A 72089-nucleotide genomic window follows, 5' to 3' on the forward strand; every position below is an offset into this window, starting at 1 on the left:
TTTATACATCTTAATACAAACGTGGATATTACACTAAAGGTGGTCGGTAGACTTTCATTTCTCGGATTTGTTATTTCAAAGCCACAAAATCCATGAAGATCGTAGAATTTATGAACAAGCCAAGAATATGGTGGAATTAACTTTTATGTCTTTGGACAACTCTAAGTAGAACCGAGCCGAGCTAGACTCGCTGTCTAACCAAACCGAGCCAGCTCAACTCAGTTTTAAACCGAACCATACCGAACGAGCTTTTTCCGAACTAATATCCGAGAAGTAGAATTGGAAACTTAATTATTATTATTATTCCATAAGTTACCCTTCAAATAAAAGTTATCAAGTGCTTGTTGGCGGAACAAATTGAGCAAAGTTTTACCATTTAGACACTGCCTCTTGAACACTACCCTCCAACGGGCTAGGGGGTGGTAACAAGGGGCGCATAACCTTGACCCTCGTCATTTTTTCCGCTGTATGATTTGAACTTCCAACCTTTTGGTTGTAGAATACATCACTTAAGACTCTACAACATGACGCGTAAAACTAAATTACATAAAAAGATAAAATCCAAACATAAGCTGTATAAAATGTTATTTACAAAGACATCTATGCATCTACAGAGAAAACCATGTTATCAAAGTTAAGTAAAACCAGATCTTTCGGTCAAAATAAGTAAAATACCTCGAAGATCATCGGATGCCGTTTTGTCAAGATAACCGAACTCTCTAAACACCCGAAACCAGTCATACAATATTATCATGAAACAAATAATCATCACAACCCGTATCACAAGTAGACCCCACAAAAGCTTTATTGTTAATCTCTCTACCAAATCTCGAAACATAATGAAGACCCAAAACAAGATCCGTAATCGCATCTTCACTTTTTTCTTGATCTGCATAATGCAAAGTATTCACCAAAAGCACATTTCCTCCGAAACCCATACCCTGCTTCTCAAAATTCCTCTCGGAATGCCATTTGATCATGTTTTGAGCGAGCGGTATCAACAATTCGAGTGTTATTTGCATCGACGAACTCCAATCGGATGCAACATCGCGATTATAATCGTTCTTAGACTCAAAACTAAGTTTTTCTCTAAGTGAGTTCTTGATACGTGTGGTTTAACATGTGATATAAATCTTCACGTGACTCGGGGCTGATGAAGTGAGGCGATATAGCTAATCGCTCGTTAAATATGATTACGTTTGCGTAATGAAGAGCTAAAGCCGCATCACCAAGTGTCGGTTTTCGACCGTTTTGCCCCTTTGATAATCCTTTATGGGGAATTAATACGATGTTAACAGCGTTTTCAATTGTAACGTTGACTTTTGGTGAGTCAAGATCAGGCGTCATGCATTTTTTCGAAAGTCCAATTTGAGTCAAACTTTTTGTCGTCACTGGCGTTTGGGTGTTGGCCCGAACTTGGATCTTGATCTCTAATGAGCGTGAATAACTTGAATAACAATAACTTGTAATAATCAAACGAATGTTTTACAAGTCGAATGAGAGTAGCAATTACAAATGAAATCAATCTATCCTATTTATAGTTTCCTACGGGTACGAGTGAATAGACGCGTCTCTTCGTGAAAAGTCGTGTCTCTTGGATGTGTGGTTGAGATTGAATCTTGAAGAGGTGTGTTGATTCTCATCCGCAAGATCAACAGTCGCGTCCCTTGTTCCTTTCCTTGGTGTCGAATCCGAATGGGTGTGTGTGGAGGAGACACACCTTTTCGGTTATTAGGTAGTTTTTATCTTTCACTTTGTCAAGTTTGGTCCTTCAACTTCATAACCGCCACTTAATAATAAATCTAAACTATCTATCTATCTAACCATGGTGTTAAGAGATTAATCGGTTTCATTCACCCCCTTAATCTCGAACATCCATGAGTTGCTTCAAGTCTTGAATTCCGAGCAGTTCCCTCATTGTAGCAAACTTGATCCTTGCTAGTGCCTTTGTTAGTATATCTGCCCGTTGTAGTTCTCCACTTATGTGTTCCACAGTGATATCTTCGTTTTCCACGCATTCTCTTATGAAGTGATAGCGTGTGTCAATGTGCTTGCTTCTTCCATGAAAGACTGGATTCCTCATGAGTGCTATTGCTGAAACATTATCTACTCTGAGTGTTATCTTTTCTTCCTTCCAGCCTGTGATTTCACTTAACAGTCTTTTAAGCCATAGCGCTTGACATGCTGCTGCAGTGGCTGCCATGAATTCTGATTCGCATGATGATAGTGCCACTGTTTGTTGCTTCTGTGTACACCAGGTTATAGGTGATTCTCCAAAGTAGAATACCAGACCAGTTGTTCCTTTTCCTTTGTCTGTATTAACTCCAAAACTATTGTCGCTATAACCTGTGATCTTGCATCCTCCTTGTCTTTTGTAAATGATTCCATGCTCTTTAGTTCCTTTGATGTATCGTAGTATTTGCTTTACTGCCTTCAGGTGTTGTTCTTTTGGTTCTTGCATGAATCTACTAAGTAGACTGACTGGGTAACATAGATTTGGTCTTGTATGCAATAAGTACCTGAGAGAACCTATCAGGCTTCTGTAGTGTGTTGCATCTACTAGATCTCCTTCTTCAGTCTTTGTTAATTGAGTTCCTGGAGTCATGGGTGTCTTTGTGTCGTTGCAGGATAACATATCAGCGTCTTTGAGTATCTTGTTGATATATCCTGTCTGTTTGATGCCTATCTCACCCCCTGTTTGAATTACTTCTATTCCCAGATAGTATGCTAGCAATCCTAGATCGCTCATATCGAATTTGTTCTTCATCTGAGATTTGAATATGTCTATCTCCTTCTTTGATGTTCCAGTGACTATCAAGTCATCAACATAGACTCCAACTATTAGTGTAGAGGCTTCACTCGTCCTTGTATAGATTGCGTTTTCTAAAGTGCACTTCTTGAAGTTAAGTGACTTTAGGGTTTGATCTAACTTCGTATTCCAAGCTCTTGGTGCTTGTCTCAATCCATACAGTGCTTTTGATAGTCTGTAAACCTTTCCTTCATTTCCTGGCTTTATAAATCCTTCTGGTTGTGATACATAGACTTCCTCCTTGAGGTCTCCGTGTAAGAATGCAGATTTCACATCTAGATGATGTACCTCCCAACCTTGATATGCTGCTAAAGCCAACATTAGTCGTACTGTTTCCATACGTGCTACTGGTGCAAAGACTTCGTCAAAGTCTATTCCGTGTTGCTGAACATATCCTTTTGCAACTAGCCTTGCCTTGTGTCTGACAATATTTCCGTTTGCATCTTTCTTAGTCTTGAATACCCACTTTAAACCTATTGCCTTGTGATCTCTTGGCAATTCCGTCAAGCTCCAAGTGTTATTCTTGTTTATTGAGTCTAACTCAGCCTTCATTGCTTCAATCCATTTTCTGTCACTAGATGCTTCCTTGTAATTTCTTGGTTCTTCTTCAACGAGTAACAATTCATGTGGATCTAGTTGAATTTCTTCTGTTTCTTCATATAGGTCTTCGAGACTTTTCAGTCTTACTGGAGTGTTGCTAATATTTCCTGTTGTACTTTCAGAAGTGGATGGACCTCCACTTGGTAAATTGCTTGAATTTCCTGTTGAGTTCTGATTGTATGAATATGCTGGCGGGGTTACATAGGAGTCTTGTTCTTCTGTCTGATCTACTCCTGAATCGTCATGTTGTGGCCCGCTACCGCCTGGACTACTTGGCTCATTTTCTTCTAATTCTGGTGGTATGTCATCATCGTGAATGACAAAGTTTGTCCATTCGGGATTCCCTGAATCTACCGTCTCCATATAACTATCCCAGTTCCATGGTTGACCTTCCATGAACTTTACATCTCTACTGACACATATCTTGTTCTTTGCTGGATCATATAATCTGTATGCTTTTGATCCTTCTTCTATTCCAAGGTAAACCATAGGTGCGCTTCTATCATCTAACTTCTTTTGTTGAAGTGGTAGTACCTTAGCGTAAGCAGTGCAGCCAAAAACCTTCAAGTGTTCTAAATTTGGCTTCCTTCTTTTTAGTGCTTCATATGGTGTCTTGTTCACCAGGGCTTTAGTCGGAACCCTGTTTAGTACGTATATCGCGTGTCGTACTGCTTCACCCCAAAAGTTCTGTGGCATGTTCATTGCCTTTAGCATACTGCGAGTAGTTGATAACATCGTCCTGTTTCGCCTTTCTACTACTCCATTTTGCTGTGGGGAATATGGTGCTGTAAGCTGTCTTGCTATGCCGTTGGTTTTGCAATACTTGTTGAATTCAGCCGATGTGAATTCACCTCCTCTATCCGTCCTTAGCATTTTTAACTTGGTCTGCGTTTCCTTTTCCACCTTTTCTTTGAACTCCTTAAATGTTTCGAATGCTTGATCCTTGGAAGTTAGTAAATATGCCCACATGTAGCGAGTACAGTCGTCTACAAGTAAGAATATATACTTCTTCCCAGCATGTGTTGGTGGAGTTATAGGACCACACAAATCTCCATAGACTAAGTCCAGAGGTTTTAAAGATCTGAACTTCGCCTGATTTGGAAATGGTGCCCTACTATGTTTTCCTAATAAGCATGCGTCACAGATTTGACTAGCATGACTTATCTGTGGAACTCCATGTACCAAGTTCTTACGAGTCATTTCCTTAATTGCGTCGAAGTGTAAATGGCCTAACCTTGCGTGCCATAACCATGTTGTGTCTTCGGTCTTTGATAGTAAGCAGATTGGTTTTCCCGTCTTCAGTTTGACCTTGTACAGCCTGTTCTTCATTCTCTTGACTCGCATTAGTAGCTTTCTATTTCGATCTCGGATAGTAAGTAGATCTCCGTCCATAACCACTTTGCAACCGATTTCTGTAAGTTGTCCGAGGCTCAATATATTGGTCTTCAGGCTTGGAATGTAGTATACTTGTGAAACAATCTTCTGTTCTTGATTCAGACATTCCAGTAGTATTGAACCCTTGCCTTTAATTTCTACGTGTGACCCATCACCGAATCGTACTTGCCTGTCACCGTTTCATCTAACTCCTTGAAGTGACTTCGCACTCCTGTCATGTGGTTGCTTGCCCCGTTGTCTAGGTACCATAGATTTTCATTTTCTGAGGCATAACTTGTCGGTTTTATATGTTTCTCGTTTAGCAGAGCCCTTTCTTGAACATTTTCTTCTTGTATTGTCATCAGCAATACGGGTGCTTCGTCTTCCTCGACGAGGTTTGAATGTTCTTGCACTTCGTCTTTCTCAGAACAGTCCTTCTTGTAGTGTCCAAACTTTTGACACTTAAAACATTGGATTTTACTTAGGTCGGTTCTTGCAAACTTCCTCCAGTTTCTAGAATTTCCATTTCTAGACCTTGATGTAGATCCTTCGTTTCTGGGACTTTGCCTATTTCCGTTGTTTCGCCAACTTCCACGCGTCTGGTTAAACCTACCACGACCGCGATTTCCAAATTGCCTTCCTCTATTGTTATCCTGATGTGTAAACATAAGCCTATCTTGGCTTTCTCCTTGATTTCCTTTCTTTAACTTGAGACGTTCTTCATACGTCTTTAGTCTTCCGACTGCTTCTTGTAGCGTCATGGTTTCTATGTCGGAGTATTGTTCCATAGAGGCAACGATTTGAGTAAACCTATCCGGTACGCCATTTAAGAGTTTGCGTACTAGAGTCGATTGACTCATTGTCGTTCCTACTTCTGTTGCTCGGGTAACGATACTATTAATCTTTGCGGTAAACGAATCAATAGTGTCGTCATCCCTCATTTGCAACATTTCAAATTCCGACATTAGCGTGTGCATACGCGCCTTTTGTACCCGATCTACGCCAACGTGTCTAATCCTTAGATTTTCCCAAATCTCTTTTGCAGTTTTACAACTTGCAACTTGCAATACAACGTCTTCTGGTATTGCTTGAAACAGATATGCAATGGTAGACTTATCTTTCTTAGCGTCTACCGTTGCATTTTCTGCCGGTTCAATCGTTTCCCACAAACCATTCGCTTCAAGAATCGTCTTGATACGAATAGCCCAAACCGTATAGTTTGTTGGTTTCAGAATCGGACACTGAAACTGGGAAAGAGAATTTCCATTTATCGGACTTTGCCCGGATGATCCTGCCATATCTTCCTGCCGATAATCTTCACTTCTAATAAACTTTCTTTTGGTTTCAATATATCTTAACAACCCCGATTACCCGAATCGTGTAATAACCAAAACAACCAAATCAATCTAATTCGCACTATAACCCCGGAATCAAAACAAACGAACCCTAGATTCCTAACCGTTCGGTTCAACCGACTTTCCTAGAACCGAAAATAAAAATTCTGAAATGAACTTTGCGAATTTAAAACGAAATTGAAACCTGATCGCGAATTCCCTGCGATGCCTTGCGATTCCCACGCCTAGAGCCTGATGCTCTGATACCAATTTGTTGGCCCGAACTTGGATCTTGATCTCTAATGAGCGTGAATAACTTGAATAACAATAACTTGTAATAATCAAACGAATGTTTTACAAATCGAATGAGAGTAGCAATTACAAATGAAATCAATCTATCCTATTTATAGTTTCCTACGGGTACGAGTGAATAGACGCGTCTCTTCGTGAAAAGTCGTGTCTCTTGGATGTGTGGTTGAGATTGAATCTTGAAGAGGTGTGTTGATTCTCATCCGCAAGATCAACAGTCGCGTCCCTTGTTCCTTTCCTTGGTGTCGAATCCGAATGGGTGTGTGTGGAGGAGACACACCTTTTCGGTTATTAGGTAGTTTTTATCTTTCACTTTGTCAAGTTTGGTCCTTCAACTTCACAACCGCCACTTAATAATAAATCTAAACTATCTATCTATCTAACCATGGTGTTAAGAGATTAATCGGTTTCATTGGATCCCACAAAAGACACTTGAACGATGGTGCATATGAAGACTCTTTCTTTGTTTGTATCTGAGATTCGATAATGATCTATGAATCGAGTTTTTTGCCGGATAACTCGAAAGGGCAGAAATGGAAGTACTGCGAATCAAACGTCGTCCATCGTGGAAATCGTTTACTCCCGGGATAACGAACTTGGTTGAAATTCCGAAAACAACCTTCACCCGTTCGACTATTGTGAAAAGCGATCTTAACAGTAACCTGACAGTGTAGTCATACGTACGAACCCATGCAGACATTTCTCGCAAACCGTTGACTTCTTCGCGTTGCCTCACGACTTTCTTCTCAAATTCGTTTAACTTCATTTGATTTGAGTTGTTATCTTGCAATCGTTTTAAACCATTCTCGAGCTCGGATAACACTTCGAGTTCTTCGCATAACTGTAACATAACCGCATCGAATCTCTTCATTTTCTTAACCCGTTTCTCCATTTTCTTTAACTTATACTCCCACCCGCAACAATTACCGTCAATCTCGGTCGGATTATCGAAAACATGATCAAGATTACGATAAACCGGATCCGTGCACTTTTTCCCGAGCGGAGAAACACCTTTCGCGACACATTTAATGTTGTCAACGATCTCGATTAATGCAAGCACCATGAGATAATCGTGAAACGAGATTTAGAGTGCCGAGTGAAGTAGTGAGTTCTTCGTGTAATCTTGACATCTGTTTATCGCTTAAAACCTGCCATAAGAATTGAACTGGCACTCCCCTTATTATTTGCAATACTTTCTTTCGGTATATGACAAATTGACAATCTTGTACTCCTGAACCAAAAACCAAAACTGATCAATACACTAGACCCACTATGATATTATTCAGCCTAAAGCTAAATTAAAGAAGCCTAAAACTTGTTATCTACTAGGCACTGTTGGATTATTCGGGTTTGTTTACGGGTTACGTGTCGGTGCGTTAGCGGTTCGCAGTTTAACGGGTCATTATGTGGATTACTTCGTGGCTTTCTCTACAAGTTGAAAGAACAAAGAAAGTGTCAAACATGACCGAGTTATGTGGAAAAGTAGTGGAGGTTAAAGTTATAATTCGTTATGCATCGTGGACTAAGTTTAATCTGCATGTGCTTAAGTACTGTTTAGTATAAATACTAGAGTTAAAGTTTTTTGTCATGTACCCTTTTTGTTTATCGAAACAGTAGCCTTCTTCATTTTTTAACCTTCTGCAACTGTTCTTGTCTACAATTCTACATACATACAAGAGTGTGAGTTTTGTGAGTGAAGTTTGAGTGTGGGACCTGAACCAACAGGCCCAAGTCCACGTAAGCAATTTATCACTAGCCCACATATCAAAGTTGATAAATACAAAACTTCGTTAAATGAAGACTTTTCTATGTTTTTTTCTATCAACCTAACAACCGAAGATGTCATTAGATACAACTGGGCCCCATAATTCAGCTAAAATTGTAACAAATCATCCAAACACGTGGCCTGAATCAACTTGATAATCCAAACAAGTAGTATCTAATAATCTACTCCCATGTTGTCCATATAAATAAGTCTACAAAATTATTCACTGATGTGTAGATGGGCCAAAAAAAACAATAATCCAATATTTCTTTGTAAATTTAATTAAATCTGGTTTTTAAATGGGCCCACCGCCCATGTGATCACAAGATAACAAACACACGGATTTTCAATCACTCCTTAAATTATGCATCGATCATAAGCAGGGCCCACACAAACAAAACACAGCCCGGTAAACAATGCTCCACAATCATTAACATAATCATTACATTTAGAGGTGCATAAATCGGGTTTTTTCTATAACTCGGGTTCGGGTACATACCCGGTAAACAAGCAAGCCGTCCCTTGCTCGGAAAACCTACTAAAGTCGCTAAAACACACAACTATCACAACTAAAACGTCACCCTATACAAATAATACGTCATTAATCTAAAGTGGGTCAGCAATTTAACGCGGGTCAACTGGGTCAGCAGCTTAACGGGTCAAGTGGGCCAACAGTTAGGGTGTTTTTAACATGTTTATTTTATGTTTTGTTTAGCAAAGTAGTCGGCTTTTAGTTATGGATCAGGATTACAGATAGGGCTAGTGGTGTCGATCTCTAATCACATATGTAGCTGAGTTTAAGGTTAAGGTTGCTATTTAATTCACAGGTTACATTCAGTTGTAATTGTAGTTTTACTTCCAACCAATGAAAAGAGTCGATCAGGTTGTTTGATCAATCGCTGCTGAATTTCTGTTTGATCATGACCCGTTGACTCGTACTCGTGACCCATTAACCCGTGTGACCCGTAAACAAACCGAATAACCCAACAAGGCGGTGATAAATAATATTAACTAGAGAAAACATGAAACTTCATTCATACTTCTTTGTCAATATAATAGATTACAACTGTCCTGTTTATCATCAATGATTCAATCATACTTCTTGGAAAGCACCTATTTTACCATTAACCTTGAAGTGAACCAACAATTATTTACCGAAACAATTTACTAAACCAACATTCAGGGTGTCTGGAGCCTGGACAATCCTTCAGCCATACCATTCTTGACGGGTGTTCGCTCACACTGGCACTGCCACATCAGCACCAAGCATATGATTATGTTCTTTAGACGGATCTGCCTACAGAACTACTTCTGGCTTAGGCTAAGATACGGCTGAAATTCTCTGGTATAAACTTAGATCGGACGAAACTCGATTCCACGTACAATAAGGCCCGACATTGTTCCTTCATAAGTTATGAGTTTCAAATTAACAAAAAGATGATCATTTTTAGGCTCATAATTTGAGTTGAATTTCCACACAATAACCTCCATCCATCCATCTTTCCTCTGTCTTGGAACCCAGTCAGTATCGCGTACATTCCAGGGGTTTGGATGTCTAAAATAAAGAACTCCCGTCTCTTTGCTTCTCCAGTTGAATAAATCTCGTACTATGACCGGACCATGCAACCCATGACACTTCTCTGAAAGCTTAAACACAAGGTAGCACGTATATTGGGTGTTTTCTAACAACATTTGACGTTTAATCTTGCACTTGATGTGCAATATTTGTTGTCGTGAGCACTCAATTGCGCCAGTAAACCTGCATGTATGACATATAAAACATCTTGAAGATTTATTCAAACATATAATCTGACATAAACTTACAGCAGATGGAGCAGGCTTACATACCATTTCAAGAAGCTAGTGATCATCACTCAAGTGACCACTATATTAAAAAAAAATAATGGTGGGCCCTAGCTGTGTTTGGTATAATATTATAACAAAAATCTTTTTTTTTTCCATTAAGTTTTTAGACATTTAAATATTGAGAATGTTACTCAAAACCTATATAACGTATAAAAATAAGTTTCGTTTTGTTTATAATTAGAGTTGTGAAACTTTAACCAAATTTATGCTTTTATAAACTTTTACAGGACTTTGACCAATTAGTTCTTATAAAATTTAATAAAGCTTTAACCAGTTCAGTTTTTAAAACTTCTATAACACTTTGACCGTTTTAGTTATATAAAACATTAAACATTTTAGTCTTTGATAAATTCTATAAAACTTTGAACCTGTTAGCTTTTTAATAAACTTATACAATAAAACTAAATGATTATCAGAAACAAATATATTAGTTGGTGTACACTTATATGAAGAAATTAGAGAACAAACCCGGATTCGGTTGATAGCATATCTTCATTTGCAAAAAGCATCTCATCTTTCTTTTTCTTTATTTGACATAACGAGAACCAAATCGTCTGATCTTTCTTTTCCTTCATCGGATTTGGCAAGTTCCACAACTGTTTGATGAAAGATTAATAAAGAATCAATTTATTCATTAAAAAAAGAGTTAAATGCCATTTTAGTCATTGTGGTTTGGGCCATTTTGCCAGTTTCCAAAGGTTTCATTTTTCGTCTGCGGGTCCAAAAAGGTTTCACCGTTGCCATTTTAGTCCACTAGGTTAACTTCATCCATTTTTTCTGTTAACGAGAATGACAATTCAGTCATTTTATATGTAATTCTATTAACAAGAAGGGCAATTCGGTCATACAAAATGACCAAATTGCCTTTCTCGTTAACAGAAAAAATGGATGAAGTTAACACAGTGGACTAAAATGGCAACGGTAAAACTTTTTTGGACCTACAGGCAAAAAATGAAACCTTTGGACTAACCTAGCAACATGGCCTAAACCACAAGGACTAAAATGGCATTTTACTAAAAAAAAAGATTAACACTTTATAAAAAAAAAAAAACACGAATAATGTTATTCTACAATACATGCTTTTAAAAAAAAGTTTCTTCATAATTAGATGGACAGTACCCCACCTTATCCGTCTTTGATTTTGATTTGAAGGCTTGATAGACATCCTTTAACTTTTCAATTTCTTTGTGTTTTACCTGCACAAAATTTTTAAGACCATTTTGAAAACTTCTAATTGATTGGGACATATGGAATGGGAGCCATTTTAAACTTCTAATTTCTTCGTGATTTTCGATTGCTTCGTGTCTCGCCTGCATAAAATTTTAAGGCCATTTTATAAACTTCAAAATAAATAGAACAATATAGAATGGGAGGCAAAAAGTAATTGCAAACTTGCATTGTCAATTGCTTGAAACTGAATGCCTTCAATGTAGATGGAATCACTTCCACAATAGCATCGTGAAAAGCCTTCTAGTAGAACCTCAAAATCAGTATCTTTTTTGTGATTCAAGAATTGAAATAATTCAATCATCATCCACCCATCTTCTCTCCATGTTGCGAAATATGCATTCAAGCTTTCGTTCCCCATTTTGTACTTTAGGTTCACATACATCCGCTTAGCTTGAGATTTTCTTGGACCACGAAATCTAAAGATGAGATGAACTTTGTAATTCACACACGGAGATAAAAACTGAGTTCTTATCTTGATTTGTATATTCAAATTCGAAATATTTAACATCTCGGCTACTTTCGGAAACCTGCTTCAAGCATTAAATGGATTAGGTGTATTAATCAGATCTCTTAAATAAAAGACTGGTTTCAACACTCTTATAATTTATATATATTAAAAAATAGTTATCATACCAAATAACACAAAAAGAACCTACCTTGAAACAGGAATAGATCGCCATTCACGTAACAAATGGTCTTTATATGAAAACCTTTTTGATGATATCATTTCATTTCGATCTCCGTTACTTCCAATTGAAAACCACTGTTAAGGGAAACAAAAACAATATCAGGTGTCCTTCAATTCTAGAGCTGATTGTTCATTAAAGAATCATTCACACAAATAATTTAAGTGAAATTGATAATTTTCAGTGACATATGAGGAGTAAGTTACCACTTTATCGCCTTGAAGGAGGATTCCTTTGGAGAACATATCGTAGAGACCCTTTTTCGTTATTTGCTTGTAGATTTGTGGATTTTTTGACACCTGGATGATTTCTTTGTAGTCTATAGGCAGCTTGGGCTCCCATATTTCATAATCCTCCTATACATTTAATAATTAAACAATCACAAAATTTTTATTTAATATGTTACTGATTTTCATTTTAATTAATACGTGAGACATTTCTTTTTTCCTTGAAAAGCAAAATAAAAATACACAACAAAAATTGATTTCAGGTACAGAATAGCACATGACAACTTATCTCAAAACCTGATTTTATCTTCACCTTTTCAAGAAATATTATTTCAGGTTTATACATTTCTTTAAAATAGTTTTCTTAACAACAGGGCCGGTTTTGGGCCCGGCAAACCCGTGCCGACACCCGAGGCCCAAAATTTCAAAGGGCCCGAAAAATATTTATAAGCTTGTATATATTTATTAAATTATATATTTAGTATATTCATCCGTTTAATATGCAAAAAAACATTGGTGGTGTAGTGGCAAAAAGCATCTTAAAATATTGCAAAGGTCTTAAGTTTGAATCTTTACTCCATCATTAAGGGGGTTTTTTTTCTTTCTTTCTTTTTTTGTAATTCATTTACCCTTAACCATAATTTTGGGCCCAATTCTTTTTGTCGCCCGAGGCCTAAATTATTTCAAGAGTTTTCGGGGACAGCTCTGCTTACAAATGTACTTGAAGCAAGAATCTAGCTCAAATAGATGTATGAAAACTTACTTGGAATTCCAATGCCTTTTGAAGCTGTATTATTATTTGGTCTATAGTTGGCCGCTTAAACCCGTCAACCTGTAGGCATTGAATGGCAATCATTTGAAGTGTAGTCAATGATTGTGGTGTAATTTGTTCCTTTATACCCTCAAATATCATCTCATCAAGGTCTCCTTTTTCATTGTAGTGTTTTACAAATAAAGGGCCTAATGATTGAGAGTGATGCTTACATCCCTCTGCCCACGCCAATCTCCCACACAACATCTCACATAAAATCACACCTAATGAGTATATATCCGAGGGTTGTGTTAAGAAATCGTGTGGTTCATACTCCGGGTCAATGTACCCCAACGAGAAGCAAGCATTATCATCCAAATGTTGAGCTCTTTCAAAAACTTTGGTGGAGAACTCCAAATTAGAAATTTTAGCATTCCAATCAGCATCAAGTAGAATGCTACCACTTCTAATGTCCCTATGCACCATCAAATCCTGTTGCTGATCTACACCACCTTCATGAAGAAATTTCAAGCCAGTTGCAGCATCAATGCATATCTTGAGGCGTTTCATCCACGTAAGAGTCGGATTGTCCAAATGTTTAGCGAGACTTCCATTACAGGCATGCTCGTAAACGATGATTTTTTCCTTCATTTCGTTACAGTAACCTACAAGACCAATGATGTTCTCATGTTTACATTTGAGAAGAGTTTCAAACTCCTTCAGAAACTGAATATATCCTTGATGATACTTTTCATCCCACCGCTTTACAACAACGCGGGTACATGCAAAAGCATGATCAACTTCTCCTTCATAAAGCTTCCAAAATCTTCCTTCTCCAATGCAATTGCAATCACTGAAGTTTTGTGTGCCCAGTTTTATGGCTTTAAGTGATATATGTAGGTTGTCCTTGTTTTTCTGTGAATCATGGCACTTAAAAAATCAACTTTGTAATTTCTAAAATTTACGTACAATTGCAGTATGCAACAACTGTATTAAAAAATTTACTTGCTGGTAATTGAAGCACTGATACTACATTAAAAAAATTAAAAAGAAAAATTATGTATGTGTGTAAGGACATTGGTTTAATAATTTAAAAAGAAATGACGAAACCTATAACACATCCTACTCCACTCTCTCCCTCATTTTTATTATTTTCTAAATTGTATTTAAATTCCCCGTTATCTTTCCCTTCCTTTTAATATTTTTTCCATAATCTTTTTAACACTTTACATACAAGGAACACACGAACACGAAATACAAATATTTGCTAAGATTTCAAACCATTTATAGTATACCCCGCCTGCGTTGCGGGGCGGAAGGCCGAATATTACTCAACCAATTAAAAAAACATCATACTAGTTTTGCTATAAAAAAAGCTAAAACGATGGCAAGATTGTAATTTTGAACCGGGGGCAAAATTGTAATTTTCATGACCAAAGAGAGAGTGCTAACCTGACATGAATAAAAAGTATATCAAGTCAACCAATTAAAACAAAACACTTTCATAGTTTTGCAAAAAAAAAAAAAAAAACGATGGTAAGACTGTAATTTTGAATTGGGGTAAAATTGTAATTTGTCAAAAGCTAAAACGATGGCAAAATCGTAATTTTAAACCGGGGGCAAAATCGTGATTTTGAACATGGGGCAAATTCGTAATTTTAAACTAGGGGTAAAATCGTAATTTGTGTGGGCCAATAGGGGATGGCACTATTCCCCGCCATTGTGATTGTATATTAGTATCATATGTTCTTTTATGTATTTAGATTGAACTCATATCATCAAGTTTCAAGTTCTATGTCTACAGTTAAGCAAATACAAGAACTCACAATAAAATTAAGGTATGAATTATGAATTAATGGTTTTATATAAGGTTTGTAACATAACGTTTTTGAGTTTGTGCTTTATACCTTAAAAACTAACGTGAATGTAGATCATACTTTAACTATTTAACAACTAAGGAAGTTACATTTTGAAATAGATTACTTACTTGAAAATTCAATGCTTTTTCAAGTTCTTTGATGATGACTTCCATAGTTGGACGCCCGGATTGAGTTTCTGCCAAACATTGATGTGCAATTTTAGAGAATGTTTCTAGAGAATCTTGGTTGACACCCCCTTTTAGCATAGAAATGATTTCATCAGCTTCCATTAATTTTGGATCTACCATTTCCTTAAATGTTCCATCGTTGAAGCGTTGTCGAGCTACTGATGGAAGCCCTCTCCCACCATATATTTCATCATATGCCAACCTTCCACACAAAACTTCAAATAGAACTACTCCGAAAGAGTAGATATCTGATTCCTTTTTCAGTTTACCAGTATTCTTGTATTCTGGATCTAGGTACACTTCTGTACCAGCAATATTGTTGGTAATAAGGGTGGTACCTTGTTGAGTTGCACGTTGTAATTTGGAGAGCCCAAAGTCAGCAATCTTTGCCACCCAATTATCATCCAATAAGATGTTTGCACTCTTAATATCTCGATGTATTATCATTGGTTTGCCCTCTATATGGGTGTGAAGATAATTTAAGCCATGTGCTATATCAAGGCATATTTGTAAACGCTGGGCCCAAAGAAGATTATTCAGGCCATCCATGTTTCCCAAATAATCATCAAGACTTCCCTTAGCAACATACTCGTAAACGAGAATCAGCTCACGTCCTTCGTCACAGAATCCTAGAAGAGAGACGATATTCGGATGCTTACAATTACTAAGCGTTTCAATTTCTGAAACAAACCCTTGTTCTCCTTGTGCGTCTACTCTATTATGAAGGCGCTTAATAGCTACACAGCTATGTTTCTTACGAAATTCACCTTTATTCTTCTCTTCAATTTTCAGAGAATTCATGCCATCAAAATGGTCCAGTTCTGCTTTGTACACCATACCATATCCACCCGATCCAATGCAGCACGTTTCGGAAAATTTATCTGTGGCCAACTCTATATCAGTCAACCGAAGTCTCAAGTGATCCAAGCTTTTCCCCTGCAATATTACGTGTTAACAGAAAAGCATAAATGCACCTAAATATTACATTACTCATGAAATATATAGAAAAGCAAAGGGGGGCCCAAATATTACATTAAGGGTTAGAAGAGAAGCAGAGAGATGCACCATATAACTTTATTAAAATGTTCCTTTATATAATCAAAAGTTACTAGAGACAAAGCCCAAAATAACTTCTAAATTGTTCAGTTTTTATAGTTGTATAAAGTAAAACACCAAGTGAAAACAGAATCCGTGTGGAAATGAAACTGTTTGGTTTGATATATGATTTCACATGGAACTTGGAAGGTCACTGACGTACAACATAAAACTAGCTTGCTTTTCATAAAAGCCTCAATGATAAACAAGTAGTTACCTAACTTAAGAAACTATCGTATACATTACCACTTCATGTATTTACATTTTAACCCTTTGATTTAGACTTTATCTAGCTTTCTCTTATAGTGATGAAGACTGCTTAATAATATTTATCAAAATCACGAAAGCACATCTTAGCTACAAACATGCATACATATATATATATATATATATATATATATATATATATATATATATATATATATGCATACATATATATATATATATATATATATATATATATATATATATATATATATATATATATATATATATATATATATATATATATATATATATATATATATATATATATATATATATATATATATATATATATATATATATATATATAGGGGAATGCTAAAATGAGAACCACCTCGAGTTGTAAGAACCGTGAGAACTACACCGTAGGGGGCGCGGTGGACCAAATTTTTTTTTCATGGACGTAGATGCATGTATATAAACACCATTTGTAAAAAAAATCCAAAAAAAAATTGTCGTGTGTGTAGTTTTGAGCGCCACAAGTTTGTGTTTAAGGGACCCGTAAATCTGGTCGGAAAATTTACGGGTCCTGTAAACACAAACTTGTGTTGCTCAAAACTACACCCACGACATTTTTTTTTGAATTTTTTTTACAAATATTGTTTTTATACATGCATCTACGTTTCTGAAAAAAAAAAATTTGGTCCACCAAGGCCCGGATCAAAAAGTTCTCGCGGTTCTTACAACTCGAGGTGGTTCTTATTTTAGCGCAATTCTCTATATATATATATATATATATATATATATATATATATATATATATATATTATATATATATATATATATATATATATATATAGAGATAGACGTGTGTGCGCGCGCGTGGTATTCTAAAAACATATATGAAAAGTTAAAAAAAAAAACATTTTGTGTACATAAAGGTAACTTTAGTTAAATATCATGCTTGCAACATTGGTCTGGGGTACCTATAATTTACCACAATCATTATAATCAAAATGGAAATCATTATCTTACCTTGAAGTGGTTGGATGTTGTACCTTCAACTGCTGCAACCGTTGATTGTTCCTTCATTGTGAATAATCGCAAAAATGAAAATTAGTAAACTAATAGAATTATAGATTATTGGTTCTGACAAAAAATGATGAAAGGTAGAAAAGAAGTCAAAAGATTGATGGTCTTACATATTTGCCTTGAAGTTCCAGTGCTCTCTCAAGTCTTGTGCGTATCGTTTTCATGTCGGGACGCTGTGATCGCTTCTCCTTTATGCAACAATATGCTATTTCAGCGAACATGTTCAATGATTGCAAGTTCATTTGCTTTCGAAGAACAGGATCTATCAAATCATCAAGTTTTCTCTCTTCATAATGTGCTCTAGCCATTCGAGCAAAATACCAATTATCATCGTTTGGAATAGATGCTTCTCTTCCAAACAAGACTTCAAACAACAGGACACCAAAGGAGAAAACGTCTGACTTATGATTCAAACCTCTCGTGTCTTCATATGCCGGGTCCATATAATGCAAGGAGCCATTATACTTACCGGTAAGGTGAAGATGATGCTTTCTAGCTTTAACCGCAAATTTAAAACCATGTAACTTGGGTTCCCAGTTGTGATCTAGTAAAATTTTGGAGCTTCTGATGTTACCATGTATGACATAATGATTTTCTGCTGCATCATAATGAAGGTAACTCAATGCATGTGCAACCCCAACACATATATGCAATCTTCGCATCCAAGTGAGAGTTGGGCTACTAAGATGTTTGTCAAGACTTTCATTGGCCTCATACTTGTTTATGATGATTCCCTCATCTTCCGTACCAGACAACTTATATATAGAAACAATATGTTTGTGCTTGAGATCTTTAAGAACCTCTACCTCGGTAACCAAAATGACACTTTGTGGACATTTCCTAGCAACAATATTGATGGAGTCCCCTTGTTGCAAGAGTAGTTGTCCTTTGTAAACTGTATAAGTCGTACCTTGTGTGAGGAAATTATCATCAGAGAAGTTGTTGGTGGCTAATTCTATCTCTTCTCTTGGGATTTTTAAAGAACGAATATATTCATGATAGGCCATCTCTTGGGTAGATGAAGAAGACATGATGCTTGTGTTGTTGACCAGAGTAGACACCGATGACACCAAAAGATTTATAAGCAGGTGAAGTGAATTTAGGAGAGTAAGAAAAAGGGTTGGGGCAAGTAAGTAAGAGGATTATACAACCGGTCAACGCGCAATGAACTGGTCAAAATAGGTGAACAACAAGTGCTCATAAAATATGCAATTAATCAAGCACCTACCAAAAATCAAACAGAAAAAGATGAAGAAACAACACCTAAATATGTAGAATTAAAACCTGAACCCCGATTTGGTTATTAACTCCTGAAGATCGTGATTGCAAAACGGAAGAAACACGAAATGAAAACGACTAACCTTCACTTTACAACTAAGACGACGATGCAACGGCGCCGTTACTGTCGCAAGTTGTTTTTTTGGTGTGTGTGTGTGTGAGAGACAGAGTTTTGTAGGCACTTCCGATTCCGATTCCGATTCCGAGAGTTTGGTCACACCGTTTAATGCTTTTCTAGTTTTCTTTCAGCTTCTTATTCTTATGTGGGTAGTGGGTAGGTGGAGAATAAGATATTCACCGAAAGCGTGTTGCTTCCACCACCCCACTTCTTATTGATTAATTCCACTTTATTAATTAATTATAAAAAAAAATTCCTAATTGATAACACTCATAATTTTTTGTTTAAATCACACCACTCCAAACTTTTAACTTATTTCCTACAATATTCCCAAACTAACTGAACACTAACCCAGTTACTTATTTGCTGATGTGGAACTTGTATGGTGACGTGGTTGTTTTGATAACGTGGCATCTGATTTGTCTTTTCTGATGATGTGGTAGCTGACGTGCCTTTTTGATGACGTGATACTGGTTTGGTGACGCGGCGGCTGATGTCAGCAAATTGAGTTAGTTTGGGAGTGGTGTAGTAAAATAAGTTGAAAGTTGGGGGTGGTGTGATACAAATCGCAAGTTGAGAGTGTTATCGGCTAATTGGTGAAAGTTGTGGTTATTTAAATCTAGGAAAATTGGTATTTAATAAACCAACCATTAACCAGTTGGTAAATAATAATCCAACCTATAGAATTGGTATATAATAATCCTACCTATCAACATGTTGGTACTCAATGAACTTCCGTTAATTTTTTTTAACTGAAGTTAGTTTTTAAGTTTTATTTATTACACAAACAGTCCCTGTAATTGTAATTTACTAGTTTTAACTATTTTATAAACCTCAAATCGAGGAATAGGGGGATTTTCGAGTGGTTTTTTTGTTTCATAAAATAGTTAAAACTAGTAAATTACAACTACAGGGACTGTTTGTGTAATAAATAAAACTTAAAAACTAACTTCAGTTAAAAAAAATTAATGGAAGTTCATTGAGTACCAACATATTGATAGGTATGATTATTATATACCAATTCTGTAGGTTGGATTATTATTTACCAATTGGGTAAAGGTTGGTTTATTAAATACCAATTTTCCTTAAATCTAATATCCCTTATTAATTTAACTAAGTTATTCTCATGTACCTTATAATCATCTTACAATTCTCTGTTGATATGTGATTTATTTTTGAAAATTTTGATAATATGGACCGCATGTTGGCAAAAAGTAACTGGGTTAATTTTTAGTTATTTATTTGGGATCGATCGCTTAAGGAAAATATATTCAAAGTTGGGATTATTGGTAAACATTTTCTAAGTTGGGATTAATCCACACCAATAAGTCAAAGTTGAGATCATTAAAATTGAATTTTCCTTATAATTAAATTGTTTAAAGTTTATTTTGTGGTGTGTTCTTAAATTTATATTATTAAATTGAGCAAAGTTTATGTACCATTTAGATTTCGGGTTGTTGCCCCCAAGTCCCAACCCTTCAAGACACTGCCTCTTGAACACTACCCTCCAACACGCTAGGGGTGGTAACAAGGGGCGCATAACCTTGACCCTCGTCATTTTTTCCGCTATATGATTTGAACTTCCAACCTTTTGGTTGTAGAATACATCACTTAAAACTCTACAACATGACGCGTAAAACTAAATTACATAACAAGATAAAATCCAAACACAAGCTGTATAAAATGTTATTTACAAAGACATCTATGCATCTACAGAGAAAACAATGTTATCAAAGTCAAGTAAAACCAGATCTTTCGGTCAAAATAAGTAAAATACCTCGATGATCGGATGCCGTTTTGTCAAGATAAACGAACCCTTTAACACCCGAAACCAGTCATCATACAATGTTATCATGAAACAAATAATCATCATGATCTAAATCACACGTAGTCCCCGCAAAAGCTTTACTGTTAATCTCTCTACCAAATCTCGAAACATAATGAAGTCCCAAAACAAGATCCGTAATCGCATCTTCACTTTTTTCTTGATCTGCATAATGCAAAGTATTCACCAAAAGCACAGTTCCTCCAGAACCCATCATCTGCTTCTCAAAATTCCTCTCAGAATGCCATTCGATCATGTTTTGAGCGAGCGGTACCAACCATTCGAGTGTTATTTGCATCGACGAACTCCAATCGTATGCAACATCGCGATTATAATCGTTCTTAGACTCAAAACTAAGTTTTTCTCTAAGTGACTTCTTGATACTTGTGGTTAACATGTGATATAAATCTTCACGTGACTCGGGGCTGATGAAGTGAGGCGATATAGCTAATCGCTCGATAAATATGATTACGTTTGCGTAATGAAGAGCTAAAGCCGCATCACCAAGTGTCGGTTTTCTACCGTTTTGACACTTTGATAATCCTTTATGGGGAATTAATACGATGTTAACAGCGTTTTCAATTGTCGTGTTGACTTTTGGCGAGTCAAGATCAGGTGTCATGCATTTTTTCAAAAGTCCAATTTGAGTCAAACTTTTTGTCATCACTGGCGTTTGGGTCCCACAAAAAACACTTGAACGATGGTGCATATGAAGACTCTTTCTTTGTTTGTATCCGAGATTCGATAATGATCTATGAATCGAGTTTTTAGCCGGATAACTCGAAAGGGCAGAAATGGAAGTACTGCGAATCAAACGTCGTCCATCGTGGAAATCGTTTACTCCCGGGGTAACGAACTTGGTTGAAATTCCGAAAACAACCTTCACCCGTTCGACTATTGTGAAAAGTGATCTTAACAGTAACCTACCTGAAAGTGTAGTCATACGTACGAACCCATGCAGACATTTCTCGCAAACCGTTGACTTCTTCGTGTTGTCACGCGACTTTCTTCTCAAATTCATTTAACTTCATTTGATTTGAGTTGTTATCTTGCAATCGTTTTAAACCATTCTCGAACCGCAGCGAATCTCTTCATTTTGTTAACCCGTTTCTCCATTTTCTTTAACTTATACTCCCACCCGCACCAATTACCGTCAACCTTGATCGGATTATCGAAAACATGATCAAGATTACGATAAACCGGATCCGTGCACTTTTTCCCGAGCCGAGAAACACCTTTCGCAACACATTTAATGTTGTCAATGATCTCGATTAACACATGCACCTTGAGATAATCGTGATTATTGGAAACGAGATTTCGAGTGCCGAGTGAAGTCGTGAGTTCTTCGTGTAATATTGACATCTGTTTATCGCTTAAAACCTGCCATAGGAATTGAAGTTTGAACTCGCACTCCCCTTATTATTTGCAATATTTTCTTTTGGTATATATAATAAATCTTGTACTCCCAATCCAAAAACCAAAACTGATCAATACACTAGACCCACAAATAAAGTTATTAGACCCGGTCTATACTATGATATTATTCAGCCCAAAACTAAATTAAAGAAGCCTAAAACTTGTTATCTACTAGGCCCACGTAAGCAATTTATCACCAGCCCACTTCTCGACATCAGAGTTGATAAATACAAAACTTTGTTAAATAAAGACTTTTCTAATTTTTATATTTTTTTTTCTATCAACCTAACAACCGAAGATGTCATTAGACACAACTGGTCCCCATCAATCCAGCTAAAATTGTAACAAATCATCCAAACACGTGGCCTGAATCAACTTGATAATCCAAACAAGTAGTGATCACAAAATTCCAAAGAAAAACAATAATCCAATATCTTTGGCATTGAAATTTTAATTAAATCTGGTTTTTAAATGGGCCCACCGCCCATGTGATCACAAGATAACAAACAGAGGGTGTGATAGGGTTTTAATTTTCGAGTATTTTCAATATCTGGGTCGGGTTCAGGTCCAAGTATTGGCCAGGAAAATCAATATCCTGTGTACCCGGGTTCGGGTTTCCTATATCCGGGTATTAGAATACCCTATTTTCGGGTTTGGGGTATTAAAATACAATATAATCATCCACCCCGGGTGAGCTCTCTCGAGGTGGTGGCTCACAAATGGCCTCCTAACAAGTGAGGTTTAATGTCTTAAATATAGCCCCTAAAGCCTTGTCCTCCAAGCAAGCCGTCCCTTGCTTGGAAAACCTACCAAAATCGCTAAAACACACGACTATCGCAACTAATAACGTAAAACGCGACAGCCATCGTGGGCCGCGTAGGCTTACTCCAAAGCTGTCACGGGGCGCGACAGCCCCCATTTGCAGCCTTTCTGATTTCTTTTATTGTTTGAACAATGGAACTTATAATTAACCAATTTTGGGATGTCAAAACTAACCATTTACGTGGTTTTGACCACAGGTGATTGCACCCTATTCAAATAATACGTCGTTAATCTAAAGTCGTCGTAATTGATAGCATCACTCTCTAATTTGACCCAACAATCTCTTCATTTTTTTTACCTGTTTCTCCATTTTCTTCAACTTATACTCCCACCCGCACCAATTACCATCAATCTCGATTTGATTATCAAATACATGATCAAGATTACGATAAACCAGATCTGTGCACTTTTTCCCAGCCTATAAATAGCTTTTGCAACACATTTGATGTTGTCAACGATCTCCATTAACGCAAGCTCCATGAGATAATCGTGATTATTGGAAACAAGATTTCGAGTGCCGAGTGAATTAGTGAGTTCTTCTGGTAATTTAGATATTTGTTTATCGCTTAAAACCTGCCATAATCTCGCGACTTCGAATGACATGATTCCGATGATGGGTTTTTTCAGGGTTTAAAGTTGCGGGCATGATTCTTTCATTCTTAAAATAATGGTTCATGTGTATAAACCTGTCTCTAATCCTGCTATAGAAACAATAAGATGCCATAGGTGGAGACAAACATTTTAATTATAATCAAAGGCTAAAGTTGATGCAGTTTGTTACAGACCTTGATGATAAGCATCAACCTGTAAGACAAACATTTTAAATGTTGGGTTTATTCGGTTGTTTTGCAGCTTAATGAGTCAACTGGGTCAGCAACTTAACGGGTCAACTGGGCCAGTAGTTAGGGTGTTTTTAACATGTTTATTCTATGGTTTGTTTAGTAAAGTGGTGGGCTTTTAGTCGTGGATCATGATTTCAGATTTGTAGGGCTACTTAATTCACTGGTTTCATTCAGTTGTAATTGTAATTTTACTTCCAATCAGTGAAAAGAATCGATCACATTGTTTGATCAATCGCTGCTGAATTTCTGGTTTGTTCAATTTTGCAATCAAGGTAGACCTGGCAAACGGGTCGGGTCAATTAAAAAGGGGTTGTTTTGGTTTGGGTCAAAACGGATTCGGGTCGAAACGGGTTTAGGGTCAGAACGGGTTTCGGGTCAGGTCGGTTCAGGTTAGTTAAAAAAATGTTTTTTAAAGAGATTGTACATCAAGGGGTAATTTTGTCCGGTTAAAACAGATCCAGATTGGTTCGGGTCGGGACGCGTTCAGGTCAAAAAAGTGCATGAGCTGTTTTTATCTTCAAGTTTTCCGTCACCCACTCCTCAATCCAACCAATATTCAAACGTCAACATTTAGCTTTCATCCAAAATTTATGAATTGTATTCCGTAATTTTCATTGAACTTTCATCAAACATCTGATGGGAGTTCCATTGGTACACTCCACAATCAAGATTGAAGAACGCTTAGGCTAGACGGTATGGTCCCGTCCTCCATCCCGACGCCGGCGTCACCCCATCCCCCATCTTCATCCCGTCCCCGTCCTCTCCGTCTTCTTCTCGACGTCCAGGAGGATCCAAAACAGGTGGGCCCCTTTCTTTCTTCTCGGCGCCGGCTCCGACCCGACCCAACCCCCCCCCCCCCCCCCCCGTCTTCATCCCGTCACCATACCCAGCAGAAGAACAATCGATTGGAGAATAGTTGATAAAAAAAAGAATTACGTGAGCTCATACAGATCGATCTAAATGATTGGCTAGTGAACGAACTGTAGAAGAACGATGTAGAAGACGATTCTGGCTAGTGATTTCTTTTAGACGCGATTTCGGAGATGATTGGGCGATTGGTATTGTTTGAATGTTCGACGCAGGAAATTTCAATTTAGAGGACCAACCCGTTCAGTCCTAATTTTTTCTTCTACCCATTTTCACCCGTTTCTTTTTACTTGACCCGTATTAACCCGTTCCATCTTTTCCCTCTTTTTTATTTTGACCCAGTTTGACCCTTCAAAGATAACATTAAACCCAAAATGACCCGGGAGGTTATTATTATGACCCAAAATAAGCTATATGGGTTATTTTTGCCAGCCCAAGTGATAAGCAATTTTAACAAGAGAAACATGAAACTTCATTCATACTTCTCGACTTCTTGTCAATAGATTACAAGTACAACTGTCCTGTTTATCATCAATGCTTCAATCATACTTCTTGTCAAACCACCTATTTTACCATTAACCTTTAACCAACAATTTTTTACCGAAATAATTTACTAAATCAACATTCAGGGTGTCTGGAGCCTGGACAATCCTTCAGCCATACCATTCTTGACGGGTGTTCGTTCACACTGGCACTGCCACATCAGCACCAAGCATATGATTATGTTCTTTAAACGGATCTGCCTACCGAGCTGCTTCCGGTGAAGACTAAGATAAGGCTGAAATTGTCTGGTACGAACTTAGATCGGACGAAACTTGATGCCACGTACAATAAGGCCCGACATAGTCCCTTCATAAGTTATGAGTTTCAGATTAACAAAAAGATGATCATCTTTAAGCTCATAATTTGAGTTGAATTTCCACACAATAACCTCCATCCATCCATCTTTTCTCTGTCTTGGAACCCAATCAGTATCGCGCACATTCCAGGGGTTTGGGTATCTAAAATAAAGAATTCCCGTCTCTTTGCTTCTCCAGTTGAATAAATCTCGTACTATGACCGGACCATGCAACCCACGACACTTCTCTGAAAGCTTGAACACAAGGTAGCACGCATATTGGTTGTTTGGTGACAACATTTGACTTCTAATCTTGCACTTGATGTGCAATATTTGTTGTCGTGAACACTCAACCACGTCAGTAAATCTGCATGTATGACATATCGTATAATTATATACTATTTGAAGATGCACTCAAACATATAAAACTTTAAAATTAATAAAACTTTACCATTTCAGTTTAAAAACTTTTATAACACTCAACCACGTCAGTAAATCTGCATGTATGACATATCGTATAATTATATACTATTTGAAGATGCACTCAAACATATAAAACTTTAAAATTAATAAAACTTTACCATTTCAGTTTAAAAACTTTTATAACACTTTTGACCGTTTTAGTTATATAAACATTAAACATTTTATTCTTTGATAAATTCTTAAAAAACTTTGAATCTGTTAGCTTTTTTATAAACTTATACAATAAAACTAAATGATTATCAGAAACAAATATGAAGAAAAAGAGAACAAACCCGGATTGGATTGATAGCATATCTTCATTTGCAGAAAGCAACTCATCTTTCTTTTTCTGTATTTGACATAACGAGAACGAAATCGTGTGATCTTTCTTTTCCTTCATCGGATTTGGCAAGAACCACAACTGTTTGATCAAATATTAAGACTTACTTTAAAATACAAAAAAAAAAAACACAAAAAAGAATAATCTTATTCTACAATACAGACTCTTCTTAAAAAAGTTTCATCATAATTAGGTGGAAATTATCACACCTTATTCGCCTCCGATTTTGATTTCAAGGCTTGATGGTCTTCCGTTAACTTTTCAATTTCTTCATGTTTTACCTGCATAATTAAGACAAAATTGAAAACGTTTAATTGATAGAACAATATATAATGGGAGCCAGAGGGTAATTTGAAACTTGCATTGTCAATTGCTTGAAACTGAATGCCTTCAACGTAGATGGAATCACTTCCACAATAGCATCGTGAAAAGCTTTCTAGTAGAACCTCAAAATCAGTATCTTTTTTGTGATTCAAGAATTGAAATAATTCAATCATCATCCACCCATCTTCTCTCCATGTTGCGAAATATGCCTTCAAGCTTTCGTTCCCCATTTTGTACTTTAGGTTCACATACAACCGTTTAGCTTGAGATTTTCTTGGACCGCTAAATCTAAAGATGAGATGAACTTTATAATTGACACTTGGAGATAAATATTGTGTTCTTATCTTGATCTGAATATTCAGATTCGAAATATAAAACATCTTTGCTACTTTCGGAAACCTGCTTCAAGCATTGAATGGGTTAGGTATGTTAATCATTTTTGTTAAATAAAAGAATGGTTTCAAGATGTTTGTCATTTATAAAACTGAAAAAAGATTATCATACAAAATGCACAAGTGAATGAGAGAGGGACCTTGATTCTGGAAGAGATCGCCATTTAGGTAACAAATAGTTATATGAAAATCTTTTTGCTGATATCATTTCATTTCTTTCTTTGTTACTTCCGAGTGAAAACAACTGTTACACAAAAAAAAAAAAAAATAAGAAAAAGAACTTAAAAGCCCTTGCACGAGTTATGAAATCGTGAAGTATTTGTAATTAATAAACCATTCACACAAGATGATGGTTAAGTGAAATGAAATACGAGGAGTGGGTTACCACTTTGCCATCTTGTAGGAGGATTCCTTTAGAGAACATATTGTAGAGATCCTTTTTCGATTTGTGCTTGTAGATTTGTGGGGTTTTCGACACCTGGATTATTTCTTTGTAGTCTATAGGCAGCTTGGGCTCCCATATTTCATAATCCTCCTATACATTTCATAATTAAACAATCAAAGAAAGTTCATTTAATATGTTATTGGTTTTCATTCTGATACGTGATACATTTTTTACACAATAAAAGTTGATTTCAGGTACAAATAGCACGTTCACCTTTTAAGAAATATTATTTCTTAATCGTTACTTGCATTGAATTTTTCTTGAGGTTCAACAATTGATATTTTTTTTTCTTGCTTTTATTTCTTGATGTGCTTATACAGTTCTTTAAAATAGTTTTCTTACAAATGTACTTGAAGCAGGAAGCCAACTAAAATAGATGTATGAAAACTTACCTGAAATTCCAATGCCTTTTGAAGCTGTATTATTATTTGGTCTATTGTTGGCCGCTCTTTCCAGTTAACATGTACGCAATGAATGGCAATCATTTGAAATGTAGTCAATGATTCCGGGGTAATTTGTTCCTTTATACCCTCAAATATCATCTTGTCAAGATTTCCATCTACATTGTAGTGTCTTACAGCCAAAGGACCTAACGATTGAGAGTGATTCTCACATCCATCTGTCCATGCCAATCTCCCGCACAACATCTCAAATAAAAGCACACCTAATGAGTAGATATCCGAGGATTGTGATAAATAACGGTCTGTTTCGTAGCATGGGTCAATGTATCCCAACGAGTTGCCAGCATTATTATTTAAATGTTCAGATCCGAGGGTAACCAATGCATTGTTGGAGAACTCCAAATTAGAAATTTTAGGATTCCAATCACCATCAAGTAGAATGCTACCACTTCTAATGTCCCTATGCACCATCAAATCCTCTTTCTCTACACCGCCTTCATGAAAAAAATTCAATCCAGTTGTAACATCGATGCATATCTGGAGGCGTTTCATCCACGTAAGACTAGGATTGTCCAGATGTTTATCGAGACTTCCATTACCGGCATGCTCGTAAACGATGATTTTTTCATTCATTTCGCTACAGTAGCCTACAAGACCAATGATGTTCTTGTGTTTATATTTGAGAAGAGCTTCAAACTCCGTCAAAAACTGAATATGTCCTTGATGATACTTTTCATCCCAACGCTTTACTACAACACGGGTAGATGCGTAAGCATGCTCAACTTCTCCTTCATAAAGCTTCCAAAATCTTTCTTCTCCAATGCAATTGCAATCACGAAAGTATTTCGTGCCCAATTTTATGGCTTGAAGTGATATATGTAAGTTGTCTTTGTTTTTCTGTGAATCATGGCACTTAAAAAAATCAACTTCGTATTTAAAAAACAAATTCGTATTAAAAAGATTTAATGATTAAAAAAATCAACTTCGTATGAAAGATTTGTATTTAAAAGTTTGCCTGATGGTAATTAAAGCGCTGATACTACATTAAAAATATTAAAAAGAAAAAAACTAATCTATGTGTATAAGCAAATTGGATTTAATGATTAAACCATCTATCTTACTCAAAGACGAAAAGGAATATATATACACTAGGTTAGTTCCCCGTGTGTTATACGGGTTGAACAATTTAAACTATATAGTATAAATATTTTCTGTAAATGCAAAAGAAAGACAGGGACATTTACATACCATATTGACATAAATGAGTTAATATAAATGTAACCCATCAACTCGTACATATTAATTAATGTCGTAGAGTTCGATAAGACGGCTCTAATGTCGGTTGAATGAGGTCAGTTAGAGTCTATTTGATACCCTTTGTACGACTTCTTATTTTTTGAATCTTTGTATTTGATTCTAAACCTATTATTAATATTATTGATAATAATTTTAGTTATATATATCAATAATATGTTTTATATATATATATCAATAATATATTTAGTATAACATATTAATATTATTATGAATTTCGAAACTTGTTTAGCTATGATTTAAGATTCTATTGAAGTTTTAGTTTAACAATAGGTTATTAATAATAAGAATTTGTATTAGATTAGATTGTTAGTTCCCCCTGTGTTACACGGATTGGACAATTTAAACTATATAGTATAGATATTTCTTGTCAATGCGAAAAAAAGACAGAGACATTTACATACCATATTGACATAAATAAGTTAATATAAATGTAACCCATCAACTCGTACATATTAATTAATGTCGTAGAGTTCGATAAAACGGCTCTAAGGTCGGTTGAATGAGGTCAGTCAGAGTCTATTTGATACCCTTTGTACGACTTCTTTTTTTTTTGAATCTTTGTGTTTGATTCTAAACCTATTATTAATATTATTGATAATAATTTTAGTTATATATATCAATAATATATTTAGTCTAACATATTAATATTACTATGAATTTCGAAACTTGTTTAGCTAGGATTTATGATTCTATTGAAGTTTTAGTTTAACAATAGGTTATTGAATTAATAATAAGAATTTTATTAGATTAGATTAAATATTATTATTATTTGTATTAGATTAGATTAAATATTATTATTATTAGTATTATTAATAATTTTAATCAATTAAATGAGAGAATGACAAGTGTCCAAAACAGGTTTGTTTTATTATATAGTATAGATATGGTTTAATCATTAAATCCAATACTTTTATATATATATATATATAGGGTGGGGTTCTAGAGTGAATACTAGCGTATTTGCGAATTGAGTGAACAAATCCTGGTCATTGATCTACACACGTGTATGGCCAGGATCTCATCATCAAATCGTAAAATACACTAGTGTATTTCAACATCAAATCCTGGCCATTGATCTACACACGTGTATGGCCTGGATTAGTTCACTTTGTTCGCAAGCTACACTAAGTGTTCACTCTTCAACCTCATCCTATATATATATATATATATATATATATATATATATAGGGTAGGGTTCCGCTACAAAGTCAATTTTCCTTCAAAGTGTACAAAGTCTTAAAACACCACAATTTCAGCCATAAAACACACTCAAAACCTACAAATAATATAGTGAAGATCACTAAAACACAATATCCAAACCCTAACATTCCTTAAAAACTTCAAACACACCATCGTACAACTATGAATATAAAACACAATATGACAATCAACATAAAACACACTAATGTTAGCCATTTGTTAATCAAAGCCATATCATTCAAAACACAACACAAAACCCACACATATGGTGTTTTAGTAACCTCCACTATGTTATTTGTGGGTTTTGAGTGTGCTTTATGGTTGACATTATGGTGTTTTATGACTTTTTACCCTTTGTAGGAAAAATGGACTTTGTAGCCAACTCTCACCCTCTATATATATATATAGGGAGCCGTTTACCATGATTTTTTTTACAACTACATGTGTATATTATTAACACATCCGTAAAAAAAAAAAATTAAACGCCCCCCCCCCCCCCCCCGAGGGGGTAGTTTTTTACACCACAAGTTTGGTGAAAAAGAAAAAAGAAAAGAAAAATAAAAACACCAAACTTGTGGTGTAAAAAACTACCCACTCGGGGGGGGGGTTTAATTTTTTTTTTTACGGATGTGTTTATAATATACACATGTAGTTGTAAAAAAAATCATGGTAAACGGCGACCCGGATGGTGTAGTTCTCGCGGTTCTTACAACTCGGGGTGGTTTTCATTCTAGCAGCCCCCTATATATATATATATATATATATATATATATATATATATATATATATATATATATATATATATATATAGGATTAGGTTCAAACGTGAACAAAATCCCAAGAGTGAACTGTATGAACTGATCTGGGCCCTTGATTTTTATGATCTTGAGAAAAGTGAGTAGCATGATGGTAATTATTTGGTTAATTTTTTCCATTTAATTAAATACAAAAAGGGTATATGTGTAATTTCAATCTTAAATTGATTGCATAAATCTCTCACAATCAAGTAATCAATTATCCTATTAAATTGATTGCATAAATCTCTCACAAATCAAATCAAGGATTAGGAAAGATGTAACTTAATTCAATTATTAAAATAACTATTTGTTTAAATGTGATGTACACATGTGTATTCTGATTTGCCCTCTTTTTAATGCGATGTACACATGTGTATATCGTATGTTTTTGTGATATCTCAGAATTTTTTTTGTATTGAATGTTGATATACACCTATGAATTACTGTACAAATATTTACGTTGCTGAGTACATATGTGTACTGTTCTATTTATATCCAAGTACACATGTGTATACCGTTGAAATATGAAGGTTACGTGGATCTTAAAAATCAAAATTTTAATTCTGGTGATAAAATATGAAATAAAAATTAAAATTAAAATATGCTGACTTGTTTGTTTTGAGAATTATCTTATTAATAAATAAACATAATGTGGATAATGAATTTAAATTAGGAAAGATGTAACTTAATTCAATTATTAAAATAATGATTTAAATATATTTTTTTATATAATTACAATCCTACCCTTAACAACTAAAAAGGAAATCAGGGGTCCATATCTGTTCACGCAGTTCACTCTTGGGAGGTTGTTCACGCTGGAACCCTGCCCTATATATATATATATATATATATATATATATATATATATATATATATATATATATATATATATATATATAAGTGTTTCGTACAAAATGTGTTAACGTTAGAAGCGTACGCTATGACAAATTCGAATGTTATAACCCAGAAAGGAAATCTCGCATGTTGTTAAAAAAATAATTTCGCATGTTAAAAAACCAAAATCGCATGTTTTTGAAAAAAAAAAACGAAAATTGCATGTTGATCTTCCATCTCGTACGCAACGTACGTTAAGACAATTTGTACAATAATCGGCCTATATATATATATATTCAAAAATAGTATGAAATTGCAATATGCAACTACTGTATTCTATATATATATATATATATATATATATAGGGGATGGTTCAAATGAAAACCACTTTTATTGTGAAAACTCGAAAACTAACTAAAAAAAGCCTAAAAAACACACAATTTTTTTTTTTCAATTTTTTTTATAAAAATCGCTAGTTTTTATATATAAAAAAACTTTTTTTCAAAAAAAAAAAAATTTGTGTAGTGCACATGTGTAATAATACACATGTGTAGTACACATACACATGTGCAGTATTACACATGTGAACTACACAAATTTTTGTTTTTTTTGAAATTTTTTTTTATATTAAAAAACCTGCGAAAATTTGGTTTGCAAAAAAAAAATTAAAATTTTTTTTTGTATGTTTTTTTGGTTTTTTTTAATTAGTTTTCGAGTTTTCACAATAACTAGTGGTTTTCATTTGAACCTTCCCCTATATATATATAGGGTAAGGATAGTGCAAAAAGTAACACTATATATAATACTATATAACACCATATAAACACCGTATAACAATATGTAACATCATATAATACCATATAACACTATGTAACACTATATATCATTATATAACAAATATAACACTATACATCTATCATAGACATGTTATCAGACAACCTACAGTGTTAATTTTGTTATTTAATGATATATAGTGTTACATAGTGTTATATGGTATTATATGGTGTTACATATTGTTATACGGTGTTTACATGGTGTTATATAGTATTATATATAGTGTTATAATACGCTTCTCACACTTCTCACACTTTGAGAACTTTTTACAGGATCCTATATATATATTCAAAAATATTATGCAATTGCAAAATACAACTATTGTATTCTAATTTTTACATTGGTCATGATATATAATGCAAAAGGACTGGTTATTTATTAAATTGTATAATAGTTACAATTTTTGTCTTATGAACTTAAAAAGTAAAAATAATACCTATAATAGAAAGTTTACAAGATTTGTATTTATAAGTTAGTAGTTTTGATTCCCAATTATTAATGGGAGTTAATAATCACCTATGGTAATATCTTATTCTCATATGGTGTATACGGGTCGTATAAGATTATACGGGACGTCTAACCTTATCTATTGATATGTTACTTTTATTAACATATTTTGGTATATCAAATCTGATCATAACATGAGTTTTGATATATGTTCGTAAATTATGTCATATAATGACTAAAATGCCCTTTTGGCGCATAGTATGGTTTTAAACCATGACTATCAATCAAAACTTATTACCTACTGATAATATAACATAATTAAAGTCTTTTCACAGTAGGTACTTGATCATAACTAAGATTTTATGCAAGTTCTTAAACTATGTCGCTTAATGACAAAAATGCCCTTATGGTACATATTTTGATTTTAAAACCATCATGGGCATATGAATTGCTAACCTACTGATGTTACAACTTGTTAAAGTATATTGGCATATAGAACTTTTTTATGACTCATCCTGTTGCCCGATATCGCTTATATGCGTACGGTTGAACTTATGTAACTAGTTTACGTAAAATTACCGAAACGGGTCAAATTTTATCATTTTTTACTTCAAATTCTAGAATGTATGTTGTTTACCCAAATTATATAAGTCTTAGTACTTGTTGGGTTTAATCTACATTCAATTCCAGTCATCGCTTAATCAAGCGTATCATGTCGTTTTCGATAATTTAAGTTAACTGGTCCAAGTCTATGACTTGAATAGGACCCGTTGACATTCTAATTGGTTATTTACACCATTCATTCTAGACTAGGGCCTTCCAGTAAATTGCAACTAACCTTAGTTAATTGATTATGGATGAGCTATTTATAATTCTTGCATATTAAGACGAGTTTTGGCCCATGTAAAAATACTCTTAACCTATTTTCCCTATACGGGCTTGGGATACAGTAAATTATTACCGCTTGGTCGGGTATGAGATTATATGTTGGATTGTGACTAGAAAATCTCCATGACTCGTTTTAGTCTGTTTGTTTTGTATGATAACTTAAACATTGGGGGTTAACAGTCCGTGTCCTGGATATCCTCGGCTCATTTAATTGCAAATGGCCACGGCCAAGCATGGGGTGTAGGCATACACCTGACAGATGTTAATGCTGTTATAAAATGTTTTTATTACCCATTAGTTGGGAATACCCCTTTATGGGTCTAAGTGGCGTGCCGGTTAATCATGTTCTCGGTGTTTAGTACTGGCCCCATATCTATTGACAGGCATGTAAAACTGTATACAAGATCATTTTGAATTGTCACAAATTATTTATGGAAATCATGTGCCTTGTGCACTTAAAACATTTTGTAAATGTTTTCAAAATGATTCGGTTGATTCTATTTACCAGTGTAAACTGACGTATTTTCAAAAGACTAAGTTACAGGTTGCAAGGATACGTAAATAGGCTGGAAGTTGCTCGGTAATGCTGGAAGAGGAATTTGCAACTCCTTTGCATAAAGCCTAGTAGTCTGTTATATCATTTTTGTACATTTTCGATCCGCCTGTGGATCTTTATTACGAACGCTTTGTAATTATTATTTTGAGCTTTCGGACATTTACGTTTGTAATTATATTTTAAACTCCAAGTATTCTGTTGTGCTATTTGTGTGTTTGTTTATCTGGCTATCAGTCTACGTTATGGTACTCCCCATCTGGGCCCACCGGGTTGATATGGTAAATATAGGAGTGTGACAATATGGAAACGACGAAAGGGTGCATGATGTTTTCTTTTCCACCCGGTGTCAAACAGGTTGTGGTGCGCTTTTCTGCATGTGTTTCTTATAGACTCCACCTACAAGACGAACCAGTACAACATGCCGCTAGTTCATATTGTTGGTGTCACGTCCACATCCATGTCGTTCTGCGTTGCGCATGCGATCATATAAAACGAGAAAGAGGAAAACTTCATGCGGGTGCTATAGAGGTTGAAAGACTCATTGGACGATGTTATGGAGCCCCGTGTAATAGTGACACATAGAGATCTCGCCCCCATGAACACATGTGCACACGTGTTTCCCAATGCTAGACACTCAACATCACAAAACATTGCAAGTCAAGCTTTAGAATAGAAGAAGTATGGGACAAGTTTTTATACAAGCAGAAGAGGCTGATTAACACAACGACCGAAATCGAATACAACTACTGGTACAAGCGTATACGAGCAGGACTGCCAAGCAAAAGACGCGACCATAAGTTTCCTATTAATTTTCTTGTTAATCGTACTTATCTGACTTGTCTTAACTACACTTCACTTTGTTTTTAGAGATCGTGGACTACTTGTTCTCAAACTGGTTACAACCATATGGAGACCAGTGTGTGGCTTACTGGACCGACCAACGTCTTTAAGTGATACCTCGGCGAACCCAACCTCAAGCTTGATAAGGCCATACCGCTTATCGATCAGCTGATGAAAAACTAGGTCACTGAAATAAAAGCCAGCATTGAAGCAAGCAGGAGCTTGACAATGGACCACATAACGAACCTTTTTTGATCTCATTTGAAAGAAGGTTTCACATGCATGCTTGGACCTGTTAAGAATCGAAGTTAAACAAATAGGGATCTTTCAAGAAGCTAACGGTATATGCGCTTGCCGTTTGTTTACAAGATGTGGGTTGCCATATGTGTGCCTATTGGTAACATATATACAAAATCGTAATACATCCTTCGACCAACCACGTCTTTTAATAAGCGCATTTCATCACACAATGATTTTAACGTTTTCTCTTGTTTGTGTTTTATTTTAATGCAGGTCAAAAGTTGTTGTTGGAGCTGATAGACCCCTTTTGGCAGAAGCTGGATTGGTACCTTTAAACGAAGTGTGCGAGGACGAGGTCTTCGACATAGACAACGGATTGGCTAATCTTCAACATTTTTTGGGGCAGCCGAGGGCGATTAAGAAAAACATGTTTCAGAAAATAAAGGAGATGGTTAACCCATTCAGACAAATGTCAAACAGCCAGTCGTGAAGAAAAATCTACACGGTCATCCAATGTTAAAGGCTTAGCAAGAAAGGAAGGTTGATTCTGTTGCGGAGCCTTCTAGGCACAGTTTTATGTCTATTCGGTCACCTTTAGACTCGCATGGTGATTCACCAGGCATTGGTACAGAAGAGTCGCACACCCAACCTGCAGGACATAGCACGTTCACCCACTCACAAAGTGATCATCGTGGAGTGTCAACGTTCATCGACGAGATTGCGAAGGGCGCTAGGCAATGGAAGCGTAAGCAAAAGGTGGAAAAATCAATGGAAGAGGCACCATTGTTACCTTTACTTCCTGTAGTACAACTTAACTTATTCAAACTATACGGAAAGTTCATACCACCCTGCTTCCATCCATACCTAAGTCATATTCAAGATGTTCGGGGCGATGGTAATTGTGGCTTTCAAGCTATAGTGGTCGGCTTGTTGCTTGATGAGAATGAGTGGTCGTTAGTACGAAAGGAGCTTCATGGTGAGTGCAATCGGTGCGAAGACCTGTGGACAAAAATAAATTCGGAAGAGTATAAATATGTTCGAAACACTTTCAAATATTACGGTATAGGGTTTGCACCGAGAGATAAGTGGCTGCTAATGTCTTTCTCGGGAATTATGATACTTAAGCGGTGGAATGTCACTTATTAAGCGACCAAGGTTGTGCCAATTTTTTTCCCTTGTCAAGAACAGCCGAAGAAAGTCTTCCTCATCAAACCATTACGCGCATGCATGCATACGATAACCATTTTATTCACGTCAGGTTAGAGGGGGGAATATCCAATGCCTACCCCTTTAGGATTCTGGCGACAACCCGCATGGGGTACGCTGACCAAGAGCTGGGCAAACTTTTACAACGAATGATTAGCTCAATATCATCAGTGTTGTAAGAATCGCTAGGCGCTAGTCGGGCAGTGGGGTACTGCCTAGCGATTATCGGGATTAATGGGGATTACTTGTTATTAATCGGATTGAGTTTTTCATATGTAAGTTTTAGTTGTATATATACACACACATTTTTATATGTAGTTTTTTAAATTAGACATGTTTTAACCCTACATTGAACCACTTTTTAAGTAATTAGAAGAAATATATATGGTTTGGTTGGAATTTGGCCGACGTCTGGCGAAAATTTGCCCAAAATAGGCGTGCCATTGACTGCCTAGAGATTAATCGGTGAACCTCCGATTAGTGATTAATCGGCGATTAATCGTAGACTAATCGGGATTTTTACAACCATGGATATCAGAAAATCATTGATAAAAACAAGACGCGGGCTTTCATGGATTTAACTTGGATGTAATGATGAAAAGTTTAAGTTACGTGCTAATGATGTAGGCTTCGTAGGGTTAGGGCCCGTTAATCAGTTTAAGCCCAGTTTTGGGTTGCCCTAATTTTAGTCTATATATTGATCTCTTGTACTTGTAATCTTTATCATAAAAATAAAATATCTCCTAGTTTGCCCCTGTGGACGTAGGTTGTACTCTGCAACCGAACCATGTCAATCTTCGTGTTATCTTTCATTATTATCTGATTGTGTGTGATTTACACCCTAACAACTGGTATCAAAGTTAAGGCTCTTGATCTAAGTCACACCCCCAGCCGTAGGACAACCACAACAGAAACAACTGCCAGCCGCCGCTAGGGTTCCAATCAGCCGACGGTCGCCGCTTGGATCAGAAGCCACCGCCATTAACCAGATTAGGGTTCAGGAGGAAGATTAGCACCTGTCCCTGTGTTGATTTGACTCACAACTGCCGACAGGAAAAGTTTGGGGGTTTGGACCACTGTTTAGTTCGTATCAATGGCTGAAGACGGAAAATACAAGATTAAGAAGTTTGATGGGAAAGATTTTGGGTGGTGGAAAATGCAAATCGAGGATTTGCATTGTCAGAATGATTTAGAGCTTTCGTTGAATAAGAACAAGCTGACATATATGAAGGATGAAGATTGGCACAGTCTAGACAGAAAGGCCCTCGCAGTGAGCAGGTTTACTTTAGCCAAGAATGTGGCTTTCAATATTGTGAAGGAGACGACCTTGTTTGGTTTGATGAAAGCCTTGTCAAACATGTACGAAAAAACTTCAGCATCCAACAAGGTATTCCTGATTAGACAGCTGGTTAAAACCAAGATGAAGGAAGGTGCATCTGTTACGTCTCATGCTAATGATTTTAACAATATTCTCTCAAGATTGTTATTTGTTGATATTAAGTTCGATGACGAGATTCAGGCATTGTTATTATTGTCTTCCTTACCTAACAGCTGGTCAGGCTCAGTTACTGCCATTAGTGGTTCTTGTGTAACCGCTAAACTCATTTTTGAAGGCATTAGAGACTTCATTCTAGATGAAGATATGAGGAGACGTAATTCTGGAGGAGAATCAGTTACCTTACTGAATACAGAAGGGAGAGGTAGAAGGAAAAACAGGGTAACAACATGGGAAGATCCAAGTCTAGAAATAGGGGTCGATCAAAGTCGAGAAAGGATATTAACTGCTGGAATTGCAAGGAAAATGGGCACTTTAGAAGTTAATGCCCAAATCCACCTATTGTTTGTGATCAGAAGCAGGTGAACATTACCTCAGAAGACTCTGATGATACTCTTATCTGCTATATAGAGGATACAATCGAGTCTCGTGTTATGGACTCGGGAGCTTCATTCCACGTCACACCGACTTCTAAGAACATGAAGAATCTCCGAACAGGTAATTTTGGTAAAGTTCGATTGGCTAACAATCATACTTTGGATATCACATGAATAAAAGACACAGAATTGAGGACCTCTCTAGGTACTACTTGGATCCTGAAGGATGTTAGCGTTATACAAGGTCTCAAGAAGATGTTAATTTTTGTTGGTCAGCTTGACGACCAAGGGTATGCTGTCGTGTTTGGTGGAGGACAGTGGAAAGTTGTGAAAGGGAGTCTTGTTATTGCAAAGGGCAAGAAAAGAGGTAAACTATACATGGTGGAGGTTCCGGCTGAAGAAGCAAATGCAGTTACAGCTAAGCCAAGTCTCTCAAAGTTATGGCACCAAAGACTCGGGCATATGGGTGATAAGGGAATGAAGATGCTTGTGGCAAAGGGTAAGCTTCCAGAACTATAGAAGAAGATAGAGCCAAAATTTTATGAATCGTGTGTATTCGGAAAGAAGAAGAAAGTCTCATTTGTGAAGACTAGAAAACCCCCGAAGGCTTAGAAGTTGGAGCTAGTTCACACTGATGTTTATGGGCCTACATCAGTCTCATCTCTTGGTGGATCAAACTATTATATGTCTTTCATTGATGACTCAACTCGTAAGGTACAGGGCTACTTTCTTAAAAACAAATATGTTGTATTTGATGCCTTTAAGAAACAGAAAGTTGTTGTTGAGAAGGAAACTAGCCTGCAGGTTAAGAGTATCAAGTCCGACAATGGTGGAGAGTATGTGAGCACATATTTCATTGACTTTTGTGCTAACAATGGCATCAAGATTATTAAGACGGTCCCGGGTACTCCTGAATATAATGGAGTTGCAGAAAGGATGAACAGGACGCTAAATGAGAGAGCCAGGAGCATGTGGATCAATGCAGGGCTCCCCAAGATGTTCTGGGCGGACGCAGTTAGCCCTTCTGCCTACTTAATCAATCATGGGCTATCAGCACCAATGGGATTCAAGGTACCGGAGGAAGAGTGGAGAGGAGAAGCTGTCGAGTATGAGCATCTGAAGATATTTGGGTGTAGTGATTCGTGACAAGTTGGATGCTAAAGCCATAAAGTGTATTTTTATTGGCTATGGGTCAAAAAAGATGGGTTACCAATTGTGGGATTATCAGAACAAGAAAGTAATCCGGAGCAAGCATGCCATGTTTAATGAAGCTGAGTTAAATAAAGACAGAAACACTAATTCTTTAAAGGTTCAAAAGAAACAGGTTGAAACTGAAGAAACCATCAGAACCAGCAGGTCAGCGGAAACTCCAGATAGTGGGAGTACTGAAGTTGAAAAATAGCCTGAATCAACTAATCCTGCAGACGAAAATGATGAAAGCAGTGATAGCTCAGGGGACGAAGAAGGACCATATTCATCAGAGCCTTAGCAAGATGAATCGCATTGGCTCAGAAGATCTTCAAGGATTACAAAGCCTCCTGCCAGTTTTGATCCGTCAATCAATTACCTTTTATTGACTGAGAATGGTGAACCGGAATGTTATTCAGAGGCAGTGAAGCAGAGAGATTCAAAGCAGTGGGAGCATGCTCTGAAAGAAGAAATGAGTTATTAAACAAGAGCAAGACTTGGGTTCTTGTCACGCTTCCGCCAAACAAGAAAGCATGGTAGAACAAATGGGTCTTCAGAATCAAGGTAGAAAATGATGGTTCTAAACTGTACAAGGCGCGTCTAGTTGTTAAGGGGTTCCAACAGAGAAAGAAGATTGACTACAACGAATTTTACTCCCATGTTGTGAAGATCACTACCATTAGGTTATTACTAAGCATCGTGGCAGAAGAAAATTTACATCTGGAGCAGCTAGATGTTAAAATAGCATTCTTACACAGTGACCTTGATAAAGTCATTTACATGGCATAACCTGAGGGGTTTCAGGTTGCCGAAAAAAAAAGATGGTCTGCAAGTTGATGAGGAGTCTATGGTCTGAACCAAAGTTCGATGAATTCATAGAGCGAACTGGGTACCGGAGATGTGAAATGGACCGTTGTTGTTACTTGAAGAAATTCAAGTGCTCCTATATCATCCTTCTTTATATGTGGATGATATGCTTATAGCTGGTGCCAGCATAGAAGAAATTAGCAGGTTAAAGAGGCAAATGTCTAGAGAATTCGAGATGAAAGATCTCGGACCAGCCAAACAAATACTCGAAATGAGTACATCAGAGATAAACGAGATGGATCTCTGACACTTTCCTAGGAGAAATACACAAGGAAAGTGTTAGAGAGGTTCAAGATGAATGATGAAAGAACCAAGCCTAGAAACACACCTTTGGGGAGTCATTTCAGGCTTACCAAAGATCAGTCTCCAAAGTCCGACAAGGAAAGAGCTGCAATGTTGAATGTTCCCTTATGCATCAGCAGTGGGCAGTCTTATGTATGCCAAGGTCCGTACTAGACCTGATATAGCTCATGCAGTGGGAGTCATTAGTCACTTTATGTCAAAACCTAAGGAAGAGAACATTGGGAAGCAGTCAAGTGGCTGCTGAGATATCTGAAAGGGCTTCAAGAATGGGTTTATGTTTTAAGGGGAAAGACGACATTCTTAGGGATTATTCTGATGTAGATTTGGGTGGTTGCTAGAAGACTTTCAAAAGCACTACATGGTATGTTTTCACAGTAAGAGGAACATCGGTCAGTTGGATGTCTAGATTGCAGAAGAGTGTTGCGTTATCAACCACTGAAGCAGAATACATGGCTATTGCTGAAGCCAGTAAAGAGCTAGTATGGTTGAAGACTTTTCTTAGAGAATTGTGCAAAGACAAGGCTGATTACTCACTGTACTGTGATAATGAGAGTGCAGTGAAACTTGCTAAGAATCTAGTGTATCATGGTAAAACAAAGCACATCAGGATGATATATCACTTCGTCAGGGATTTGATAAGTGGAGGTACCATGAACTTGAAGAATATCCAAGGTACAGAAAATCTAGCAGATATGTTCCCCAAATTTGTTACGCTGGGTAAGCTGAAGCTTTTAGCTTCAGCTGGCCTTCAGAAATAAGTTAAGAAGGCTGGTGACGAACTAGGAGGAGATGAAGAGCAGTCAAAAATACAGAAGTACAAGGAGTGGAGAGCAGCTAGTTTCAGTTTCGGTTCGAAGCCTCCAAGTGGGAGATTGTTAATGATGTAGGCTTCATAGGGTCGGAGCCCGTTAATCAGTTGAAGCCCAGTTTTTGGTTGCCTTAATATTTAGTCTATATATTGATCTCTTGTAGTTGTAATCTTTATCACAAAAATAAAATATCTCCTAGTTTGCCCCCGTGGACGTAGGTTGTATTCTGCAACTGAACCACGTAAATCTTCATGTTACCTTTCATTATTATCTTATTGTGTGTGATTTAGACCCTAACATTAAGGTGAGTGTTAGGGGTTAATTTTTATAACTATGGATCACATATCCTTAGATTAGTCTGGATCACTGATCCTTTAGAGATGGTGCAGGAAGTCTAAGGACCAAGGATCCAAAAAATGTACAATCAAGTTCTTAAACAGAATGACAATAGGAATAACAACTCGTACACTTTACCACTCTCGAATCTGCTATTAAACATACACTAGAACTCGATTGTAACAAGCTCAATATCATCCAAAGTTGTACTACATTTTAACTTTCTTGCTGAATATAGTTGGTGATCGATAGTTTCCATCACCTGAGGTTTTTGGTGTCGGAGATCTATCAAAGATCAAGGGTTTTTTCCTCGTATAAATATCGGTGTACATTGTCATTTTTGCATTATACTTCGATGTTCCTACAACTTGTAATGATTAAAAGTTTGAGTTAACGAAAAGTTTCATCTTATTTGATGTTCCGATAATTTGTAATGATTAAAAGTTTGAGTTAAGGTGACCAGTTGATCCAAACATACTAATTAAAAGAAAAATACAAAAGCCGGTTCACTGTATACGGGCCGTATAATGTTATACGGCCCGTGTACACGAGGCATAAAACAATGCTCGTATATTGAGTATACGAGAGAATAAAAAATTAATAAACATTTTACACGGCCCATATAATTTTATACGACCGTATACAATCAATAATTGATTGTATAATAAGAAGATATACGACTAGATAACAACCACATGACCTCAAAATTCACAAATATTCTCTCGGTATTCTCTTGGATTGTTCTTGGATATCGTTCTTCGGCGTTCGTGACGTTTTCTTCTCGTTCTTCTACAATTACGGTACGTTTCTAAGCCTCATTCTTTCATTAAACTTTCGAATTGCGTAACTTGTTTGATTATACGATCGTATATCATATCGAATCGTGTAGATTAGCTTAAGGAAATTGAATGTTTGATAGAATTTAAAAAAAAAAATTGGACATTCAAGTGTATACGGGCCATATACATTATATATGATCGTACAAAACTTGAATCAACATTCAACTTGCTTCAAGTCTATACGATGGTATACATTTATACGATCGTATAAAACTTAAATATTCAAGTTGTATACGTTCGTATACATGTATACGATTGTATATACTTGAATTTTCAGTTTTTTTACTTCGGTTTTTCCTTGATTGTATTTAGCGTACACGGGACGTATAATACGAAACGTATACGAAACGTATACTTCTCGTGCACGGATCGTATACGGGACGCATAATACGTATGTTTACAAAACGTATATGCCCGTTGTACGGATCGTATATTATGAGTATAATACGGATTGTATACGAGACGTAAAATACATGCGTATACGAAATGTATATATCGAGTGTTGTACGAATCGTGTCCACCTCGTGTAATATGTGCACGTTAATTGTATAATCCTTGTATAACCTGTTATTGTTATTGTTTACAGATGATATGGTTGCGTTATCAGTAGCTGGAGCACGTAGGGGACGCGAGGCAGGAAGGGGACGAGGTCAGCAGGAGGAGGAGGTTGATTATGATTTTCACGAGACGGCATAGTTTGTTGTCGGGATCCCCCACGGTACGGTTGCCCACAGGTGTTTGGTTAGATTACGACAAATGGAGCTGGATGCGCCCCGGGCCATTGATATAGGTTTTTTGACCGATGTTGGATTGATCGGTCGGGTCCGGGAGTTCATGTCGGCCGAGAGCGGGCACACAGGGAGATTACATTAGAGTTTTTGTGTACGTTTGCGTTTACCGAGACCCGGGGTAGGGGTTTACGGTATTTTTTGGAGACCCTCGTGGTCTCGTTTACTATATGCAGGGCGCCTCGCTCGATGACGCTCCCACAGTTTGTTGTTTCCGTGGGACTGTACTCACATAATGAGCAAGTATCCCAAGCATTTTTGGATGTGCCAACCACCACGTCCTATGACGTGTTGTGGCTCGGGTGGATCAATATTGGTGTCGGGAACTTCGCTACACCGTGTTCGTGATCCTTGAAGGCGCGGGTGTCGCGCATGTATGACCCGTTGCACCGATACCTACATCGGTGCATCGGGTGACGACTGCGGGTCGTCAGGATAGTAGGGAGTGGGTCACTAATAATGACATGTTCTTCTTGCACGACCTACTTACTGGCGGGGGGGGGGGGGGGCAACTTGACATACAGGTTGGCCCTACACTTTGCCGACTACGCTTATAAGCGTACATCAAGCCACATCAGTTGTGGCTATGGTCGCCTCTTTTCCCCGCATGTGGCTCGGGATATGACCATCACACGTTAGGTTGATCATGTGGGCAAGGACACAACATGCTCGATGGGGATTGCCCACGAGGCTGGGGGCCGCATTTTTTGGTCGCTTGACGAGGGTCGTACCTAGTGGTACGAGGGCCAGCAACTGCCAGTGGAGTTGGCGAAAGCGGGCCATAGGGCCGAGGGAGATGAGGGTGATGGTGAGGGTGACGGGGGAAATGGGATGGGGGTGATGGAGTTGATGCTGCGATCAACTGATTGCAGCAGGATGTGCACAATGCATGGGGTGATCGCTCGTACGAGCAACAAAGCGTGAGGGCACGTGTGACTCCTCCGTAGGGGGTGGAGGTGAGACTGGCTCGGGTCGAGTCAGATGTAGTTGTATGGGTGGACGTATCCCGTATGCAGAGCGACATGTAGTGGGTGGTGGAGGCGATCATTGCTACGCATTCTGGCGCGCCTCTACCTCAACGAGATGGCGTTGCACCACCACCACGACCACCGTAACTGCTTATTTTATTTTGGTTTTGTTGTTTTACATTTGAAACTCTGTAAATATTTATCCTTTGTTGTTTTAGATGTAAAACATTGGAAATATTAATCTTATGTTTACATTTTTTCTTGTTTGTTTAATAATTGTTATCGTATTTTTTATTATCTTGTTTGCATAGTAATTGTTATGGTATTGTTTATCATATACACATGTTTTGCTCATATACGCATGTTTTGCTTTTCTGATATATATAAAAGATAATACGCCAAATACTACGTTTTAAAAACTCGTAACATAATCTAATATGTCTTAATAATAAGGCAAACGCTATCTAAACATTTACTAAAACTTATTAAACGGTTGTTCGGTTTTACAAAAAAAACATATATACGGCTTGTATAACGTTATACGGCCCGTATACAAACGTTAATAACCCAAAAACCTCAGAAAATCTCACCAAAAAAACACCTGAGGTCGTATAACATTATATTGCTCGTATGCAAATGTATACGACCCGTATAATATTATACGGCCCATATACAGGTAAAACAAAAGAAACATTTCAATGCATTTATTTGTGTGCAAATAACATTCCATACGGCCCGTATACATGTAGGCAGTGTCGGAAGGGGTCCATTTTTTCGGTGTTCAAAATTTTCATAACAAAACGTTAAAATTTTCGAGTCGGTCCTCGTTTGGGTCGGTCAAAGCGAGATTTGAGCTAGATTAAAAAAAAGGAAAAATGAGCTATAGAAGGATTGAACCCATGAGCTCTTGTTGGTAAAGAAGGGGATTTACCAGCACACCAGCTTTCCTTTTCATTCTATGGAGTCCACCTAATGACAGTCAATTTAACTGTTGACTAATGACAAGGTGCAGGTCGCAATGAAATAACCACGTGAGGGTCTCAGAGCGGGCAAAAAATGAAAGAGGTGGAGTCAGACGACAATCTGGACTAATGCACTTTACTCTATTTTATATGATATAAGGTGACATAAAGTTCCTCAGTTTGTGCTTTATGCCTTAAAAACTAATTTGAACATAGATCGTACGTTAACTAATTAACAAATAAGGAAGTTACATTTCTAAATAGGTTACTTACTTGAAAATTCAATGCTTTTTCAAGTTCTTTGATGATGACTTCCATAGTTGGACGCCTCGATTGAGTTTCTTCCAAACATTGATATGCAATTTTTGAGAACGTTTCTAGAGAATCGTGATTGACACCCCCTTTTAACATAGAAATTATTTCATCAGCTTCCATTAATTTTGGATCTACCATTCCCTTCAGTGTTCCTTCATTGAAGCATTGTCGAGCTACTGATGGAAGCCCTTTCTCACTGTAAATTTTATCATATGCCAACCTCCCACACAAGATTTCAACTAGAACTACTCCAAAAGAATAAATATCTGATTCCTTTTTCAACTTACCGGTTTTCAGATATTCTGGATCTAAGTACACATCCGTACCAGCAATATTGTTGGTAATAAGGGTGGTACCTTGTTGATCTGCACATTTTAACTTGGAGAGCCCAAAGTCTGCAATCTTTGCCACCCAGTTATCATCCAATAAGATGTTTGCACTCTTTATATCCCTATGTACTATCATTGGTTTGCCATTTATATGAGTGTGAAGATAATTCAATCCATGTGCTATATCAAGGCATATTTGTAAACGTTGAGCCCAGACAAGATTAGTCATGTTATCCATGTTTCCCAAATAATCATCAAGACTTCCATTAGCAACATACTCATAAACGAGAATCAGCTCATGTCCTTCATCACAAAATCCTAGAAGAGAGACAATGTTCGGATGCTTACAATTACTAAGCGTTTCAATTTCTGAAACAAACCCTTGTTCTCCTTGCGTGTCTCCTCTTCTGTAGAGGCGCTTAATAGCTACACTGCAATGTTTCTTAGAAAATTCACCTTTATTCTTCCCTTCAATTTCCAGAAAACTTATGTCATCAAAATGGTCCAGTTCTGCCTTGTACACCTTACCATATCCACCTGACCCAATGCAGCACGTTTCAGAAAATTTATCTGTGGCCAGCTCTATATCATTTAACTGAAGTCTCAAGTAATCGAAGTTTATCCCCTACAATATTACGTGTTAAGAGAAAAGCAGAGAGAAGCACTTTAGTATTACATTACTCATAAAAAAAGGGATGCCCAGAAATTAACATGTCTTTGTCACTTCATTCTTCATATGTTCCTTTCAAGAATCAAAAGCTTATTTGAGATAGCCCATATAACTTCTAATTTGTTCAAGTTTTTTTTTAGTTTTGTATCGTATACCGGAAGTTTATATTAGAAAAGTTGAAGTTAGAGGACCCGGGGTGGGTCAGTTATCTTCCGTGATGAACTTTATAACGGAGTTATACACCGCCGCCGGTTTAACACATCACGCGTGATAAACAAAACGCGTTAAACGTATAACGCGTTGAACTTGATCAAATGAATGTGTATTACTTGTACATTGGGTATTAATACTTGTACATTGGAATCCCATCACTAGTGATACCACCCCCCTACATTTCTATCACTAGTGATAGAATATTGGTTGTGTACATGGCATGACTTGATTGGATAGTGGGAGTGATAGATTCTATCACTAGTGAACCACCCCTAGTCCCCTTAAATGTTAAGATAAATATACAATATTGAAATATCTCGAAAATGTTGCATATAAAATCCTTAAATGGTTCAGATATGATTTCATATGGAACTTGAAAGGTCATTGTAATTTACAATGTAAGACACACACTTTTACGGTAATCACTTTAATTAAGCTGAAAATAGTTATCTTACCTTCAAGTGGCTGGATGTTGTGCCTTCAACTGCCACAACTATGGACTGTTCCTTCATTTTGAATAATCGCAAAAATGAGAAGTAAATTAATAGAATTGTTGAATATTAGTTATGCCAAAAAAGATGATGAAAGGTAGAAAATAAGTCAAAATATTGATGGCCTTACATGTTTGCGTTGAAGTTCCAGTGCTCTCTCAAGTCTTGTGCGTATCGTATTCATGTCGGGACGTTGTGATCGCTGCTCCTTTATGCAACAATATGCTATTTCAGCGAAAAGGTTGAATGATTGCACGTTCATTTGTGTATGAAGATCAGGATCTATCAAATTATCAAGTTTTCTCTCTTCATAATGTGCTCTTGCCTTTCGAGCAAAATACCAATTATCATCGTTTGGAATAGATGCTTCTCTCCCAAACAAGACTTCAAACAACACGACACCAAAGGAGAAAATGTCTGACTTATGATTCAAACCTCTTGTGTCTTCATACGCGGGATCCATATAATGCAATGAGCCATTGTACTTATTCGTAAGGTGAATATGATGCTTTCTAGGTGAAACAGCGAATTTAAAACCATGTAACTTGGGTTCCCAGTTGCGATCTAACAAAATTTTGGAGCTTTTGATATTACCATGTATGACATATTGATTTTCAAATGCATCATAATGAAGGTAACTCAATGCATCTGCGACCCCGACACATATAAGCAATCTTCGCATCCAAGTGAGAGTTGGGCTACCAAGATGTTTGTCAAGACTTTCACTGGCCTCATACTTGTTGATGATGATGGTTGCATTATCTACCGTAGCAGCCAACTTGTATATAGGAACGATATTTTTGTGTTTGAGATCTTTGACAAGCATTATCTCATTGACCGCAATGCTGAATTCCCTGCATTTCCTAGCAACAATATTGATCAAGTCCCCTGATTGCAAGAGTAGTTGTCCTTTGTAAACATCAAAAGATGTACCACGTGTGAGGAGATTATCATCAGCGAAGTTGTTGGTGGCTAATTCTATCTCATCTATTAGGATTAATAAGGAATCCAACAGTTCATCAAAGTCCATATCTTCGGTAGATGAAGACATGATGCCTGTGTTGACCAAAGCAAACCCGACACCAAAAAAATTAACAAGCAGGTGAAGTGAATTTAGGAGAGTAAGAAAAAGGATTGGGGCAAGTAAGTAAGAGGATTATGGCTGGCGATTATCACAACCGGGTCTTATACTAGATGACATGGGTTGGGTGGGTTTGAGGAACAATATATGTATGTTATGTTCTTTATCGGATCGTTTACTCTGCCTCAATAATTATTTATACAACCGGTGAACGCGCATGAACGGGTCAAAATAGGTGAACAACTGCTCATAAAATATGCAATCAACCACCTACCAAAAGTCAAACAGAAAAAAGATGAAGAAACAAGACATAAATGTAGAACTAAAACCTGATAATATAAACTAAAAGTATTTGGTTATTAACTCCTGAAGGCAAAACGGAAGAAACAGGAAATGAAAATCACTAACCTTCACTTTACACCTAACACGACGATGCAACGGCGCCGTTAACGTTGCAAGTTGTTTTTTTCGTGTGTGTGAGAGAGAGGGAGAGAGTTTTGTCGGCACTTCCGATTCCGAAACCAAGAAAAAGATCAAGAAAAACACAAAAAATGAAATCAACACCTATGGTGAGCCAGTGACACGACCACCAAAACACAAGCAGAAAAGGATCAACACCTATTTTGATTTTGAATACAAACTATGAAACTTGGATTTTAACTCCAGAAGACCAACAGATCGTGACTGCAAACCGGAAGAAATACAAAATGAAAATTGACTTCACGACCAAGACGGAGATGCGATGACGCGGTTACCGTCGCTGGGAATCTAACGATTTTTGGTTTGAGAGAGAGAGAGAGAGAGTTTTGTAGGCTCTTCCGAGAGGGTCACAAGTTTGACGCTTTTCTTGGTTTAAATAGGCACTTTTCTTGGTTAGTTTCAATTCATTAAATAATTATTGATATATTGACTTAATTATTGAGTCTTATACTTGAACATTGTACCGATCAGACCTCAAAATTATTATTATTTTCCTAGCCCTTTGCCTAATCATGCTTCTATATAATAGCTTCGTAGATAATAATATATTTATTACTAGTCTAAGTACCCGTGTGTTACACGGGTGGCTAAACAGGAAAACTAAGTCCTTTAAAATTGTGAAGTAAAAATTATAATTTTATATACGTTGAGATATTAACGAAAATGTTAGAGAGTACACGAAATAATTGAAATACATGAATAGAACAAAAAATCACAACTCATTGAAGATCTCTTTTAAATAACGTTAGTTGTTTTATTAGTAAGTTTACCGCCGTTGTCAAGTATTAGTAGCTTTATTCCATCTCGTGTTTTACCCCTTGATAAAGAAATAAACAAAACTTTAACCGGCAATAATATCAAAACCATTTTCATATCGTTTTAATAAAAAAAACCTTAAATCACTCCGGTTTGCTTAGAATCCATTATATAATATACATAAGTGTGTAAAATCACATATTTTACATTAAATAAGGAAAAAAGTTAAAGTAAAATTATAACTCACAAACATATATAAGCCACTCACCACACATCAAGCTTGTGAAAGCAAGTGGTTAAAAGTTTACTCATTCAACAATTCTTTTTAAAAAATTTGGACACTTTTTAAACTTTTATCATTCCACAATTCACAAAATTTTTTAAACTTTTCTTGTTCGATAATTCTTTTAAAATTTTTAGACAATTCATAGGTAAATGGGTTAAAACTGTAAACTCCATCTACACACATCAAACTTGTGAAAGCCAAAAGGGGCGACCTTCTATCCAATGTTTAAAATAGCAAATTTTATAAATGTAACAAAAGGAAATTGATTGCCACCTCCTCATTTGACTAAATAGTAAAGCCCAGTAACAAATACCCACTCAACACCAAGAAACTAACACGAATAAAAGTATCATGCCGCAATAAATACTTGTATTGCCAAATCATATAGCCCTTTTCCAAAAAAATTTAACACATGTTTGCTGATCCCCACTCACCAACTGTATACAACAAATAAAATATATCATCATCATCATCATCATATTCAGTATATTTCACCAACAACAAAGCTAAAGTAGAGTCTAAGGAGCGTGAACAAATAAAATATATACATTTAGAATTAATTAATTAATAATTAATAACAAACATAAAACTTTAAAACATTATTTTTACCCAATCAAAGGAGACAAATTTATTTAAGAACCTCACAAACTCCATCTTAGCCAGAAGCTAAGATAGAGCATACAACCCCAAAAAAACACAAAAATAAATGTACATAACCCAAAAAATAATAATAATGCTAAAACCTGCATGAATGTCATAAACTAACATCAAAATTGCTCCAGCTATTCAAGGACAGACCCGCACTTTGACGCGTCCGCATTTTCCAAATGGTCATCAAGAATAGACTTTTCCTCTAACAAAACTGTTGCATCAGGACATACTTTTCCTCTAACAAAACTGTTGCATCAGGACATACTTTTCCTCTAAAAACCTTGTCATTTTGACACATACACATATTCCAAATGGTTATTAAGAAAAACACATAGATAATAGGGTTCTCCTTTGCTGGTTTGTTCATTTTAAAAGCATGCTCCAACATATCGCTGTAGCACTTATACAACCTGCAAGTAAATAATCTGCAGTCTCCTCCCGTATACCATACATGGGACAGTTCTCATCTCAACGACCCTCGCCACAAGGCCCATAGCCGTTGGAATGTTGCCGTTAACCGCTATCTGAACAAAACAACTAACTTTTGGAACTGCAATCTTATTCCAGTAGAACACATTATGACTTGTATTATTATTTGGACCCCTAGTAAACTAAAACCTGATTTGTTTTAATGTGAACTCCGCCAACATTCCTCAGTACAGCCAACCCAACCTGTCCAACTCGTCCTTAAGATGCGTAATATGCACCAGCCCCAAAATTAGATGCACCTCATCCTCAAATTCACCCTAGGTCAGCGCCTGTTTCCACTCGAGAGCCCATCTAACCTTTAAGTAAACACAAACAGTAAAAGAACTATTTCAAAAATAATAAATTCATAATTATTCTTAACTTATGATACTTATTATATATAAGAATGAAAATTGAAAAGTTTACGGTTATAGTGCATAAATCTCTAAATACTTCATATTGTAAAAAAATCAGGCAACTCGTGGCTCTTTGGGGTGTTACTTTTACGACTTGCATTAGTAAATACGTTGGCAGGTTTACAATCCCCTTGAACACAGAAATTTAGAATACTTACAAAAATAAAAAAATACATACTCGTATACTTTGCCTCTCAAATCTACGGTTACAGGTTTCCCAAGTCTTAAATATAACCGAACTTTGAAGATAATGAAATAATAGACACATGACATACCTAATTAGTATTTGAAGCATAGTGAGGAGGGGCTCGTTATAAAACACAGAGGATATTTAGAGATAAAAGAATGATATAATACAAAAGGTGAAATATTAAGGATATGGTTATTTTTTATGAAAATAATAAAAATACATACCTAATGAAAAGAAAATGCCAAAAGTTCAACTTATCTAAAAAGAAGGGATAAACAAATGTATAAAACTCATAATTCTCACTTCAGCCCAGACCAAAAGTTTAGCTGTATTGACGCAAACTCATTTTAACCTGTTAGTCTGTTACCCAACCCATCTATTTTGCTTGCTCAACATTTATGTACCTCTTGAATGGATTTACCAGTCAAATCCAGCATCTTCTAACTTGATTTTACCATTTATGTCATAAGCCCAATTGTTCACTACTCTGGACTAAACAAATTGCATATATAACTTCACACGTCCACTGTAAGATCTCACTCTCCAAATCCTAAACCATACCAACCATCGCCTGTGGCCTTATTAACTACCCATTCAAACAAAACCAAAATATTATTGAAAAAAGAAATGTTGACTTTTTATTTTACTTTCAAAAAAAATATTTTCCAACAAACAGTTCTTCTTTTTGAACTTGATGCATACATTGACTTGATTAAAATAGGGGATACCCTAACCCGAGTAGAAATTTGTTGTCCATCTCTGGTGTTGATAAAGTGAGTCTAGTCTGCTTTGAAATGTATACCCATCTTGAAACCAGTTTTTCTTTAAGATTCACTTGTTATTTCCTTGACCCATTTATGATTTTTGATATGACGACAACCTCGAGTCCAGCTTCCAAGCCTTAGCGTCGGGTCCTTTTGCAACAATTGTCGTATATAAACACATGAAGTTTAAATAGTTCTAGCGATTAACGTGCATAGTAAGAGGTTAATCATGACTAAGTGACTTACCCCTTTAAGCAAAGAGTGAGCTTCACCACTTAACCACGATAGCAACTTCACTTTTTAGTTGACAATCTGCTCCTGAAGTTTCTTTGTGTTGGAATGTGTGAATGGTGGCTGAAGAAAATATGGCAAAAATACATGCAATCATAAAACTCATGGTAAAATGGTCGGGTCAAAAAAATAGTTTTGTGCCCATCAAAATGGGTCAGGTTGGGTCAACCCAGAATACTAAAATAATTAGTGTTGCAAAATTTTATACTAATTTCAAGGCATGAGCCTTAAATGCACATGGCCGACTTTCGACCCTTTCTCAAATAATATTATCATAATTGAATGGGTTAAAAGTAATATTAACCTTCTTCAATAGTTATCACACAAACCATCTTGTTAGAAATTAGGTAAACCTTTTTAGAAATCTAACGTGTCAAATGAGCAAAATGACGGACAAATCAACTGAAAGTTAAACGGGTCAAAAAGTTTGAACATATAGAAAATCGCCCAAACGTGTCTTTATATCCACTAACCCGAATCATTTTGACTCGTTAGCCAACCCATTTATGTCACTAACACAAAAACTCCCAAAAGTGTCTTTATATCCCTAGTTAATACACTCGTTCCCTGCATCGTCGAGACTCAAGAACCCATAAACTGAATTGACGAGTATACCCTTTCTTACAAAATACACTAAAATGAATAAGAAGTTCGAAAAAACTACCCCGGATCCTCTGCCTCTTTCACGCCCTCTGTAACTGTTGCACGGTTCTGGTAAGGACCTCCATTGGTCTAACAATCAGAATTAATAATAAGAAAAAATATGTCAGAGACACGTATTGCGCTATTAATGGGTGATCTTATACATAGTATAAATCACAATCCAAATGTCTAAACTCGTTATGAATTACAAGATAAAAATGGTAAACACATACAGTGTACATACCAGTCCCTTCATGCATTGTTGATCATGTACAGCCGCATCCAAACCTTTTCTTGCTATATGCATAAATTTGATTTGTTACTAACAATAAAAATAATATAAAGTATTGCATTTCTATACATAGTTAAAAATATATAGATGAAATGCAAAAAAAAAAAAAGATAAAAAAACTTACTTAAAAACATTCCTATCGCCATGGTTGCTGAAGAAGCCAGCAAACTCCTATCTCCAACAATCCAGCTCTTGTTTCGATTATCCTGCAGTAAACTCCAGCTTCGATTTTCCTCTTAGTCAAATTTGGATTGTCATCAAAACATGAAAACAATATCTTTACTTCATAATGCATAGGTACCGTCCTCCACCATAATGTTCCTCCGCTGCAGAGCTGATCTAGTTGAAAGCTGATTAAGAGCAACCCCCTAATAAATATGTTGCACTTCGCCGGTAACCATTTGCACCAATTCATCACCTAGTTCGAACTATAATCTTCATTGGCGATTAGAAACCTTTTCACCGAACCCAGAGAGAATTTACCAGATGCCTCCCCCAACCATTCCCACTTGTCTTTTACATCCGACACGGATATCGAGTTGACCATCATCCTACATTCATTCCATTCCCATAATTCAACCCTATTTTAGTCTTCCCTAAACATATTCTTTTACCAGCACTTTTGCACAAGACAACCTTAAAATTTCTAGTACTCTCTGAACATACATCAAAGTCGATCACTTTTTCATAATCCGAAGTATCCGATCCCAAAAACTTCTGCTTCTTATCCATTGGCATAATCACTTCCTGTAAAAGAGTAAAAACAAAAATATGTTAATCAAAATGAGTAAATACTAAAAAGCCATTTAATCTCTTTGGACTGCAACCCCACCTTAGATTGTGTGAAATAAATAACATTATTTTTGTTAAACCCCAACTTCATAGGGAACAATGCAACCTCTTTTTGAACACACAACAACTTCGTCTTCAAAAATCAAACTTGAACCCACCTCAACTCTAGGACCAATCATATATAAAAAAAAAAATCATGCCAACAATTTTTCTACACATACAACAATTCAACTTTCTGCTATATCATAATACAAAACTGATTTGCAACATCAGAACGCCTCTATTATTTGAAAAATAGGTTACATACGCAGAAGTTATTATGACCCATAATCATTGTTACATATGTAGGGGACATATCGTCGATCACACTTTGCCCATTTATAATTTCCACAACCAGTATAAAAAGACTATAGAAATATGTGTTTTAAACATATTTAGTAATAGTTTGACTTCCTACAAAAATTAAATGATGATTTTCATAATTTTAGAATGAACCATCCACATCCATCCTAGTAATTTAATTAATTACTGGCAGCAAAGTAAAATACAAATAAAAGTAAGCAAAACTTCTACTAAACCAAACACATAAAGAAGATTTATAGAGAAATTGGGAAAATTACATACCTAGAAGTGTTTAATAAAGCTTTCGTTCCCCGTCTCTGCACAAACCATAAGATGATCACTTTTCCTTTCTCCGCTGGAAAATCTATTGATTTCTTCTTCTTTCACTGCAGAAATTAACAACAAAACTTGAAAACCCTTAAAAATTGGGGGCCTTTAGTACGCACAAAAAAAATTGAAAATATTTAGAACATAAACCCTTAATCCCAATCGTTACCATCAAAATCGAACCACTTACTACATGCTGAAACATCAAAATCGTCTGGACATCACCAGTGGAACCTACACCCGCAGCCGTCATGGTCACAGAGAAACCCTAGACCACCAACATCAAAGAATAAGAAGAAAACATATTCGTTTACAACAATTTTTAAAACCGCAATCAATCAGGTTATTCGGTAAATTTAATAGATACGTTGTACACAAATGTGACTTACTTAAGCTTCAAACTAAAGAAACATTAAAATAGTTTAAAATCAATTTAATCAACTTATTCCATAAACTGAATACATCCGACACACACAAACATATATGAATTAAGCTTGAAACTATTGAAACATCAAATTAGTTTAAAAAATGTAATCAATCAAGTTATTGAATAAATAGAATACATATGTCATTATATTTCCTCCTCTAAAAACATACAATAGAGTCTTTGACTAAAGTATTTGAGCTTTTCCACAAACAGAGGTGTACAAATCAAATATTAAACAATAATCCTAAACACCCGCACACAATCTTCAGAGTTATTGGTTTACGAAAACTACCGAATACTCCAGAACAAAGAGAAGAGGGGTTTAAACCAAAAAAATAGACATAATCAACAACGAAAACTAATATAAAAACCCTAATTGATAAAAATGTGGAATATTATATTTGTAGTATCAATAGCGAGAAGGGGCTAACAAAATATCCCTAATCGATAAAGTAAACAATGCTTGATCGTAATCTTACAAAGCTAAAAAACGAAATCAGATAAAAACAATAAGCCTAATCGATAAATTATACATTTTCATAATTCAACACGAATCATCAAAAATACTTATGTGGAGAACATTAAAGATCGACGAAAAAGTTACCTGGGTTGTTCGGTTTCTTCAATCGCCATCATCTAGGGTTTATTTAATAGCCATCATCGCTTACACGAATAGGAGATAGATGAAAATTAGGGTTGTGAATGGTTTGGCTAAAACAAAGAACAATCAATTCGAGCTCTAGATCAAGCCTCAAGAAAGAACAATCAATTCTAGGGTTTGAAGAAAAGGGAAGAGAACCAACAGAAAGATCGACGGTGAAATAAGCTTTGATTAGGGTTTTTTATTGGAATTAAGATGGAAAGAAAACTGATTTCAAATTTATGGAAGAAATTAGGCGCTCGTGAAAGTGAAGGAGAAGAGAGAGAAATAAAATGCCGCCTAAAATTCCAATTCTCTGGCCAAAGAGAGTTGCCACATCATGGTCAAATAGTCAACCATTATTTTGCTTTAGTATAATAGATAGATTAGAATACGTATTAATTGTATCTTCTATACTTTGTACATAAACTTGTCTTTTTTAGTTTTATATTATTATCAAACTAGCTTATAAACCCGATTATTTTATGGGTTGAAATTCAAAAAAATACAAAATCATGAATTTGTATAGAATCCTTATCCGCAAAATGACTTATCACATAATACATAAAATATATATAAATTACATATTATAATGTCTAAGTTGTATAAAATAAAACAGGTTATATCACAAATAACAATCTAAAATAGTTAAAACTTAAAAAGAGGTTAAGAGTAATGTAATAGTATTAGGTCACAATAAATCCATACACTTAGAATTTGGATAAACAAACAACATTTTTAAAGGTTAAGAGCCATCATGTGTAATATGAAGACACAAAATATAAATTAGATCTAGTTTATTTTAACAAAAAAGTTATGACTTCAAAGGAAATATTGGTATTTAAATTTATCATGACATGATAGTATTATAAAAAAAAATGATATTTAGAAGTTGTTTTAGTTAACTTTATGCAATAATGTAATAGGAGAATATTCAAATGAAAGCCACTAGTTAAAAAAAGCCAAAAAAAAAAAAAACATACAAATTTTTTTTAAACGAAATTTTGCAGGTTTTTTTTATATATAAAAGAAATTTTCAAAAAAATAAAATAAATTTTTTTTTGTGTAGTGCACATGTAAGTGTACTACACAATTTTTTTTTTTTAAAAAAAAGTTTTTTTATATATAAAAACCAGCGATTTTAATAAAAAAATTGAAAAAAAAATTTGTGTGTTTTTTTAAGTTTTTTTAGTTAGTTTTCGAGTTTTCACAATAAAAATGATTAATTTCATTTGAACCATCCCGTATATAAATTTATCATGATAAACTTTACAAAATAATGGTATTTGACATGCTACTGACAACATTCATTAGTTTTCTCATACCGTTGGTGTAAAAAAGAAAGTAAGTCACACGAAGATTTAACATAAAAATATTGAAGAGATAACTTATAAATCTCAGAATAATATTAAATATTAATCTTATATAATAACAATATTATTAATAAATTAATATAATTCATAATATATACCCACGCATTGCGTTTGGTTATGAGCCTGAATTTTAGAAACGGAGACTTGGCTTTAAAATGCTCATTGAAGAATTAGGACACAAAGCTAGCAAAAGATCGTGTTAGGTAAGAACATATGAGTATCTAAACTTTTGCGTATATTACCTTTAGGAGACGCCACAAACATGTTCAAAAATTTTGGCGGCTGATCAACCAAAAGCTGCCACGTGTCCGACAGAAAAGTCAGGCGTCTGGACGTCTTGGCTAAGACGTTTCAAACGGCTTGAGACGTTTCGTTATGGCTGCCCATTTTTCCAGACGGCTTGAGACGTTTCCCGTCGGCTTGAGCCATTTAACTCTATTTAGCCGGCTATATCAGCTCGAGCCGGATAAGACGTTTGTTGTACGAATTCTAGACGTTTTGTACGAGTTTAAGACGCTTTTTTAGCAATTTAAGACATTTTTTTTTCTTTTTTTTTTATTTTAACACGTTTGTTGCATTTATTTATACGGATCCCTTATTTAAGATTCAAAAAGTTTGTTTGTTTTTAGTAATTATCTCATAACATGAGGGTCAAGTTTGTTGTTTATACCGGGGGGAAGTGGGATGTCATTAACGGAAACATTGAGTATGTTACTGATGGCGATTCAAGGAGACGTGGTTTAGAAATTTAAACATATCATTCATATAATAGTTTTTTAAACTATGTTTCTAAGATGTGTGATACTCCAAACATTACACGGTTGTCATACCGGATGTCTACGTTTACTGATCCGATCGATATAATTAATGATCGAGATGTTAGATTTTTTTTTGATTTGGCAATGCAGAATCCTTTTGAATTATATAAATTATATGTTATTCAAGAGTCTGGTGTTGGTTCCTCTGGTTTTTCTTCTTTAAACAACTTCAAAACTCCGGATCTAAATATTTCAGTAAAAGAAAGTGTTGATGTTTTAAACGATGAGTGTCCTATTTTAGAAAATAATTTTGAAAAATCATCTACTCTAACAATGAATCAGCTTCTTCATCTATAGTGTTTGAGGCCGGTCATATATTCAATAACAAAGAAGAGATGAAGCTTGAGTTGGGAATGAAATGTTTGTTAGAGCATTTCGAGTTTAAAGTTGATAGATCATCTAAGACATTGTATGAAGTTTCATGCATGGGTGATGGTTGTGAATGGCGATTTAAGGCATATGCTATTCATTGTGGTAGTTTATTTTTTGTTAAACATATGAACGATAGACACACCTGTTCGAAGACGCAAACACACCCACATTTCCGTCAGGCTAACCCAAAGGTTTTGGGTCACTTTTTAAAGGAACAACTAAAAGACAGTGATAGGATATATCGAGCGAAAGATATTGTCAAAGATTTTAGACAAAGGTTCAAGGTTGAGATAACAAACGTTCAAGCTTGGCGTGGTAAAAGCCATGCACTTGAACTTCTACAAGGAACAACCCGATACTCTTTTTCCGAACTACCAATATACTGTTACAATTTGAAGCTTGCAAATCCTGGAAGCGTTACTCACATCTTGGTTGATGAGCAGAGTCGTTTTGAAATGGTTTTTGTTGCTTTAGGTGCTGCGGTAATTTACACCTTTTCTTTTGTACTTGCTCTTATTTTTTTTTAAAGTAACATGGGTTTTGATCTTATTTTGTTACCATTAATTTTCAGATTGGTAGCTTTATGTTTAATCTAAGACCGGTCGTTATCATTGACGCGACACACCTAAAGGGTGCATTTAAAGGGATGTTTTTAGCAGTGGGCATGGATGGAAATAATCAGATTTTACCAATTGCTTATGGGGCATTGGAAAATCAGAGGATGATGAATGTTGCACATGGTTTCTCTCAAAGCTTAGAGACTGTGTTGGTGAAATAGCAGATATGGCGATCATTTCCGATAGGTCGAATTCTATACATGTAGGTGTTAGAAACGTGTTTCCACGTGTTTACCACGGGTTGTGTTGTCGTCATTTAATGATGAATTTACGTTTGTCGTCGTCTAAAAAAAGAGTACGAGGCACTATGGTGGAAGACATGTAAATCTTATCGGATGTTTGACTTTAACAAGTCATTCAATGCTTTGTGTCTTGCCGTTCCTAGAATACGCCAGGTTTTAACAAATATTGGGTTTGGTAGATGGGCAAGAGCTCATTGTCCCGGCAATCGATACCACTATATGACATCTAATAGTGCAGAGTCTATTAACTCTTTGTCTAGATTCTCACGTAAGATGCCGATAACGCAACTTATCGAATTCTTCCACGAGTCTGTACAAAAATGGTTTTATGACCGTCAACTGCAGGGCATGCAGGAGAGCCACTCACTGACTCAGTGGGCACAGAAGAAAATTTTAAAGAAAATTGAAGGGTCTATAACCTGGACTGTTGCAGGCATCCGGGTAAACAGTTTTGTTGTTGAAGACGGTGGGAAAAGGGGTGTAGTTGATTTTTTGAATCGTTTGTGCAGCTGCCGTGTCTGGCAAGTTTCTGGTCTACCTTGTGGGCATGTGATTGCTGTTTCAAGATTTTTTGGTGAACCTGACTGCAGTCATTATGCATTCTCGTGTTATTCAAACGAAGTTTACAAAAAAACGTATGAAGAATCGATTAATCCTCTGCCTCATAGGTCTGAATGGGCGATACTAGAAGGCCTTGGCAGTGTATTACCCCCGCATATTACAAAACGTCAATCTGGCCGTCCAAAAGAAAACACCTGAATCTTGTCTCGTGGGGAAGAACCCGTTCAGGTATATTGTTCGCGTTGTCGAACATACGGACATGTTCGTGACGTTTGTTTAGATCCAATGCCATCACAGATTCGTTCACGTAAATCATCAGGCAAAGGAAAAGGGAAAAAGACAGAAACCCAGAGTCCAACGGATGACATTTGTCCATCTTATAATTTAGCAGAATTTTAATAATAGCTTAGTTTTTTTTATGTTTTAATTAGGAAAATCATGTAAGAAATTCTCGTAACCGCAATAGTTTAGTACTTTTAATTTATATAAGAATTAAATTTTACAATGCGTACGTCCATCCTTCAAAAATTACTTGGTGTGTAGCGCCTGACGTAGAGTTCATCAACCATGTAGTGTCTATATCTAACACAAGCATCCTGCATGTTTACTTCGTTCCATGTCAATGAATGGTTGTAAACTAGATTTTCCAATAGCATACATATGATAACACCCGAGTTTCGGCCAATATGAGCTCTGTGGTCAGGCCACACAACATCCCCGCAATACTCTAAGGCTTCTACACTATCTATCCCCGAGTGTTGCCAGTACGATATACACCCAGAAACCATACGAATGGAGATTCATATTCTAAAAGAATTTGATGTATTTTCTTGTGTATGCAAAATCCTTCTCCGCAATTACTTAGGTTACAGTTATCGGGAAAATAAGCATATATTTTAAGCGTACGCATATTTATATTTAGAAGTAGCCAGTGGTTCTCGTTGTGCGCTACGGGCATGTAAATCTGCAAAAAATTGAAACGTAAACAAGCCCTGAAAAAGGTATTATTTTTGGGAAATTTTTTTAAAGTTACAAATTTTTTAAAAAATCAATATTTTTTAATGAAACATAAAATATAAAGATTGCTAATTTCCTTAAACAGAAAGTTTATTTTTAAATTTATTAAAATACGTACAAGTCTATTATTTCGTTGTCAAATATTGGTGTAAAAAAGTAAAGGTCTGCAAATTTATAAAAAGCGTACATTCCGAATAAGCATATTTCACAACGTACCGTATCAACGTCCCAAAAGGGAGGAAAAAATTCTTTTGAACCGTCTCCATATCCATAGGCCTCTCTATTTTATTCTATTATCATGTTAAAAAAAGTAGGCGGGACAACTGTCCACCGATAATCATTTGACGATATCGCCTTAACCGTCTGTGAAGCTCCCGTTGATACATTAGCTTGTTACACCATGCATTGATATGTTGAGAAAAATATGGTAAACGTTTGACCAAAAAAAAACACTATCATTAACAGGAAAGGTATTTCGAAGGTACCGTTTCCTGAATAAATCCGTTTCCACAAAATCGAAGTAATCGGCCTAACCATTCTTTTCCGAGAGGTGTTTTACCCATGTAGGTTGAGTAGCAAGTTGGAGTGTCGCCGTCATAGTAAAACTCTAGGATATTTGGCGACCAATGTTCAAACCGATCATTTTGGTTTATCCAAATGGTGCGTTGCAAGGAATGAGGAATGTTTGAGTAAGACATCCGGTGTGGCATTATTGACATAGTGAGGGCACACATATATATACACACATGTTCACAATAAATATAATATATATTAATATATAATATTTAAATATAATATTGGAAACATATATACAAATAATATATATAATGAATTATGTTTTATAAAATATAAATTAATACAAATCATTGAATACATTCAATATCGTCCTCTTCTATCTCGTCGACTGATTGTTTAGGAATAAGCGAGTTGTAGAAAATTATCAACAATTGGCGCCTCATCCTTGTAGCCATTATGCTTGTGTCTTCACCATCATTTAGTGGTTTTTTGTTAATCAACCGGTCTAGAAAGATACAAACCCAAACCCCACAGTCCCCTAATGGTCCCGTCATCTGTATATACTATTTGAAACGGATACTTTAACGGTAAAGGTTTGTTGTCATAGTAACCATGCATATGAAGCCAATGGTCAAAAACAAAATTTATGTGGCAAACCACTTCCGTTATTCCTTTTTCCAATTGTTGCATGCCCATCAAGCTACAAAAAAATGAGCATTGATTACAAGTCATACCTTTTAAGAGACCGTTAAGTAGAACTATTAAATAATCAGCTACAAAAAAACCAGCGTTTATAAATTTTTACCTGTCATAAATGGTGAGGGTCTGGTTAACCAGGTTGAAAACTCCTAAAAACCAGTGAATTGACGGTATAAATAACAGTACATACACCTCGTCAACGCTAAATATCGGAGGAAAAGGCTCTACAACCCTGTTGAAGTAACCTTCGAACTTCTGATCCAAAGTTTGACAATGCATCTAGAAATATGGGGGTAAAATGGACCAACGGTCAAATGGATTTCTTGAATGATACATGTGTAGCATCCATCCAAAAAGGTGTTGTTATAAGGTTGGACAATTTTAGCAAAAGTTTATAGGAAACTTTAGTATATTTAGTATTAACAAATTAAATTAATTAAATTTATACTGCTTACCTCATCGCTTAACCAGCCAGTCCCGTCAGTGCCTAGCAAGGCCGCCCAGAAATTAGGACCAACATAGCCGCCTGCTGTGAGTGTTAGTTGTCTATCGCTGCTAATTGGTGCCGAATTTTTTATCTTTGAAATAAATTATCTTCATCATTTGCTATCTTTTTTTTGCTTCCGCTTGAGGTTTCTGTAAACTACAAATGGTGATAGCATAGCCTTAGCGGGCTTCACAAGCCTTTCGGACCGCCTCAGTTTCGTCATCTCCGGATCCTCATTCTACAATAACATTATTTAAGAGGTACATTAACAAAACGTACATGGATAACTAAAATAAACATATACGCAGGCCAAACTTACGGCTTCTTCCGTAACATTTTCGAGATTTGCAGACACATGATACACATCCTTATCGAAGTTAAAATAGAAATCAGCTGCCGCCTACAAATTTTTTAAAAATGTTAGAAACATTTTTAAATAAATTTATTTTTTAGATTTTTATAACCAAATAAACGGGATTTTTGAATGAATACATTGTCATATTCTTTTTGCGATTGTTCCATCGGTGTTCGTATGTAGCTTGGAGTATTAACAGGAGCCATACGAAAAGTTTGCAACAACTCTGACTTGAGCATGTCAGTCAACGCCCGGTTGTTTGAGAACATCATTGACTGAAATTTAGAGGCAAGCTGCTCTTTAGAATAAAATCCCGATGAAAACTGACCGGGACCAACATCCCGTTGCAAGTCAGCCGTCTTTAACGGAATATCATGCGTCTGAACCGGTATTTCAGGTGTAAATTCGTGCGTTTGAGCCACCTGAACCGGTACTTCATCATTTTCGAACAAGTTGGCAATGTAGTCCTTCAGTGGTTGGCCGCAGTTTTGACTCGGGCCGATTGGATGTTGAATTGGAGGGGGTAATTCAGTCGCCATAGCAGGATTATAAATTTGACGTTCAAGGTCCAAATAATCCGAGCTTGAAATGTACCACTCTGTCTCGGCCTCAAACATAGTTGGTAGTATGAAGTTTAGCGGTTTATATTCACGTCTCTATCAGATTAAAACCAAACATTTTACAAAAAAAATGTTAAAAACTAATAAAGGTTGAAACTGTTAAAACGTTGAATTTGTTTTTTAAATTTTATAATTTATAAAATTATAATTCGAAAGTAATAAAGGTTGAAACTGTTAACGGTAGGAAAATTTATTTTTATAATTTTTTAATTTTATACTGTTAACAGTTTTTATTTTATATTTTTATAATTTTATCTGTTTTTATAATTTTTTATAAATATAATTTTTTAAAATTATAAAATTTTATAAAATAGCAATTTACCTTTATTGCATTCGCTAAGATGCCATCAACACTACCCTTCATCAGCTTTTGTCCTTCTTTCCATCCTAAAAATCTCGGAATGGTCTGAGCATTGAAATACCCCCTCCTTCGTTTGAATTCCAGAAATACCTCTAGAATCCACATCTGTAAATGCATTAACATATTTAACAGGTATTAGTATACAAATTAAAACGAACATTACACTTAAAATATAAAATATATATACGATTTCCCAGGTACCTTAAAGGGCCAAACAAATCCATCTAACAAAAAACCCTTCGTGTCTTCCTTTTGACGAACATGCATATCATACACGTTCGTATACGTGCTCTCCCAAAAATAATTACCCCATAGATATTGGTTAAAGTCATTCATATTATCCACCAGGTGTAACAGTTTAACATCGATTGCATTTGAATCCTGCAACCCTAAAAACCCTTGACCCAAAAGCATCAGTAGACATATCCTTGTGCAATCTTCGTCACTATATCGCATCGGACATTCAAACATATCTCTTTTTCGTTTGAAAGCAATACGTTAACGGCCCAGGAAATGTCGGTTTTTAAATGAGTCAGGGTGGTCAATCGGGTTCTAGTTAGTGGACCCAAACCTTAACCCTGTTATTAGACAAAATTGTTTCGGGGTAAACATTAAAATTTCTTGGCCTAGGCGATATGTAATCCCTAATTTGGGTGTAGGTGTATGCACTTGTAATTGTGCAACACCGAGTAAGAGTAGACTATCACACATAACACACTTAATATCCAAAAAAGGCCCAAAACATGTCCGCCTAATCTGGGATTCAATAGGTGCCGTCATTCTTTCGTTCAAAGTCTTTACTATATTCTATTTTTGGCGAACTTTGATCTTTTTGGCCTTGTAAAGTAACAAATGAAACAAAAAAAAAAACAATAGTAAATATACTAAAATACTAAAACACTATAATAAAGGAAAGAAAAGACATAAGTATCAACGCTACACATGGGACAAGAATTTCTCCAACGTCTTGCATGACGTGATCAGGTGGCATGTGCTATTAACGACCCATTGGTGGGAAACCGTAGTAATTTGGATCCATTGTCAGTCAACGGGCAACGTGGTAGTTCGGCAGCAGAAATCAAACGATGGTCTGCTCTACAACGCGGGTCGGGTCTTTGGTCGGATCTTCAACGATCGTCGGGTCTTTCTTCGGATCTTCAATGGTCGTCGGTGTCACACCCCCAAAATCCACACGCGGAGTATCACCGCTTGGAGGCGTGATGGACCAGGATCAAGCCACCAATCATATTGAACATGTAAGTAAGAAGTAAAAATAATTGTATGTCAACCAAACCAATATGAAAGGTGTTTAAAACGTAAATATAATATCAATGTTTAGCGGAAGCATAAGAGAAAACCCAATTCATAAGTATCAACACAAAATGTCATAATGTTTTACAAAGTAGTCACGATCCTTGTCCACAACGACCGCGCCTCCCAGTGCAAGCTCCATAAGTACCTAACGACCTGCAAGGCATGTAACAGAGAGCCAACAACTAGTTGAGCGAGTTCACAGTGGGTTGTTTAGTAATAGTGTTCATTTCATAAATCGTTCGTTTGTTTAGTAACCCGTGTATCGTTATTAATTACACCGCGGCCCTCCAGGCATGTGTGCGAAGATTAGTGGGGGTTTCCCATGTATTGTAGACTAGTTTACTTGTATCGCGGCCCTCCAGGCATGTGTGCGAAGATTAGTATAAGTATCGTGGCCATTCCAGGCATGTGTGCGAAGAAACAGTATCAGTATCGCGACCATTACAGGCATGTGTGCGAAGAGTAGTGGGGGGTTTCCCCAGGTATCACTAGTCTAGTAGTATCCATAAGTGACCTTTCCCAAAAGAGGTCAGTTTACGTAATTCCCATAATCATCTAAGTACAATCCATCAACCAATCCCATTCCCTACCCCGGGAATCCCATGCCTTAGTAAGAGTGTGAACTCACCTTGGTTTTGCTCGGTATGCTACGTATGTGCAAACAAGTAATCAGTCAAGTCCTATAGTACACATGTGTACGTAATCAGTTTGTATTCACGAAGTTCGCACATAAGTATAGTCACAGTAGACAATGCATCAACAAACACCGAGTAGCACATCGCACGTATTCGTCATCATACAAGTCATACACAACATTTAACGGCAGTTAACTAACTAGGTTAACTCTTAACAGAGTTAAATAAAGTCACTGTGCAAATTATCCCTTCGGCGAAACACCCTTGTTTCGCCGTGTTCTCCCTTCGACGAAACAACTTGGTTTCGTCGTGATATCCCTCGACGAAACACGTTCCGTTTTGTCGCGACTGACCTCGACGAAACATAACTTTGTTTCGTCGTAATCGTTTCGTCGGATTATGCGTTTCGTCAACAAGTCTGTTACGTCAACATGTATCAGTTATGAAATCATATAGAAACCCTAACAGCCGTCATCAACATACGAAAATCATACAGTCTTTCAACAATTCATCGATTTCATGTATTAACATATCATAGCATAATCATCTGTAAACATTTGGACAATCTAGCATACGAATATCACATCCCAATTTCCTCATTCAGAATCATGTTAGCACCATTCATGAACAATGGCATAGACAATTGAAATCATAAACCTAAACCCTAATTTACATACTGATTTAACAACAAGAAATCTAATCCGACACATGAATCCGCAACAGACAATAGATTCTATTATTGCTAATTCCTAAATCAATCATGAACACAACCATTATTTAACATAGAGATTCCAAGCAAGAACAGTAAACGATGGTACAATCAAACAATCACACAAAGGTTAACCACTAACCGCGATGAATGGAATAACAACTAGATCGATTCGGGCTTCGGGGACACGAGATTGCCGTCAACAGAGAAAAGGGAGCTCTAGGGTTTTTCTTATTTGCCAAAGAATGTCGAGTGTGGCAGTTTCACGCAACAAATACCCGTCGTTACATGTTGGGCCTTTAATGGGCTTCGGTGAGACTGGGCTCGGCGAAACAACTTGTTTCTTCGAGATTGGGATGACGAAACAGATCCTGTTTCGTCGTGATGATCTACGGCGAAACGTACTTGTTTCGTCGGATGTGTTCATGGCGAAACAATCTTGTTTCGTCGGGCTATTTTACAGTTTAAAATAGTTAAGTCTTTCACAAGTTCCATATTATATCACCAAGCACATAAGTATGTAATAATCACAATACGTTTGTGATGTGTGTAAAATGCAACATATAAATCACATCAATTAAGGCATAAAACTAACCCTTTTTAAGTACTAATGTTGGAAAAAGAGTGTTTTTGTCTTCCTTTTGTATTTTCAGGATGAAATGAGCTCAAAATCACAAAATAAGCAAAAAGACAGCTAATTCTACCATAAATACAAGAAAAGGAACAAAAGTGGACTGCCCGGACCCTCAACGGCACCTCCCAAGGCAAAGGAGAAGAAACAGAGTCTGAACACGCCCCGTGTCCAGCGAACACGGGGGCGTGCCCAGGAAGCAGCAGAAAAGACAAACCAGTAGAAGCTTCCATTGCCCACCACGGGGCCGTGTCCAGCGGGCACGGGGGCGTGGTGAAAGTACAGCAGGTGCATTAATTGTAATTCGCAATTACAATTAATGAAGAGAGAGAATGTCAGACGGGCACGGGGCCGTGTCCAGCGGACACGGGGCCGTGTCCAGCGTTCTGTTCAGCCTATAAATAGAGGAGCTTGGTTTCATTCTCTCTCATCCCTTGGCACACCACCTCTCTCACACTTCATCCACCACCCACCACCACCATAACACCATCATCCACCACCATCATCCATTGTCCATCATAGAGTGTGTGAGTCGTCTCGGGATCCAAGATTGATCGTAAGAGTTCTTGACAATCAAGGCCATGTTTGCCTAAGTCTCTTACATCACTTGGTGAAGACAAGTGTTTAGTATAATACTTTTTATTTTTAATCTTTTGCACTTTTTATTTGGTTTTGTATTAATGACTTTAATAACTAGTTACTTATGTTGAAGGTGATCTTTCCTTATCGTTTGTCCGTGGTGTCTTGGCATTATTTTACTGTCTATATAAAATAAAAGATTTTCACCATTCATATCTCCACGGTCTATATGGAGGTATGTTGGCTACCTGGTCGGGGGTTAAGGGAACGGTTTGGTAAGGGTCTTGCCCTTGTTCAGCGTTTAGAGGTCCTGCTTGGGACCTGGGTCAAATTTAGTAGGATCTCCTTCAATGCCCATAGGTATTGGATGGCGGGGATCCAAACTCTTTGACCCCCTCATAAGTTAACTACTATTAATACTATAACCCGGCTATTTAGGACTGTATCCCTGCTGACTCAGACTACTTAGCCGAGGGTAACGTCACCGCCAAAAGCGGGGCCTACCACAATTTGCATTAATAACTTAATTCATTATCTTTCAATAATCCGACCCTTTAGGATTGTATCCTTGCTGACTCAAACTACTGGGTTGAGGGTAACGTCGCCTTCAAAAGAGGGGCCTACTACAATAACTAAGATAATCTCTTAAACAAGTGCAAAAGTGCGAAAATAATCAAAGGTTATACTAATACACGTGTCGGATCCAAGTGATTCATCTTGTCTATCTGTTTTTATTTTATTTTTATTTTCAGCACTTAGTTAGATTTTATTTTTCTTAGTTTAAAACATTTTTCTAACCTTTTGATTTGATTAGACGTTGAGGATAAACCGGTATTAAAAGCTCTTGTGTCCTTGGACGACCTCGGTATCTTACCAACACTATACTACGTCCACGATGGGTGCACTTGCCCATATGTGTGTTTAGTGTTAGTGAATATCGTGTTTTATAAATTTAAAACTTGGCTAAAAGTGTAAAAAGGGCTTAAATATACATCAAAAATAATATTACACTACACACGCATCAAGTTTTTGGCGCCGTTGCCGGGGACACAAGGATTTTAAGAAAGTTAGGAATCAACGGCCTAATCATATTTTTATTTTTCTTTAATTTTTTAGGATTTTTTTTAGATTTTTCAGCTTCTGCAGAGCTCAGCACGGGGCCGTGCCTAGTCGGACACGGGCCGTGCTCAGCAACGTTACTGGCAGTTTTTGTTTTTCAAGTTACCGAAGGCTGACCACGGGGCCGTGTCGGTGCAACACGGGGCCGTGTCCAACTTCCAGTAACTGGGATCTGAAAAACAATCACTGTAATTCCGACCACGGGGCAGTGTTCGCTCAACACGGGGCTGTGGTGAACCTTCTGACCGACATTCTTTTCTGTTTTTATTGCAGGACTTGGAACCTGACACCATCCTCGCGTAGTGTATGAGCTCCAGTTCCAATAAAGACATAAAGGAACCGCTAGAAGAACCCGAACGCTTTCTCAGAAAAAGGTTAAAAGCCAAAAACCAAGAGAAGGTTTCGGGTGATCCACCCCCAATGGCGGACCAACGTACCCTTATGGACTATCTACGGCCCACCGTAGGTAATCTAGGCGCCGCTATCAATGCTCCGAATGTCGAAGCTAATAACTTCGAACTTCGACCGCATTTGATACAAATGCTCCAAAACTCCGCAACCTTCCACGGGCTTGCGGACGAGGATCCTCATCTACATATAACTAATTTCTTAGAAATCTGTGATACCTTTCGGATCAATGGAGCATCAAACGACGCCATCCGCCTCCGTATGTTTCCATTCTCGCTAAAAGACCGAGCGAAAGCTTGGCTCAACACCCTCCCAGCTGGAACGGTAAACACCTGGGATGAACTAGCCCAAAAGTTTCTATATAAGTATTTCCCTCCTTCTAAAACTGCTAAATTAATGGCTGAAATTAATACATACTCACAAGAGGACGGGGAATCCTTATATGAAACGTGGGAAAGGTTCAAGGAGCTATTACGCAAGTGTCCCCATCACGGCCTCGCAATATGGCAACAAGTATCCACTTTCTACAATGGATTGTTGCCACACACTAGGCAGACACTTGATTCTAGCTCCGGGGGACTTTTAGGTAATCGACGCCCACACGAAATATATAATCAGATTGAGGAAATTGCTCAAACCAATTTTCAATGGCACACCCCCCGGGGAAATAAGTCTATCGCCCCGGGCGCCCATAAGGTCGACGAAAGCACCTCTTTACAAGCCCAAATCGAGGCCCTTTCTTCAAAAATAAAAAAATTAGAAATGACAAAAACAGTCTCGGTTATGGCTTGTGAAGGGTGTGGTGGGTCACATGAAAATTGGAGTTGCATGAAAGAAACGGACGATCAACAAGAAATGGTAAACTACATTGATAATAGACCTAGGCCGTCGGGTCCTCCAACAGGAACCTACAACCAAGGATGGCGAAACCACCCAAACCTTGGTTGGAGGGAAACCGGCAATAGTAGTAACCAACAAACCCAACGAACAAACTTTCAGCAATCAAGAAATGAGTCACAAAATTTCACTCAACAACAAGGTGGACGAGAAAGGCTCGAAGATACTATATCTCGCCTCATCTCTGACACTGATAAGAAAAACTCGGAAAGATTTCTACAATTAGAATCTAATTTTAGGAATCAGCAAGCTAGCATTCAAAACATAGAAAAACAAATAAATCAACTAGCACAAAATATTTCCGAGAGACCACAAGGCGCATTACCTAGCAATACCGAAACAAACCCAAAGGCGCAAGTTCACCTCATCACACTACGAAACCGCACCGTAGGGCCTGCAGAAGTACCTCCAGCAACGGAAGAAACGACGCCAACACATCTGCAGGAAAAGAGCTCTCCCCCATCACCAGAGCCTACCAAGGCTCCTCGAGTTCCGTACCCCGGTAGGTTAATTCGTCAAAAGACCAATGAGCAGTTCGCAAAATTCGAAAGTCTGTTAAAACAATTGCATGTCAATATTCCTTTTATCGAAGTCCTAACCCAAATGCCCAAATACTCTAAATTTATGAGGGACTTCCTTACACATAAAAAGAAAATTGAAAATTTGCAATTAGTTAATTTAGGCGAAGAATGCTCTGCCCTCGTACTCAATAAACTACCCCAAAAGAAAATCGATCCCGGAAGTTTCACGATTCCATGCTCAATAGGGGAATCACCCGTTCGCAATGCCTTGGCCGACTTAGGGGCTAGCATTAACCTCATGCCCTCCTCAATGTTCAAAAGGCTTGGCTTGGGAACCACGAGCCCTACAAAAATAAGCATACAACTTGCTGATCGATCAGTCAAGTTCCCGCAAGGTGTCATCGAGAATGTCTTGGTAAGGGTAAGCAGATTCGTTTATCCAGTTGACTTTGTCATACTCGACATGGAGGAAGACACCGAGGTCCCCCTTATTCTAGGGAGGCCCTTCCTTGCCACATCACAAG

The 72089-nt window shown here is 36.5% G+C and overlaps 3 protein-coding genes, 1 long non-coding RNA gene and 1 other non-coding gene across 8 annotated transcripts; 1 reads left to right on the forward strand and 4 right to left on the reverse strand.

The window, feature by feature from the left end:
* Positions 1 to 1089: 1089 nt before the first annotated feature.
* On the reverse strand, positions 1090 to 7489 carry LOC110937106. The gene is made up of 2 exons (XM_022181856.1): positions 6845 to 7489; positions 1090 to 1404 (listed from the first exon to the last, which is right to left on the reverse strand). Exons 1-2 carry the CDS (start codon positions 7487 to 7489, stop codon positions 1090 to 1092), a joined length of 960 nt encoding a protein of 319 aa, XP_022037548.1.
* A 1709-nt stretch (positions 7490 to 9198) lies between these two features.
* LOC110942571 lies at positions 9199 to 49748 on the reverse strand. 4 transcript variants are annotated; one of them, XM_022184346.2, is made up of 11 exons: positions 18751 to 18941; positions 17500 to 18613; positions 17333 to 17383; positions 14939 to 15934; positions 12964 to 13866; positions 12180 to 12329; positions 11944 to 12050; positions 11454 to 11814; positions 11182 to 11367; positions 10526 to 10653; positions 9199 to 9950 (listed from the first exon to the last, which is right to left on the reverse strand). In XM_022184346.2, exons 2-11 carry the CDS (start codon positions 18418 to 18420, stop codon positions 9545 to 9547), a joined length of 4209 nt encoding a protein of 1402 aa, XP_022040038.1. In that variant the 5' UTR covers positions 18421 to 18613; positions 18751 to 18941; the 3' UTR covers positions 9199 to 9544. The 4 variants fall into 4 exon arrangements, with proteins under 4 accessions (XP_022040038.1, XP_035836233.1, XP_035836232.1 ...); XM_035980340.1 differs by lacking the exons at positions 17500 to 18613; positions 18751 to 18941 and adding exons at positions 48000 to 49220; positions 49359 to 49748 and having other exon boundaries at positions 9204 to 9950; positions 12964 to 13881; XM_035980339.1 differs by having other exon boundaries at positions 9204 to 9950; positions 12964 to 13881; positions 18751 to 18942.
* A 1417-nt stretch (positions 49749 to 51165) lies between these two features.
* LOC118484306 lies at positions 51166 to 56722 on the reverse strand. Its single transcript, XR_004873285.1, has 7 exons — positions 56679 to 56722; positions 55838 to 55915; positions 55603 to 55706; positions 54311 to 54933; positions 54128 to 54191; positions 53917 to 53984; positions 51166 to 53315 (listed from the first exon to the last, which is right to left on the reverse strand). It is a non-coding gene; the product is annotated as an uncharacterized LOC118484306 (long non-coding RNA).
* A 2518-nt stretch (positions 56723 to 59240) lies between these two features.
* LOC110863686 lies at positions 59241 to 60055 on the forward strand. The gene is made up of 2 exons (XM_022115691.1): positions 59241 to 59759; positions 59849 to 60055. The coding sequence occupies exons 1-2, from the start codon at positions 59241 to 59243 to the stop codon at positions 60053 to 60055; spliced, it is 726 nt and encodes a 241-aa protein (XP_021971383.1).
* A 10482-nt stretch (positions 60056 to 70537) lies between these two features.
* Positions 70538 to 70644, reverse strand: LOC118484544. Its single transcript, XR_004873654.1, has one exon. It is a non-coding gene; the product is annotated as a small nucleolar RNA R71 (small nucleolar RNA).
* Positions 70645 to 72089: the final 1445 nt, after the last annotated feature.

The sequence above is a fragment of the Helianthus annuus genome, chromosome 11, assembly GCF_002127325.2.
Source record: "Helianthus annuus cultivar XRQ/B chromosome 11, HanXRQr2.0-SUNRISE, whole genome shotgun sequence".
Taxonomy (NCBI): Eukaryota; Viridiplantae; Streptophyta; class Magnoliopsida; order Asterales; family Asteraceae; genus Helianthus; species Helianthus annuus.

What these genes read in the sequence shown, in the direction of transcription:
- LOC110942571 (XM_035980340.1), bottom strand. Translation starts at nt 48,920, where the DNA reads ATGTCTTCATCTACCGAAGATATGGACTTTGATGAACTGTTGGATTCC. An exon ending in CAACATCCAACCACTTCAAG is followed by an intron (nt 15,935 to 17,332) that starts GTAAGATAATGA and finishes GTAATATTGCAG; the next exon opens with GGGAAAAGCTTGGATCACTT. An exon ending in AAAAAGCATTGAATTTTCAA is followed by an intron (nt 13,882 to 14,938) that starts GTAAGTAATCTA and finishes TGATTTTTTAAG; the next exon opens with TGCCATGATTCACAGAAAAA.
- LOC110937106 (XM_022181856.1), bottom strand. Translation starts at nt 7,489, where the DNA reads ATGGTGCTTGCATTAATCGAGATCGTTGACAACATTAAATGTGTCGCG. An exon ending in GTTCAAGTGTCTTTTGTGGG is followed by an intron (nt 1,405 to 6,844) that starts ATCCAATGAAAC and finishes GTTCGGGCCAAC; the next exon opens with ACCCAAACGCCAGTGACGAC.
- LOC110863686 (XM_022115691.1), top strand. Translation starts at nt 59,241, where the DNA reads ATGAAGCTTGAGTTGGGAATGAAATGTTTGTTAGAGCATTTCGAGTTT. An exon ending in TTGTTGCTTTAGGTGCTGCG is followed by an intron (nt 59,760 to 59,848) that starts GTAATTTACACC and finishes ATTAATTTTCAG; the next exon opens with ATTGGTAGCTTTATGTTTAA.